General features: G+C 40.9%; 4 protein-coding genes across 4 annotated transcripts; 2 read left to right on the forward strand and 2 right to left on the reverse strand.

Annotated features, from left to right (window-relative positions):
* Positions 1-9,259: 9,259 nt before the first annotated feature.
* On the forward strand, positions 9,260-11,825 carry LOC147869018 (HVA22-like protein e). The gene is made up of 5 exons (XM_087325846.1): positions 9,260-9,502; positions 10,030-10,056; positions 10,146-10,268; positions 10,768-11,008; positions 11,407-11,825. Exons 1-5 carry the CDS (start codon positions 9,456-9,458, stop codon positions 11,437-11,439), a joined length of 471 nt encoding a protein of 156 aa, XP_087181972.1. The 5' UTR covers positions 9,260-9,455; the 3' UTR covers positions 11,440-11,825.
* A 2,990-nt stretch (positions 11,826-14,815) lies between these two features.
* Positions 14,816-20,859, forward strand: LOC147869019 (Metallo-hydrolase/oxidoreductase superfamily protein). The gene is made up of 9 exons (XM_087325856.1): positions 14,816-15,012; positions 15,647-15,782; positions 18,305-18,432; positions 18,536-18,677; positions 18,974-19,079; positions 19,163-19,221; positions 20,163-20,198; positions 20,375-20,488; positions 20,600-20,859. Exons 1-9 carry the CDS (start codon positions 14,828-14,830, stop codon positions 20,651-20,653), a joined length of 960 nt encoding a protein of 319 aa, XP_087181982.1. The 5' UTR covers positions 14,816-14,827; the 3' UTR covers positions 20,654-20,859.
* Positions 20,860-21,769: 910 nt separating this feature from the next.
* LOC147869020 (DEAD/DEAH box helicase) lies at positions 21,770-30,425 on the reverse strand. The gene is made up of 14 exons (XM_087325868.1): positions 29,148-30,425; positions 28,787-29,015; positions 26,833-27,075; positions 26,617-26,751; positions 26,394-26,518; positions 25,943-26,082; positions 25,661-25,731; positions 24,659-24,820; positions 23,954-24,040; positions 23,050-23,223; positions 22,921-22,965; positions 22,665-22,835; positions 22,373-22,558; positions 21,770-22,284 (listed from the first exon to the last, which is right to left on the reverse strand). The coding sequence occupies exons 1-14, from the start codon at positions 30,290-30,292 to the stop codon at positions 22,180-22,182; spliced, it is 3,018 nt and encodes a 1,005-aa protein (XP_087181994.1). The 5' UTR covers positions 30,293-30,425; the 3' UTR covers positions 21,770-22,179.
* A 16,356-nt stretch (positions 30,426-46,781) lies between these two features.
* LOC147869021 (uncharacterized) lies at positions 46,782-51,392 on the reverse strand. Its single transcript, XM_087325880.1, has 3 exons — positions 49,095-51,392; positions 48,351-48,759; positions 46,782-48,081 (listed from the first exon to the last, which is right to left on the reverse strand). The coding sequence occupies exons 1-3, from the start codon at positions 50,103-50,105 to the stop codon at positions 47,627-47,629; spliced, it is 1,875 nt and encodes a 624-aa protein (XP_087182006.1). The 5' UTR covers positions 50,106-51,392; the 3' UTR covers positions 46,782-47,626.
* Between the last annotated feature and the right edge of the window lie 20,697 nt (positions 51,393-72,089).

Genomic DNA, 72,089 nt, shown 5'->3' on the forward strand with positions numbered 1-72,089 from the left:
TACCCCAACGCCCTGTTTCACATCGCAATGCATGTGAGCTAAGTCGCATGGAAGCAATGGTTCGAATGGAAGATAACGGTATGGGCTCTAACATGTATGGATGTGTACGATTTCCCCGTTCCGCGAAGAATATGGTTTTGTAGTTAGGTGCAACATGTGTAGTATAATGTGTGAAGCGTGAGCCTCCACATTTGTCCCATGTCATGATACATTGGCGTTGCAAAAATGCCTCATTTACAGAGGAATCTAATGATGCATCATGAAGCAAGTGTCTCGCATCCCATCTACCAAACCATTTTTCTATATCTTGCATCCAACCGGAACACAAAATTTTGCTTTTATGCGTCTTTTGGATCTTTTTGCTTGCTTCCCACGCAATTCTAGGAAGTCGATGTGAGGGACTTTTTTGAACCTTAAGCATGTATTCAACAACCCTTTCCATGGCCATGATCTCAATGGGAAGCGATCCCGTCTCAAGGAGGAGGAGGGTGTAGGGCGTTTGTTTCTTAACTTGTAGAAACTTGGTAAGAAAATGCTTTTGGACATTTTCAAACTCTTTCCACATAGATTTAGGGATGCTACCACCCCATACTTCCACCCCATAGAGAAGCACCGGTGTCACCAAAGTGTCGAAAAGATATTTCTTGAGGACCCAACACTTAATATCTCCAAGATTGCATGTGTTCTCAAATGCATAGTATGCTCGCTTGCCCGCCTCTAAGCGGCGTGTAGCACATTCATTCCATCTATGATTTGAAGGAACTTCAAGGCCAAGATATTTGAAGCTTTCTACACATTCAAGTGGCTCATTGTTGTACATAATGCATGGTTTATCTCTTTTTTGGCTCTTCACAAGCATAATCTTTGTTTTAGAGCTATTGACACTTAATTTAGTATGCATGCAAAATTTTTCCAATGCCTTCATAAGCTTTTGTGCATCTCCTAAAGTATTTGCAAAAAGCACTACATCATCTGCATATAGCAAAAGCATAATCACAACATTCCCAATGGCAACTTCTTCAACACATTCTTCCTTTGCAAACTTGGTAACCATTTCTTCCAATTCATCAATGCATAGACCAAATAGTGTTGGTGAGAGTGGGCATCCTTGCTTAACACCAATAGTGCTTTTGAAAAAATCTGAAAGTTTACCTCTCATGCGCACACAACATATAACCTTCTCATAAATTCGGGAAATTGCAAGCATATATTCACTTGGCACCTCAAGTTCTTCCATTCGCCTCCAAAGATGCTCACGAGGTACCATATCAAAAGCTTTCTTGAAGTCTACAAAGCAACAATATAAACCTTTACCTCTAAGGCGACTTTCCTCCGTTAATACTCGAAAGGTGATAAGGTGATAAATGGTGCTATGGTGTTTCCGAAAGCCAGCTTGTCCATAAGCTCTCTTACCACTTTTTTCAGCCCATACACTTATCTTTGATTCCATTATACATCCAAATAGTTTTGCCATTAATGAGCCAACCATGATGGTTCGATAGTTGTTTACATTATTTATATCTCCACCTTTATGTAAAGGTTTGATCCAATTTGTAGTCCAATCGTACGGCATACCATGTTGCAATGCATCATTAAACATATCGCTTATCCATATATGTGCTTCCTTTCCCGTCCATTTGAGCATTTCAGCCTTTATACATTGAAGATCGCTTGCCTTTCGAGAGGCCAATTTCTTAAGTCCTATGCATATATCTTCAATTGTAAAGAAGGGAGGCATATGTGAAAGAGAACCATAACACATCATCTTTCCAGCAAGAGATAACTCATATAAATTCTTACAATGCATAGACAAGTCGTGAAGAGTTAAGTCACCATAACTCTCAACACGTTTTCCCTTTAGATTTCCCCAAAATTTAGCACATGCATGTGCTTTCTCTTGCGTTTGGATAAGTTGTTGAGTAACTTCCCATATTCTTCTCTTTCTTTGAATAAGCCTTTTATACTCATGCAAATGCTTTTGGTAATTCTCTTTATCCTTAACTACATCCAAAACCATAAGGCACTTTCGAGCTTCATGACATTCTTTATCAAACCATTTTTTCCTAAGTTTCTTGGTGCATTTCCAAGATGTGCGATTGGTCGAAAAACATTTGTTTGTACATGAGAGAATGACTTTCTTGAAAGCTTCCCATTTGCATTCTAGTGTGGCACCATGTTGTATCTTTGTCATTTGTAACATATCCTCAACCATCTTGGAATACATGGGTGCTCGCTTAAGGTTCATGCTCAAGTGCGGTTGTTTATTATCTTCAATAGCCTTCTCACAATCAAAGGAGGGAGGCCGTTTCACCCGTTTACATCACATTAATTCTCTGTCCTTTCGGACAGAGATACTCCTCGATTTCCCTTATAGAATATTGCTACCTAGGATTTAACCTTTGTGCCTACCTATCTACTATACGACAAGGGACGTGCCCACGTGTAAGGGCCGGTTCGCACACACTATACACGGTGTCGTGCCTTTCGGCTCCGGATCATTTGCGTGAGTCGGGTGGGAACCGCTGGGGTTTTGGACTAGGAAGAGGAGAGTTTTAAGGCTAATCTAGTTATGAATATGAATAGATTATAAGAAAGAGATATAGAAACTTGTGAATCCCACAAGTATAATTGTTTTAGTTTATCTAAATCGTAGTAATAAATTGAAATAATTTAGAATAGATTAGAGTAGATTGAGAAAAGAGATCAAACCTTGTGAATCCCACAAGTATTACATTAATCAATATTTATGTAAGAATATGAATTTAGATTGAAAGAGATAGATTATCTTAAACTTCGTGAATCCCACGAGTATATTTTATTAATTGGTGTTTTAGGAAATATATCCAATTTCCCAAATATTTCACACACCTATTACATTGTGCTCCCCATCCTTATGTAGTGATGGGAGAGACTAAGCATAGCTACATGCTTTTTTCTAATATGTTCATGCACACTAAATGTGCATGTGATGCTTTTCTAATCCTTGCTTTTATTTGCTAAATATAGTGCTCATGCACGCTAGATGTGCATGAGTCACTTTTTAGTTGCTTGCGTTTTTCTATAAAATATTGACGCACTCTAAAAATACATGATTTACCTTTTAATAAAGGTAGGCGCAAATAAAGCACTTATAGTTATTAAATCTATTTATAGAACACTAAAGATAAGGTAGCATAATGGTAAAGTTGAGATTTGGCTACGTGGAGGTACATGGTTCAAATCCTGCCCTAAGCACGTGATAAATATCTTGATATTCTTATTTTATTTATTGGTGATAAATATCTTAATATTCTTATTTTATTTATTTATATGTAATTAAATCGGTTATATTATTTTTACTTTTTCACGTAGTGTACGAAATACACTACGACAACGGTTTGCGCCTAGGGACAGTTTTCTTCACGACAACGCGTAGAAACACGACATCGACTACAATGAGACGTTTGCGCCGATCGCGAAAATGACGACCGTCCGTGTTTTGCTCGCGGTAGCTACGGCAAAGGGGTGGCACTTACATCAGATGGATGTAAAGAATGCGTTCCTGCAAGGTGAGCTTGAGGAATAGGTGTACATGGTACAGCCCCCCGGATTTCACTCCGGAACGAACACGTCGGCAATGTGCCGATTGAAGAAGTCCCTTTACGGACTGAAGCAAGCCCCACATGCCTGGAACGTGAAGATCACGCAGCAACTGCGTCGAATGGGCTTTGCAACGTCAAAATCGGACTCTTCCCTGTTCATCCGGAAAGGTCGACTCGGTCCGGTCAGTATTTTACAATATGTTGGTGACTTGGTCATCACCGACGCCGACCTAGGAGAAATCGACTGCGTGAAGCTCCAGCTTGCGGCATCGTTCGACATGAAGGATCTAGGGGATCTTCATTACTTCCTCGGGATCGAAGTGATCCGTACCCCCGAAGGCATATTGATCAGCCAACGCCATTATGTGTTGAGTATGCTCTTCAAATTCGGGATGGCCGACTGTAAGTCTGTCTCAACTCCTCTAGATAGAACCGTCAAGCTTCGCCCCAATTCCGGAAAGGTATACGACCCGACGAGGTTCTGACAAATTGTCGAAAGCCTTATCTACTTGACAATCACCCGACCCGATCTTAGTTATCCGGTTGGGGTGATCAGTCAGTTCATGGCGCGACCTACCGAGGAGCACCTTCAGTGTGCGCAACGCGTACTGCGGTATGTAAGCGGCACTAAGGACCGGGGATTGCTATATCGAATTGGTACAACCTCGCAGTTGGTTGGCTACACCGATGCTGATTGGGCTGGCAACGCCGCCAATCGCCGATCCACGTCCGGATACACGTTCTCTCTTGGGAGTGCTGCGATAGCGTGGAGCAGTAAGAAGCAGCCGACAATTGCATTGTCGAGCACCGAAGCTGAGTATCGAGGAGCGGCTGTCGCGACATGCGAAGCCATATGGTTGAAGTGGCTACTTAAGGATCTGCAGGTGGAGGTGTCCGATCCAACGACTATCTACTACGACAACCTCAGCACATCCAACTCGCCAAGAAACCTGTTTTCCACGCCCGGACTAAGCACATTGAGGTGCACTACCATTTCGTCCGTGAACGTGTTCTCTCCAGTGAAGTCAAACTTCAGTATGTTCCGACGGATCGGCAGACCGCCGACATCTTCACCAAGCCTCTTGGTCTGGACAAGTTGCGACAATTCTCGGGAGCGCTTGGGTTGCGTCACCTCAACGTGCCAAACTTGAGGGGGGGAGATGTCCACGGAAGGGGGAGAGAAGACCGCGACGCCGAGTCGGATGACGAATTCAACTTCGGATCGACTGAAGAAGCTGAGGGCGGATCTGCGGAAGAGTCCAAAAGCGGACATAAGGGGAGAAGCCGAAAGAAAGAGCCGAAGCCAACCAAGCATGGGGGAGATGACGCCGTCAAGGGCGAGAAGACCGAAGACGAGTTGGAGATAGCCAACTCAGACGAGAGCGAAAACCGATCGGAGGTAGCCGAGTCGGTTCAGATGTTTGATTCGGATACACTGAATCAATCGAGGGCCAAGCGGAAAAGAAGGCAACAGGAGAAGCGCCAACACCGTGACAGCAAGGGAGCTGTGAAGGGCTGTGGGAGCAAACAAGCCGACCGGAAGGGTTGAAGCGCGCGGAGTCGAACAGGCCGAGGAGCGCGAGCGAGGCGTGGAGCCAAGAGGAACCGGAGCGATGATCCAGAAGATCCCGAAGAGCCTCAAGTTGAGCTTGAGGGGGAGTGTTGAGAGACAAGCTCAACATCAGCCGGATCGGCTGAGCAAGCCGAGGACCGGATCGGTTGGGACCGATCGGTTAGGCCGGACCGGTGCGTAAAACGGATACGCAAACTGGTGCATAACGAGAGGCCGTATCGGTGTGTAAACCGAAAGGCCGTTAGAGAGATATTCCTCGTAAGGAATAGTTTTGGGAGTAAGTGTCAAGGCTCATTTATGAGCAGTCAAGTACTGTCAATACTTGTGTCAGCCCATTGTCAGGGCTTGTATAAAAGGTGCTCACTGAGTACGTTGTATACACAGAGAATTAGTTTTTTGAATTGAATTTCTTGTGTATTCTCTCTCTATCTCTCCCGTGTACTGTGTATACTCAAGCTCTCCATTAAACCTGCATATTTTTTGTGTGTTTGGTTTTCTATTGCTTTTGCACATAATCTTTTACAATAACCATCCAAGAGACTCAACGGAACAATGATACATAAGATTAGTAGTCACTTGTAACAATGGTGTTTGACACCTTAAACTCCAATCAATCCACAGTTGTTCTCCTGTTTGTAGAGGTAAGGGACCTTGCATCAATGTAATATTTTGTAGTTGTTGCCAAATAAACCCATAATTAGGCGGGATGCGTAATAATTGACATGCTTCAGTAAACTCCAAAATTCTTTGAGATGGAACCTCAACTATATCTCCCGCCTCTTTGACCCCCAAACGAAACAAACGATTAAATTGAGAACACAATCTCTCCTTTTTTGGCCAACATAATAACCAAGAAGACACGAGTAACTCTTTTTGCAAAGAGTTACAATGCTCTCTACTAGATGATGGTTTCCATACACATAACAAGAGTGCTTCTTGCCATGAGGAAACTAAGTGTTGAACACATGAAGAACCCGGAATCCTAAGTGAAATACATCCATTCAGTAATTGCCACCATGAAGCCTTAATCATTGTCCTCCCATGTGTTAAACCCTTGTTCTCAATGAAATATCGAACAATAGATATCTGTCACAGAATGTGAATATCAAGGTTTGAACTTGTGACCTTCAAACAATGGTCTTACACTTCAACCATTGCACCAACTCATTTTCATTAATAATTACATTTTCATATTATTATTATTCAAGAACTCTAGAGCACTAGACACATTAGATGACCGCCAAATGGCATGCACCTTGTACGCCAAGTGGTGCACAACATATATACCAAATGGCGATCATGCACATTCTGATGTACAGTATATAAGTCGAAGATCTACTTAGTGTTGAACCATTCCGGTTCAACACCAGTCTTCAGCAACCTTGTAATCTCGGTTTCCGGTAATAGAAATTCTTGTATTTTTGTCTTGTAAACGTCTTCTCGTTTGTTATTATCTTCTTTTCTTCGAAATCGACCTTGTCTTCGAAGCTTGGGTCGCGACAGTTTGAACTGGAATGGTTCAACACTAAGCAGATCTTCGACTTATATACTGTACATCAGAATGTGCATGATCGCCATTTGGCATACATGTTGTGCGCCACTTGGTGTACATGGTGCATGCCATTTGGCGGTCATCTAATGTGTCTAGTGCTCTAGAGTTCTTGAATAATAATAATATGAAAATATATTTATTAATGAAAATGAATTGGTGCAATGGTTGAAGTGTAAGACCATTGTTTGAAGGTCACAAGTTCAAACCTTGATATTCACATTTTGTGACAATATCCATGGTTGTGAGTTTGAACATGTGTCTTGTAATAATGAAAATCTACGAGCCATCATATGCATAGATAAGTTCAATATTCCACCCCCCCCCCCCAATCGCTTAGGGGTTGCTAGATGATTTCTTCACTTCTTCTTCCCTTCTCCACTCTTGCGTTTTTTCCTCCCTCCCTCTCTCTCTCTCTCTCTAATCACTTTGAAATCTCAAAGTCTAACCTAATCATTGTATTTGGTCCAACCCTTGCAATTAACTTCATGAACTAATCAAAGCTTAACTAAGTTGGTGATTTCTTGTATTTTCTCTTTTTGAATGAGTATTTGCATCATGTTGAAGTCTCATATAGTTAAGAAACTATTTCTTTGTGTGAGCGTGACTAAGTAGGAGATTAGAAATAGAGTTAAATTGAGTAGTTATTTTAACATTAGACGATCAAGAATCATACACACCCGCTATTGTTTGTTTCACCAGCCAAAGGGTAGATGATGGTACCTTCTTGCACATCGGCCTTAATGTGGTTCTCTAGGAAGAATTCCCAAGCGAGAAGTAGTTACTAGCAAGAACCCAAGCGGAAATATCATGTGATAAAAGGTTTTTCCTAATTCCAATGTCTTCCAAGAGGAGGAAAAGGTTCCTCTTAGCGATGTTCTACCTAGAATGTGCTTGCTCAATCCTTTTATGTAATGTCTCTCTATGCATGCCTTGCACATATTCGATGTGTGACCATACATAGTACTCTTACTTGCTATTATTCAATATTGACATTACCAACCAACACATATTATATTGTTAACTATACAATGTTTACCATTGGTTCATATACCTTTCATTTGTCCTTATCATGTCTTGTCTCCTCCTTTGTCTTTCTTTGCCTGAAACTGCACACCTTATTTCTCTCTTAGGGTCATATTGAATCAATATAAAAGTCTATGAACATAATTTTGTTCTTCTCTTTAGTGGAAAAACTATATGACAATTTCCTAAGACAAAGGTTTTTGGCAAGACATTTTTTACGAATCATAATATTTTGTAAGGAATATGTATATTGCCAAAAATGTTAATACTTTTATTGTCTATGAATACAAGTAAATTGATACAACAACTAATGGCACAATGTTTTACAATGTAAATTAAGTGTAGCATCACACATGTAAATGTAATGCTCACATTCATTATCTACAAAGTGGAGGATGTTGCATTAGCCATGAGAATACTTTTGAAGGACAATGGGTGAACACGTCTACACCTTTTAACGCACAATATGCAACATAAGGCATCCAATTTTTGACTTTGACTCCTCTATCATACATGTGCCAATTATAAAAGGAAGGCTAATGAAAATGAGGTATGAAGTATGCTTGATGTTGAGCAAAAATGATTTATATCTATGCTTGGTCAAAAAGGGATTCCCCAACCTTTTAAAAAAGAGCTTTACTCAAACATTTGATATTTTACGTTCTGATTCCTAAATACAACTCTTACAACGAACAGACGATATTGATGTCCTTCCTATGGTTGAAATAGACACATGTGCAATTATGCCTCTCATGTTAGCTTAAGTAGATTCTCCCCTTTATTACGTACACAAAAGCAATCCCATGGTTTAAGAGGCAGGCAATTTTCCAAAGAGAGAGATGATGTTTTCACATTCATAAGAGATAAGGCAGATAAATAGATCTAAGGTGTGGTTTAATCAATACCGCTAGACAAAAAACTCGATAGAAGACATAGACATTCCAGTTTTCTGGAGAGTTCCACAAGGTTGACTGATATGAGTCCGGATCATTTTAGAAGAAGAAGACAATCTCGGAATCGAGTGAGTGTTCGAATCCTGGCAAACTGCTGACCAAACTCAACATGCCTAGAATCAAAAGCCCAATTTTACAATTTATTGACTCATTTGATTATGGTTTAATCAGTACCGCTAGACAAAAAACTCGATAGAAGACATAGACATGTATGGGACTGCAAAAAGGGATTGAGAATTCCAGTTTTCTGGAGAGTTCCACAAGGCTAATTGATATGAGTCCAGATCATTTTAGAAGAAGAAAACAATCTCAGAATCGAGTGAGTGTCCGAATCTCGGCAAACTACTGACCTAACTCAACATGCCTAGAATCAAAAGCCCAAATTTACAATTTATTGACTCATTTGACTCCAGATCATTTTAGAAGAAGAAGAAGAAGACAATCTCGGAATCCAGTGAGTGTCCGAATCCCGGCAAACTCCCAACCAAAGTGAGCATGGCCGGAATCAGAAGCCCACTTTTATAATTTCAGCATAAAAGTATATCCATTTATGTAATGCATATTATTCTTTCGACATATACCCTCCCATTATTTATTTATTTCGTAGTAGTTCCTGTTCGCCTTTCTCACCAAACCCTAATTCCCCATCATACCAAACCCTAATTTCGTTTCTCAGCTTCCCCGAACCCTAATTCTCTGTAGTAGTGCGAGAGAAAGGGTTGTGAGAGAGAGAGAGAGAGAGAGAGAGAGAGAGAGATAGGAAGGGAAGGGAAATGGGGTGGATGCGTGCCATCTTCACTCATTTCGACATTTTTGGAGGGTAAAAATCATCTGTCCTGTTTCTCTGATTCTGTTTTTGGTTTTCACTGTGCTGCTATAAATTTGAATGCATTCTCAGGGTTTTCTCTGTGTTGCGAGAATTTTAATTTATTATTAGGGTTTCACTGTATTGTTAGGACTTTCAATATGCTATGTGAATTTTCATCGCATTGTTCGGGGTTTCACTGTAATTTTACGGCGTCCACTGTATTTTTAGGTTTTTTTGAAAAATAAACTGTATCCTACATTTATGACTAGGATTTTGTTCAGAAATGAGCAGTGAAGTTTTTGTAACCAGAAGTATTATTCAATTATTATAGGGTTAGTTTCAATAAGAATCTACATCATACATTTTCTGTGTTATGCCATATCTTCACTGCATTGCTAGGGTTTTCACCGTGATATTGATGTTAGGGCATTATCTTGCTATATGTTAATATACAAAAGGTTTTATTCAATGATCTAACACGTTTGGATTCTCTAACATATGCATGTATTTTTTCTTTCTATTTTGGTCTTATTTTGCAGACCCATTGTGATGCTGCTTTATCCATTGTAAGTTTATTAATGCACTAGTGGCTTTACTTGGGGTCTCTTGTCTATTCATATGCATATACAGCTCATTTGTTTTATGTTTCGGTCAGGTATGCATCGATTAAAGCCATTGAGAGCCCTTCAAAGCTCGACGATCAACAATGGTTGACCTATTGGATAATCTATTCATTTGTTACCCTAGTCGAGTTGACATTCTGGCAGTTATTTTCCTGGTAATTTGTAGTTTTATTTTAAACCCAGTGTTCTTCTTATCCCTTGGTGATGCATTCACATGTACATATATGTATGCAGGCATTTACCATATGTGTGCACACAGATGAATGCAAATGTGTATGCTTGCATGTGTATTCCTGTGTTTGTATGCGTGCATATATGCATGTGTGCATGTACCCATATGTATGTATGTCATGAATTGTATGTGCATAGTTTTGTTTGTGCTCAGTTTTTTCATTTGTAACCCACTCTCTTGATTATGAGTTAAATCTGGAGGCTAGAGATTGGCCCCTTTATGTGTTGATGATTTTATTTGTGGGTAATCTAGATTACAATGGCATGAGCATTAGATCTGTAGTTATTGCCTCATAAGCTACTTCGACGGATCGCTTTTTACTATGGAATACCTTTTCTAATAAAAGATTGAAGTTTTATAGCTGAATTATTGTGGCCTCAAGCTACTTTCTCATCTCATGAGGCCTATGTGCAATTTGCTAGGATACCTTTTTGGGGAAAACTAAAGTTTTTTGCTGCGTGTTGGTTGGTTCTTCCCCAATTCAATGGTGCAGCCTTCATGTATGAATGCCTTGTGAAAAAGAAGCTCTTTAAGCAGACCTTGAACAAGGACAACGGTGGCTTACATCGACTTGAGAAAATGATTAGTCCAAGTATACAATCATCTTTGCGCAACTTCATTGATAGCAATGGCGAGGATGCTCTTCAAGATTTGATTGCATCGGTACATCCTCTTTTTTGTCATATGAAAATAGTTATAGGAAAAAAATGCTAGAACACCTAAAATTTTGGAGATTTGCCAGAGTAAACTGCAAGTGTTTTGAATGAAGTATCAGAACCCCCCCCCTTTGGGTAAGTATTTGGGTAATTTTTGACATCCTAGTGGTATTTGGCTAAGTATCCAAGACTTTAGGTGTATTTTGGAAAATACCTAAAACATTAAGTATATTTACCCATATATCTACGAGTTATCATGAAGGATGTTGATATTTCTGATCTTACTATATAGATATAAGAAAATGTTTGTATTGTCTAAATAAGCATCAGCGGCTGCTAAATCCACATCCATCCTTTTATTTTATCTCTCTTGTTAACTGACAATTTTGTGCATATTGTGTCTAGGGAAAGAAAGAAGCTCGCAAACACTGGCGTTGACCAAATAAGGAGGGTTATTATTAACCATGTTTTTGCTTAATGGGTGTTGGCATCAGCTAAAGAGTCACTACATTGCATTGTAAATGAGCATGAGGGAAATCTTGCTATGGTCAATACTCTTTTTCTGTTTTTATAGTATTGTATGTGCCTAAATCTGGAGTTAGAAGTTCTTCATTATGTACTTTCTTATTTGTTTTGTATCTTTGGAGGGGAATTCAAATGCATTGTATTCCCTTTGACTCTCCTTACTCTAGAGAACCCACATATGTGCATATACTAGTTGGTTAGACAAAATCTTAGTGCCAGCCAATTCTCAGTGTTGGAACTTCACACTAGTTTCATACTAACTCGTCGCCCTTTGATGTAAAAACCTCTTGTTAACCTTCTTTCTGTCTTAATAAATTATATGATGGTTTTTGTTGAAACGTATGTTTATGGATGTCTGTGTGTCACCCATCTCAAAACCATGGAAAATTCTATGAGGAAAATTTATTTTGTGGGACAATTTTTCAAAATTATTCTGTAGGGCATGCTTTGTCATACCAGACTTTTGTCCTGAGCTCGGATTAGTGATCTGGTGAAGAATTGTCTCTGATGATGAAGTTTCTCTCATCTCTTCTCTTCCCCATTCTCTAATTCTATCTGATTAGAGATTATACCATGAGTTAATTAGAAACCTCTACTAAGGGACCCCTGAGGGATACCCCCCCTGGCCCCTCCCCATTGGGAAACCAAAAGTGAAAACATTGAAATGGAAAATAGCGGCAAATAATTAGATTCCAGAAACCCTAATTATTTCAGGATTTGCTTTAAGCCTAATCCTTCTGAAAATCAATGTAATGCCTCCAAACCTTTGGAAAACCCTTATTTTGTGATAATGATAAACCCTGTTGATTCCCACATTCATCTTAGACACTGGATGGTGAATGGCCTCAATATGTTCATTTTCAGACCATTAAACCCGTACATTTAGTGGCTCGATGATAGAACAGCTGTTAATGGAGCTCATGATAGAACCGTAAAGATTTGGAACCAACAGAGGCTATGCTGTGAATACCCTGATATTGCTAATTAGTCATTGTAGTTCCTTAACCTTGTTGTGCTCAGATTGGTCTTTAATTTGATTTAGACGCATGTATGGTACTGTAAGTTTTAGGGATGTGAAAGGTGGAGAAGTTGATCAAAAAGATTGTGGCACATGGACTAATTACAACCTTGGTTTACATATCGAGGAGTTGTGGGATGTTTCTTACCAGTGGAAGAGATAATCGGCATAATCTGATCAATGTGTGAATAATAGAAATAATGGCCTATTTTAAAGCCCACAATCATGGGGGTATCGAGCACGTGGGGTGTGCACTATAATTGGAACAATTAGAAATGAATGAATAGACAGGAATCCTAATTAAATATTTAATGTAGATAAAATGATACATACATAGAGAAGCTTTAAATCAACCCGGTTTTTGTTGTGCTACCTATGTAACATTAAAGCATGATCATCAGGTAGTTTGGTAGCATTAAACCATGCTCACCTAGTGATGAGGTGTGCTTGATGACCCAACTTTTAAAGACAGAAAAAGGAAAAGAGAGAAATATTTTCTTGTGTTTTGTATATACAAGATGAAGAGTTTAACATTTTCAAAATGGATCACCATCAACAGGAATGAGGGAAATCAACATGGGCAAAGTAAGAAGTTCGAAGAAATAAATATTGTGGCCCCAAAGTTTTGCCATAGCGTGCTATTTCAAAATGTCATAAAAGAACTCTAGACCTTGTTTACAAGGAAGACAGGAATAGGGGTATTGTGTAGACATTGAAAATGTTGAAAATGAGGTGAAAAGTTTGTTAGATGCGCCATTTACATTTGTTCATGTAATGTTTATGTTTGTCGGAGACAGGAAAATAGCAATAGCTATCAAAATGATCAAAATTTGGGAACAAATAATAGAATGTTGGCTCATAGGAAGGTCATTCGTCTAATTCTTTAAAAGAAAACGAATGTGTTCAAGCTAGGTTGAATAACGAGTACACGATCTCTACATAGTCCACAATACCCAAGTTCTTACGAAAGTGAAAGATTATTCATATTACAAATGGCATAGACCCAAAGGGAATTTCATGAAGAAAAGAAGCCATTTAGAGAAGAAGACTAGCGACAATGAGTACGAGAACAAAATCACATAGAAAATGGGTAGTTGGGAATCTCTTATGTTATGTTTCTAGAATCAGTGGGTGTGGCCACAATTAAACAACATGGGAAGAGACTGAAATGTAGCATTAATAACTAAAAATGATCAAAATTTGGGAGAAGCTCCCTAACGATCACAAATAGATATGAGCAAATAATAGAATGAAGAAAAAATGAGTGCGTTCAAGGTAGTTTGAATGACAAGTACACGATCTCTATACATATAGCCCACATATACCCAAGTTCTTACGAAAGTGAGAGATTATTCATATTACGAAAATGACATAGACCCCAAAGGGGATTTCATGAAGAAAAGAAGCCATTTAGAAAAGAAGACTAGCGACATTGAGTATAAGAACGAGATCTCATAGAAAATGGGTAATTGGGAATCTCTTATGCCATGTTTCTAGAATCAACGGGCATGGCCACAAACAGACAACATGGAAAGAGACAAAGGTGTCGCATTAATAAATTGAGACGATAGTTTGGGCAGACAGACTTCATGCACACCTTGAAATCCATACAAGACGGGAATGAGGCAACTTGTTGACAAGAAAGAAATATTAAGGTATTCTAAGATCAAATTTGGTCCATGAGACAATTGGTATACAATAAAATGGAGTATGCAGATTGATTGACTGATCGATTCAACAAACAGGGTGTGTGGGTTCTTCGCGTCCCCTCGGTCTAGTGAAGGAAGGTGTTGAGCATTTCATGAGTCAAGGAGACCAAGGATATATGTATAGATATGGGCCGAGGAAGACCGGAAAAGAGACCAAACAAGAAGAGGCATATAATGTATGTATGTATATGTATTGGAATTTGGGGCCGAGGAAAAGACCAGAAGAGAAGGACCCCCCCCCAATGATAATAAGCATATTATGTATGTACAAGACCTAGAGATATACACATATGTATAAAGAAGAGATGTAGAGAGAGAGAGAGAGGAGAGAGACAGAGACAGAGAGAGAGAATCTCTCTCTCTCTCTCTCTCTCTCTCTCTCTCTCTACATCTCTGTCTGTATCTCTCCCCCATGTATGTATGTATGTATGTATTTAAACCGTGCGTGCCCATAGCAAATTGAGAGCGAGAGCGAGAGTAAGTAAGTAAGATAGACAGATAGACAGCATTTGGGGTGCTTTCCATTCTTTCCTTTCGTTTTCCTCTTCCTCTTCCTCTTCCTTACAGGAGAGGGATGAATTTTGATCATGATGGTATGGAGATTGATCATGATGATTCTGCTTCAGAGCTCATCATTCTTGGCTCGGGATGCTCTTCCGGCGTCCCCAGCCCCCGATGCCTCATCTCGCCTCATCGAACCCCTTGCGTCGTCTGCCACAAGGCCATCGTCGCACCTCTTGAATCCAACCGTAATTACAGGTATGCCGTGCTCTCTCTCTCTCTCTCTCTCATTCTCTTTCCATGTTCTCGAGTAAAGGTTGTGCGTTGTGAGAGATAAGATGATAAAATGTGTTTTTGTGATAAGTTTTATGATTGTGAATTATCATGTGCAAGCGCGCGCGCGTGCACATGATAAGTTCATCATTAATTAGATCATCACGCATGATCTGTGGTAGTGTGGTATAAGTTTATCATTGAGTGATTGCCATCTACTGCCTGCCAATTACAGGTCAGCAGTATTCAGTTATGACATTCAGCCTGTTAGATGTGCATGAATTAAGTGAAAGTATTGGCAGAACAGAATAAAACAGTATGTATAGAACAAGCATGGATAGATCAAAATTACAAAATAGAATGACAAAACATGTATATAAGCAACTTTTTGTTTTGCTATTTTCCCCTCATTCTGGATTTCTGTGTTGAAATCCTCCAATCATACTCCAAATATTTTTTTGCAATAGAATTTGACATTAGTTTGGTCATGCATTTACTCTTAAGAGCTTTTTTCTTTGACTTGACTACTATTAGAATCATTCAGAAGTTGTTAATTATTGTTTAACATATTCTCTTTTTGCATTAAGACAAGTTTCATTTGAAAAAATTTCCATTTTAGATGTAATACATCTCTTCTTATCAAATTTCGGGATGATGATGGCCAACGAAAATTTATTCAGATTGATGTTGGGAAGAACTTCAAAGAGCAAGTGCTACGCTGGTTTATAGCATATCAGATTCCACGTCTGGATGCTGTAAGATTCCTTACTCTTCATGTGTCAAGAAAGAACTCCTAAATTTCATGTGGTTTGATTTTCCAGGTGAAATCATTGTACTATTACTCATGTTTAGGAAGGTGAAGTGCTCAAAGAACTCATTGCATTATCATCTCCTTCATTTGTGAAAAGCTAATAAACATTTTCATATGATTGCCCAAATCAGAGTATCTGAAATGAAACTATTTCAGCAAAAGCGAAATATTCTGGGCGAAACATGTAGGCACTGCAATTTACTTCGAAAATAGTACACAATTTTTTTCTCTATTTCATGCAAGTTAGGTTGCTCTTATAAATTCTTCTCATGCTATCCCCCAGACTTCTGAACTTAGAACCCTCATTCAACTTGATGCTCCTTCAATTGTACCCTCTGCTTTCTCTCCCAACCAAAATGTATGGATTTGGCCAAGATATATGAGAAAAGCAAGCCAAAAATGGAAGGGGTTGGTTTTCCGATTCAGAAAAGCCCTCATTCAAAAATTCTATACATACAAGATGGAGAAATATTGAATCTACTCGTGTAGCTACTAGAAGCCTTTATAATGCAATAATAGGAGCTATCTGGACTTATGTCAATAACATTATTTCTTTCTTTACAATAGATCAGACAATAGCAATGTGTTGTGTGCGCGTAGGTCACGACCATTTGGACCATTCCCTCATCACCCTTATCATTATCACCCGTTGCCAAAGGGGCTTCCCTTGTTTCATAGATCTCTCCATCTTGGACTGACCCATGTTGGAGATTTTTTGAAGACAAAAATTTCAGTCTACCTAAATCTAGAATCTTTAGTTCTTAGACATATAGATTCTTCAGTATTATATGTTTTATTGTATCTATTTTTGGTCGGTTGTTCTCAAAGACAAGAAATCATTGTAAGATCGAACCTCTTGTTTGGTCTTGTAGGCCATTTTCGCCTCTTAAAAGACATTACTATAGCTTTCTAGCTGCCTCTACATCATTTCAGAATCTTAATCTATCCAGAGTCTTAAACATAGTTACATTTTCTTATCCAAATTTGAACTACACATAGCAAACACTCACAGAGAAGGGAATTGAGAAGATTCAATCCAATACATTGGTCGTGCCCAAGATTGGCATTCACATATGTATATCTTTATTAAATATACTTGAAATCAGCAGCTGCAAAGAGATGAGAATCCCCAGACAAACAACTGATTCTTACTATTACCAAACTATCTGGATACCCGAAGAAACTTTAGCCACTGAAACACAAATGTCTGAAATCTGTGGACAGTTAACCAGAAACAAGTTTCTCTTGCACAAGAGGGACTGTATTTAGGCTCAAGAGAGCTGGATGCTGATTTTGTGCAGCAAAAACGATTTGCAACAAGTGCTTGTAGGCCCAGTCAAACCCCGTTATTTAGTTGCTTATTTTTTTTGCAACTGATTAAATATGTAACTAGCATTACTGATAGGTGGAATTGTGCCTAAGAGTGGTGATGATTGTGCTAGTATGAAGCACATGAATCCAGCATCAATTGTAAAGAATATCTTGATTAGTTGTTAGGAGCACATCTTAGGCTGATAGCCGTGTAATACTATCCGTTAATGCAGTGCATTGTGAAAAGTGGAGAAAAATATGATCGCTATGACAACTAATCACATCACTATCTTCCTTAACCCTTGCTAATCTCGCCTATATGATTGGTCATGAGTGCATCTGATTCATTGCTGTCACTTATTCAATATAGGATCCCATCTGGGAAGGATCTTCATGATCAATACAACTATTGAAAATTAGTCAGTGGCACAAGGTTGGCAGAATGAGACAAGGTCGAGTTATTTATGATGTGAATAATAAACCTACGAGATTAAATGGTGGGTGTCTATTTGGCAAGGTCTATGGAGTAACCAAGACGTGCTTCAGACAGCCTCCACCCAAGTGACAGGATTGTTGCAACTCTCGTTACACATGTATCAAGTCCCCACTGACTTTTGAGAAGCTGACTGCACTTCTAATTAAGGAGATCCTAAAGTTGAGAAAGAATCAGATTCAGTCTTTTTGGTGAAGATCCTTGAGAAGCCTTCTCTTGAAAAGGAAGGAATAACTGTGAATAACAATTTGAGTATGCACAAGATAATTTTATTATGTGAAGATGTTCTAAGATTTGTTAATGTATGCAACTTCTTTAATGTGTGTAATCATGATTCAATGTCTGTGTATTAAATGGAAATTAACAACCTTTCAGAACTATGTGCTTATATACAATAATCATAATGTGTAGCCATAGTAATAAAAATAACCAAAAAAACATTGCCTTACCAATCACAAAAGAGTTATTAAACTCAACATTAGAAGATTTCCAAAATAAAATATACCAAGTTTTGTTCAAGTAATAAGGTAGTCGTTCCAACTATAAGCTCACTAATAGGAATTAATTCCTAGTGGATAACTGGTTTGGAGGTCATTTTTCCTCATTTTCTTGCCCCATTTCAACCTCATGATAAATTCAAAATTTGTCTTTCTTAACTGCAGGTAATTCTTACACATGAACATGCGGATGCTATATTGGGTCTTGATGATATTAGAGGAGTACAACCAGTTAATGCGTATAACCGGATTGAACCAATGCCTGTCTTTCTTACTAAGCACAGCATGACCAGGTTTTATTGAACTATTTCTAAGCATCATTTATAGGATAAGTTTAACTGTATACAACAAATAATTTGATGCTCTTCTGAGGCCAGTAAATGTGTTTTCAATCAGCATCAAAGGGAAATTCTCGTACTTGGTGAATAAAGTCATAAAAGAGGGTCAAGAGATAAGAAGAGTTGCTCAACTTGATTGGAAACTCATTGACCATGAATCTTCATTTCAGGCAGCTGGTCTGACATTCACTCCACTGCCAGTAAGAATTTGTTAATGTTACATTGGACTATTACCTATAGAAGGAAAGTTTCACAAATATTCTTAAAATGTAACTGGTGAGAATTTACTTTTATTGTATGGATTTAAATTGGTAATAATAAGAAAGAAATACTCATAGCTTATATGCTGAGCAATTAGAAGAGTAATTGTCTTTAGTAGTATTGCATTGTGCAATGACTCTGAGAAGATATAATCCATATGTAATGAGCGTAGCTTCTACTTTTCTTTGTTAAAGGTTACAAGCTTACTCCTAACTTTTGTTTTTTCTAATGCTAGGTAAAACATGGTGAAGATTATACATGTCTTGGATTTCTCTTTGGAAGAAAACAAAAAGTGGCTTATATTTCAGATGTATCACGTTTTCTAGAGACTACAGAATATGGTGAGTCCTGTCCTCATCATGCAGTTGTTCTATCTCTTTAAAGATTATGCTTGCATCTTATTATGAGCTTGAGATTCATGTAGCTATCTCAAAGGATGGAGCAGGTCAAGTTGACTTATTGATTCTCGACTCACTTTACAAGGTTTCAATCCATCACTCTAAAATTCTTACATTCAATGGCATTAAATTGCTTTCAATGGTTTAGTTATTAGTTTCACCTTTTGATTGGAAGAATTATGTTGAATCCGTTGACGAGCTCAAGACTGATTTCAACATTATTGCTGTCACAAAAGCATAGAATATGCATAATCCTGGTTATTCTGTAGATGATCCATGTTTCTGATGAACCATCAGAGGTTTGCAATGGTTAACACAAAATTATTTGCACTTAATGAAAGAAAAGGCCCAGTTAGGTGTTAATATCAAAGCAACCAGAAGAAATCTCTCTGAACTTCCAAAACAACTAAAATCATTTTATATGTTCAAAAACTATATTGTGAGAAGAATACACCAAAACCAGGCTGTTTTACCTCTTGGAGTTACAAGGGATACCCCTGATTGGTCCGCGTCCACCATGTGGTGCCAGAGAGAGCTTGGAGGAGATCTTCATGTGAGTAAATTCCCCACCTTATAAGGATGCTCAGATAGTTGTGGATATTTGGAGATCAGCAATTACGTTTTTGAGTAACCCATGGAAAAATTCGAGAAAATTCTTGATTAGGCTAAGAGGAGGACTTTACATGAGAAGTTTCAGGCAGGTGGCCAGGTTACAATGCTTGTTGGCTAGACTGCTAGCAGTAATTTAACACTTCTTCATTACTAGTGATACTTGAGTATGGTCAGACAATTGTAGAGCTTTGGAGATCAGCAATTCAATTTTTGAGAAGCCCATGGAAAAAGTTCAAGAAATCTCTGAAGGGCGGGCTAAGAGGAGGTTTTTACATTTCTAGACTGGCAGTACATTTAACATTTCGTTACTTGTGATACATTCTACATGCATCTCTGCCAGCTCCTATATGAAATTTTAACTGTAATTTATTGTTGATGAACCTCTCATGGATTTATGCTTTATAATGCTTTCAGGTTGGAAAACACAACACACACTTTTGTTTACCTGAGGTAGAGATCAATATATATTTATTTTGACTTATTTGTATAAAATTGAGCTGTTTCAAAAGCATGTGAAAAGATAATGTTTGTAATCATGTTTTATGGTAGACCAAGGTTTCACCATGGATAATGCAGAACCAGGTTGTGATATCTGAAGCATAGTGGTTTGATTTATATTTTGGCAGAGTTTAGCTGCAGTCAAACGATTGCAGCCAAAAAGAGCATTATTTGTTGGGATGACCCATGAATTTGACCATGACCTTGACAATGAGCACCTTAAAGATTGGTCAAAAAGGCGAGTTGATTCAAGATATTAGTTTCTTCATTTATGTGAAGACAATGAACATTTAACTAGTGTAGATTTATCTGAAGGGCTAAACCTTTGATGAATTGATGTGCATTGCAGGGAGGGGCTTGATGTTCAGCTTGCATATGATGGGTTAAGGATTCCTATCAACTTATGAATTCACATTCAATGTAATATTTGTTTATTTAACCGACCATATAAACATTTTTAACATTACCATATTGAATAAACCTTTGAAAGGATAAAATTATTGTGAGCCTCTACCCAAGGTATGCTAATATGTCATCATTTGGCATTTTGGAAGTGGGAAAACCACCATGCACTGTATGATGATTGTCATTATCAAAGTAATTACACACCCAAGATTATGCAAATAACACATTCTCTTTTCTTTATAAATATTATATTATGTATATTACAATTTACACATGAGCTTCTTCACCTCCTATGTTATTAAGAGGTAATATCCAGTTTTTCTACAATGACAGGTTAAGAACTGAAAAAAAACTATGTTGATCTAGCCATGAACCGAAGTATCCAATGGACAACAATAACTCAAACCTCACTGTATATTTTTAGTCAAGAGATATCTTACCAGTATTTTTCAATCATAGAAGAATTCAAGGAGTTAGTGTGAGGATCCAGTTAAATTATAGGGCATGCAGAGGAAATCCTATGTATGAGTACTGTCTTCTGTATGGCATTTCCTCTTTTTAGTTTTCAGATATGAGATTAGACAGGTTTGCAATATACATGAATGGCATTTATGAATGACCCAGAATTTAGCAAGTTTAAATTGACTTCAAATTCCACATCTCCTATATTTTCATGCCTTATCCTACAACAAAATGTCTGGCCTGGCCATGTCTTACCTTGACTTAGTCTGGCTTATCTGATACTCAACCTCTACCAAACATTCTAGATTTATATGTAAATTAGTACTTTCTTTCTTTCCAACTTAAAAAACATTTTCAGATTACGAATAATGCCTTTTGTTGGCATGCATCAATGATTTGAATGCTTCAATACCTTCCTTTGTAATGGACACAGATTACATGATTCTTCATTATCAAATGATCATTTCCACCACAATAGATACGTTTGAATCAATGTTATATAAAGATTTATGGGATATAATATGTTAATTAGAGATTTTTTTTCCCACTTAAAAACTTCTGTACATTTTCAGACTACAAATAATGCCTTTTGCTGGAATGCATCAATGATTTGAATAAGTACTTTCCATTGTTTTGGCCACAGATTACAAGATACTTGATTATCAATTGGTCATTTCCACCACAATAAGATACATATGAATCATTGTTAAATAAAGAATTATAGGAGAATAGGGCGAGCAGGCAAACATGTCACAGTTACAGGAACCCTTTTTATAACCTTACCTTGCTCCTGAAGGCTCTCATTAATTTTCTGAACCAGGTTCCTGTGTATAATACAACTCATTCACATTTATCGAACAGGTTGTTGCAGCTGATGCATTGAATAATTGTGTGTCAAACCTTTTCAGCTTATCATCATATATGTTGTATAAACTGCACACTCAAGCCACTTTGATGTGTATCTAACTCACCAAGCGACCAGTTTTCAGCAAAAGAAAAGCTCACTAAACATTTGGTACACACATAGATAGACTTTATATTTATCTCTATAATTTGCAATGGTGCTTTATCTCTGTTTGGCAAAATGTGATAGACCTTTCCGTAGGTCCACCAAACAAGCGAAAATTCGATCTACTAACCTGTTTAGTGGAAGCTCTACCAAAAGTAGTAGCTACAAAAGAAAAAACATAGAAATTGTAAAAATGTTCATATCATGTGCAATTGAAAATAAGGAATGTGTAAATCCTGCCCACACTAACCTCTATCAAACCCTCATTAAATGTGAGTGATGACTGCAACGAATCAGATGTCATTCCTTCCTTGATTATATTGAAAACAGTCTCGCTCATTTTAGTATCCATAACTACAGTTTTCGATCGCACCCATATGTGATCGATCCCAAGGTCTGCAGCAATCCTCCGTATATAGATTGATTTCAGTATAATCTGATTTATCAACAAGAAGGGTAACGTAGTTCTCAAGTCATTCGTTAGTTTGAAGGAGAGAACATACTGGATAGGGTATGAATAGAGTCACCGTAAAGAAATTTACCTCAAAAGAAGGAGTTTCTCTTCCAAAATCACAGCGCAAATTATTTGTTAAGTACATGAGTTCTTTTAGCCCAGTAAATGCTGCTGATTCCAGGTCAGCAATGATAGATTCATACTTCAATGGATTCTGTATGTAGTCACTCATACTGCCATGGTGCAATTGCAAATCAAGCTGCTAAAGCAAAGGTAATTATTAGTTCATTTTTCTATGAGATATTTTTTTTTATCTTTTATGTAACAGTTAGAATTTACCATACCTTGACTTCTTTATAATCAAGTTGAAAGAAAACATGATGATCCGCCTGAACAGTATCCAAACATTTCAGAACTCTTCATGAGTGTTATTTTTCCCAATTCATACATGGTTCCAACACAGTTTTACCTACCTTTGACAAAGTCTCAAAAAGAATATCAAAGAACAGGTCCATGCCAATATGTGCAGCCTCCCCACTTTGTTTTTCACCAAATACACTGCCAAAACCTCGTATTGCCAAGTCCCTTTCTGCCAAATGAAACCCTCGTCCAAGTTCGCAAAACTCCTCAAGAGCAACTAGTTTCTCCTGAAAAAGTATTGGAAAGTACATAAAAACAAAACAAATTGTGATAAGCCATCTTCTACATATATTCTATGGAAAATATTCGTAAAAAGTCAGTCATTTACTACAGATCATCATTAAAATCAGCTATTTTTCAAGAATTCTACTCTTTGGGAAGGCCAAATATAGTGATACCAATGCCAAAGGACAAAACTTCAAAATATGCTGTGCTGACAAAAAAGCATGATGAAGAATGAGCAGTGGCACTAAAACAAACCCTCAATAATTACAAAAGCACTTGTATTATCTATCTCCAAATACTTTAACTAGCAATGGAGAAAGCAGACTGAAACCCAAACGTTCAGGGAGAATGAGCAGTGGCACTAAAACAAACACTTGATAACTACAACAGCAATTGTATTATCTATCTCCTCCAAATACTTTAACTAGCAATGGAGAAAGCAGACTGAAACCTAAACGTTTAGGGAGCCTGATGTACGATATAATATAAGTTGTGAAAATGCAAACAGAATATTTTGTGACTCTGCATGGCAAGCTATCAACCACTAATTGCATTATATGCAGAACATTCTCAGCAAAAAAACAGTAGTAAATCTGAAAAAATTTCAAATTTCTCAGCCTGATGATGGCCGAGAAACTTTAAGATAAATATGATATGAACCCAATGTTGAAAATATGTCCCTGGATGCACTTTCTTTTGCAATACTAATTTCAGTTCAAGTGTGAACCGTACCAGTGCTTCATCAGATAGAGCACTCTTTTGAGGGTAAAACAGGTATGCATGCGCCTCCTTATCTGCTCTGCCAACTCGACCACGCAACTGTATCAAGGGATAACATAAGACAAATATGCAGAAAAATAAACAATAATCAATTAGTATTGTCTTCCAAGCAACGAAATGAAAAACTGCGATGATGCTTCACCAAAGAGGACATGCAGAATACAGCAAATGCAATGCAAAGCCCTAAGAATTATTAAATTTGTAGGTTATGTATGTGCAAATTTTATTTTTCTCTACTTTTTTTGATAAAACAGGGCAGGGCTAACATTAACTCTGTACCAAAGGGATCTTTTTCTTATAGTTATGTATTCTAGTATCGACTGATCATATAGCCAACTGGAATGTCTTTATGCCAGCCCTTTTGTAGGACTATTTTCCATAGAGTGGCTTACAGGGGATTCTTTGGTTGTAATAGGTAAATCTATGCCAGCTTGCACTTGGGACTTTGATTTATTATATGTTTTCTTTCCTGAAGAAAGAAAGTACACTGAGTGATAGAGAACTTACATACATTTAAAGAAGAGAAAAGAAAAGGAGTAATGGTATAAAACAATAGAATAGTGAATATCTGAAACAAAAATTATGTCTACTCTTATCTTTTACAAAGTTTGTTATTGCTGCATTTGTTATATAATACAAATTTTCTGACTCGCTAACCTGATAAACTTGAGCCAAGCCAAAGAAATGGACATCCTCAACAATGATTGTGTTAACTCTCCTTACATCAAGACCACTTTCGATTATGCTTGTACATAAAAGTAGCTGTGACTCCCCTTGAGCAAAAGAGTCCATAGTTTCTTCCAACAAAGCAGCACTTTGCTACAACCATGCACATCCATTACCCATTAGTAAAAATGTGAGACGTAAATCATGTCTTAATTTTAAGTTATTTCTTGCAACATGTTGAGATTATGGAAGCTTTTGGACACATAAAATACACGGCTGAAATAGTAAGTGAGATACTGAAACACCCAAATGTAGAAAAGAATATATTTAAATAACATTTACAACTTCTGCAATGATATTTGTGTTAAAAAGAATTCAGAAATTTCTTGCTTTACTTTCTAGTTAAATACAACCATGAAACAAACAATCATTTCTCAAGAATCCCTTTGAATCTTAAACCCATTGTCTATAGGGTCCAATATCTACACTGAATATAATATAATTCAGCAAACAGAATGCCTAAAATAATTCAGCACAATAAACCATGTTCAATTCATAAAATGCAACTATTAATGGTCATAATATTGGATTAAACTATGATTTTAGGCTTTGACGTTGCCTGAGGTTTTCACAATATCTACTACAGCCTATCACCCCTTTCTGTTTTCCCATGATTTCTACCCTTCTTCTCTGTCTCTTCTTAATTTCTTATCAAACAGAAATCTATAGCTAGACACGGTAAGGTTCAGTTAGACACGGTAAGGTTTTAAGTCATTACTAGTCAAGGATGAATCATCAGTTCCTCATCTTTAAGGTCCAAAGCTGCAGTTCACAACTATTATTACTTCTGCTCATAAAGATTATTAAATGAGAGAAGAACAGACATGTACTCAGGTGGAGCATAACTTCTGGTTAGACAGCAACAAGAAACCAACAATTTTCAGTGGACACAAAAGTAGTTCAAGTGTAACAGATAAGAGTTTGAATTCATACTTTTCCATGTGCAACACTAATTACAATGTTGGGAAACAACTTTTGTAGAGAAGCCTTCTTGGTTTGGATGCCTGCATAAAAAGATAATGATAATGTAAACCTTGTAGAGGAAGAAGATTCACTGAAGCTGCTGTAGTAGACAGAAGACTTTATTCATTAGGGTAATGAGGCATCATCCAGGAAATACCCTTTGAAAAATTCCCCAGCACCCAAACAGTGTGCTTTGTAAATGTAGTCTAGAATGCAGAATTCAAATAAAAAAGCTTCAACGATGCAATATACCTTGAGTTCGAGGCACAACATAATATATTTGTCCATTTCGATCCAGTTCAAATTTTATTGCATCCTTCACGCTTTCTTCATTGTATTCCATGATATGTGTCTTAATTGGAACCCTTTCTGGAGGAGCTGTTGTAATCAAACTATTTTTCACAAGGAAAATTAATAGTATCAAGTAAGGAAGTGTCTCATCTCAAAATCTTAAAGAAATATATGCATATCTCGTGATATAAAAGAAATTAAATTATTTCATGCACCCAGGACAAATCCATAACTCGGAAACAGAGAATTCCCACATCAAAGTTATTACAAAGAAACAGCAGAGCTTTGACAGTGACAATTTTGTGTGAGACATTAATGAATAGGCTTTGGGTACAAAATATTGGCTCATAAACAGAGATTTTCAGAAATTCTTTTAAGAAGATATAAAGAGGAACTACTTAATGACAAAAACCTTGCATCTCGAAAGCCTACGAGCGCCAGGTACAAAGTTCTAGGAATAGGTGTTGCTGAGAGAGTAAGAACATCCACAGAAGTCTTCATCGATGCAATGCGTTCTTTTTGCTTTACACCAAATCTCTGAATTGAAAATTTCCTTTTTAGGCTGATAATGATACCAAGTAACAAACTTAAAGAAGGAAAATAGAATCTGCATAACTAGAAGAAATGTGTAGAACCTGCTCTTCATCAACAATCAACAGACCCAAATTATTGTAATGTATATTGTTTCCAAAAAGAGCATGTGTTCCAACGATTATGTCTAAGGTTCCAGCTTTTATTTCCAAAGCAAGGTTTCTTTTCTCTGCTGCTGTCTGTAGGAGAAGAAAAGGAAAGTAAATAGGAGATCCTAGTTTCTAATGTGCCATAAAAGTTAATTGAAAAATGCAATGTACCTGAAATCTACTTAAGAGAGCAATGCGTGCTTTATAGTCAGTGAACCGATCCCGTATTACATTGTAATGCTGCCTGGCTAAAACTGTTGTGGGAGCCAAAACCATTACTTGTTTACCAGCACAGAAACCCCGGAAGATTGCTCTGAGAGCCACTTCAGTCTTTCCAAAACCAACATCACCACAAATCAATCTATCCATTGGGGTTTCATTTTCAACCATGTCTTTTTCAACATCAGCAAAGGCCTGTCACATAGTTTATGATACATTAGCAATTGACATATTTAAGCATTTTACATGATGAAAAGTGTTCTGCAAGCATATGCTTTTAGTCTTTATCAACAGAATTGTCACTATTGTTGCAAACTTTATCACATTCAGTTAAAGTGTTAAAATTACTCAGTCACTAAACCTCAACAACCTTCTATCAATACTTCTTCTAGCAATCCTTTTTTTCCTGAACATATAGAATGTGAAACTTCACATATAAATTCTTTTTTAACCCAGATGCTTTCTCTTCTTGCTGACCCATTTATCCAGTTAGACACGAAAGAGATGAAAAATACTGAAATTAGAAAGAAGACCAGTTCCTGAAGGTGGAAAACACTTCTCGGCATGTGCACCTAATCCAAGCCTTGGACATCTACAATGGTGCTATTTGCATAATGAAACCCTGGTTTCATTCATCCTGCATGAACCCTAGGATCATTCATCACCATGGAACTATTGTTCACTGCTTCATTGATGTATTCTTCTGACAACTGCAGTGTATGTTAATACTTTTTCCCAGTCATAAAACGCAATGTACTGACAAGTTGATGGCGAAGTCAAGCTAAGGTTCGAGAAATTGAAAGTTTATGGAGAGCACAGAAGCTGTCACAACTGGGTGCAAGGGTGCAGTACCAAGTTCTTGGATGATACAACTGAGATTATTTTGATTGATTTTGGAAAACAGCTCGGTAATTGTGGTCTAGTATTTGACTTGATGAAGTTCGGCCATGATGGAATGTTATAATATATAGCAATGTACTCCGTCCTCACTGTTTTTCACAATCAGTTCACAGCCTAATAAACATTTTGCTGAAATATTGTACTCAGCCTTTTGAAATTTGGTAAATAGTAACCTAATATCAAACATTTACATGCAGGAAATGTCTTTTGCCTTTTAACATTTGAAACGGTATTGTACAAATCACAATGGGGAGACATGAGAAATTTTATTGGAAGATGAGAAGCAATGTCACGTTTTACCTTACAATTTCCATTTTCTCAATGAAAGAAAGGCATTTTGAGACTTTAGTATCATACCAACCATAATAGATGGATACAGAAAATTCACACTTTGGATGGCACATAGGACTTTGAGAGCTATTGGAAGATTAGAAACGACATGGTTTACCTATCCTTCAAACCAATGCTCAGCTTTATAGCATCTAGTTGCAGTATCATGACCATCTTTAATTTTTTTTGTTAGATAATCATTCAAGGTTTCCTACATTATGCATATTATTGATTACAGAAAACATCAAGTGTGTTGCTAACAATCGGCAACGGTTCGGTTTGAACCGAACCAAACCACAAAACTACAACTTAATGGTTTAAACGGTTTGGTTCAGTTCGGTTTAGGTTCGGGTTTTTTTTAACGGTTCGGTTTGGTGTCAACAGTTAGAAACCGCAGTTTTAACGGTTTAACGGTTTTTTTTTAATTAAAAAAATTGTTTTTAAACAATCTTATCATTTTCATGCCTTTTTCTCACAAACCAAACCATGAAACCGTGGTTTTACCGGTTTAACGGCTTAACGGTTTGAAAAAATTTAATGGGTCGGTTTAACGGTTTCGTGGTTCGGTTCAAGTTTCAAAAAAATTTAACGGTTCGGTTTGGACCCTCTCGAACCGAACCGTTGCCGATTGTTATGTGTTGCCACAGCCCCCAAGGTAAAAGACACCATAAGAAACCTGTTCTTGGTCTGGTGTAGGCTTATAAGGAAACCTCATAATAAATTCATTCATCAGTTCAGCATTTCTTGGATATGGAGGCCTCTTTTGCTTCAGACGGCTTATGTATAACTGCAATAAGTCAACCACCATACGCTGAGCTGCAAGTTTTCCTTTGCTTTTCCTCTTCTCCCATTGCCGAGGATCACTTAGCTTGCTTAGTACAGGAGCCTTCCCTTTCTCACCAGTTCTAAACACAAAATAAAGAGAAGATATTCGAACATAAAATAAGGCTACGGTATTCTAAATGAAAAGTAAGGAATGATATTCCAAATGCAAAATAAGGACATGATATTTTTGTTTAATATGTGAATTAACCTACTGGTAATATCGGTACAACAGCCGTGAAGCTTGTTGTGCCTTTAGTTTGGCCATTCCATCAGCATATTGAAGAATAACATACTCTGGTCCAAATTCACCTTCACTTTGCAATCGAACAAAACGTCCTACGCCCTTTGTCTTATGCACAACATATTCTCCTGGTACTAATGACTCTGGTTCTATAGTACATGTGAAATCTTGCATCGTGCTAGGTCCCTTTTGATCATTGGTTCTTCTTTTAGCAATCATCATTTCCATGCCTTTCCTTCTTGTCTCTTTGATCTTTTCCAAAACCAAACTTATCTCATCCTTCTTGAAAGCCGTTTTGCCGAATGATATACCCATCTCCTTTTCCCTGTCCAAGAGAAGATGAAGCTCTTTGAAAGGATCATCTCTAGTTTGTGACATAGAAGATTCTGTAGGTACCACAAATGGATAACCAGATGATTCTTGTGTATGAGATGATAAAATGGTGTCACTTGCTAATGGCGGTTGATGAAATGATGTGGCTGATGATGTAGAATCATATGCATTCTCTTGTGATGGAGAAAACCTAGTTAGGGTTTCCAAAGGCACAAATATTTTCTCTGCTGCCCTAGCATAGGTTTTTTTTGCATCTCTAGCATGTCTTACCTTTACGTCTCTATCGTATGTAGTTTTTCCAGCTCTGGTATATGATGCATCAATAGCATATCTATCTCGTGATGCATCGATAGCATATGCTGTCTTTGCATCTATGCTATATCTTCTCTTTACATCCATAGTGTGCATTGCTTTTACATCTCTACCAAATGTTGACTTCCCAACTCTACTATATGTTGTTTTAACATCTTTTGCATATGTCGCCTTCACATCTCTAGTAAATGTTGCCTTTCCATCTCTAGCACATGTCTCTGTCTGTATTTTCCGCATAGAATGCATAGTCTTTTGCAGTGTTAACACAGGGAATCCCGTGGAGAACGGAAGGTCCTTCTTCGAAAAGATACCACATTTCTTCTTCTTGCAAGGATTAAACCAAGTATTCAATCCAGCAGAAGTAAGAACAGACGATGAAGCATTGCTTGTATGAAGCTCCATGGATGATGATGCTGTTGTTGATGATGATGATGATGATGGTAATGATGCATAGGAAACCCTAATTTCCATGGAACCCTAATCAAGCACGTGTACAATATCAATATGGCAACAAAAATCGCTTTTTCTCTGCAATTGCTAGGGAGACGGATGGTGGGCGCGGATAAGGCATGGTGTTTGTTTAGAATGTGTAGGAGATTTTCGTAAACATATATATTATATCGATGATGATGATGATGATAGCCTGCAGAGTTCTTCTAGCCCTGTCTTCCGTGATGAGAGAGAGAGAGAGAGAGAGAGAGAGAGAGAGAGTTTTCCTCTGTTATCTTGCCTTCCCCGTATCTATCTGTGGCTCTGTCTGTTATCTTCTTCTTCTTCTTCTTCTTCTTACATTTATTTATTTATTTATGTAGTAACGTGTGATATTTGTTAAACCATGTATTTTTGGAGAAATTTCAAAAAGGATACCCCTACAAAACCCCCTTCTTCTACTACCTATAATACCCAAAATGCCCCTCGACCTATTATATTATATATACATATACACATACACATATATATATATATGTATGCATGTGTATGTATAGTATGTGTGTGTTAGAACCAGAGGGTGTTCTGGGAACGTAACGCTCCCTCCCTCACTTTGTGTTTGTGGGTACAACTCTACGGGATAATGAACTGTCACAAGGGATGGGTGATGGTGGGATGTCTAGAGTGACACCAAGCAAGTTCTTGTGTCGACATGGAGTGTGCCTATCAGTTACTGCTTCCCTTCCTCTCAATTGTCTACCGCATATTGCTCCTTGCCATGCCAAGGCGTAAATTGGCCTTAGTGAAAGTGAGAGACGACCTCGAGTCCCACATCGGTGTCTCTTACCACCAAGTACAAACTCGGGTCGTACATTGGGTTTGAGGAAGGAGGCACACGTGTATGAGGGTAGAGTTTTGTTATACTATCAAAGTCTCCATTCAATATAATAAAGAGGGACCCCCCCCCACCCACCCAAGAAGGTAGCGAGTTTTCTTATATATGCTTAAACCTTTTAGCACTTTTTTGCTTCACACTTGGTTGCCTTTTTTATAAGTGGTCAAGTGATGAAACACTCTAAAGTTATCTCCCACGGCCAAATTGAGATAATTCAATCTTCACCCCTTGTTTTTTATGAATTAGCCGATACATGACCCTAAAGTTAGAGAATTATGGTTACAATTATGCTCTAACATATTCCCCATCTTTATAAGATAGTATTGTTGCGGTAAAAAGTCAGGGAAGTAATTATAAACTCTCGAATATGCTTTGGAGTGTCTTTGTAACGCCAAAATGACCAACTAAGGGGTCATCCAGACACTTTTGGAGAACTTGAGTTCGACATTGGCCCTCCGGAACATATAAGAGCTGGACTCGGTAAAGCAATCCCCCCTCGAATATGAAGTGGTCAAGGTCTTCCTTGGTCTTGGATTTAGACGAATCAATATGTTGAGAATCAAGCTCAACATAGTGCAACGTGTCAACACACCTTTTGAGAATCTATGATTACTCAAAGGTCAAGATTCACACCACTACTCTCTACACATTAACTATGTGTCATAGAATCATATTCTATGACACATAACTAATGAGTTACATATTCCCCATGACTATGAGTCTTCACATTCCCCAAGAGAGAGTGGTTGTTGTAGTTAGTTAATGAAGAAAGGGGGTGACTATATATAAAGCACCCTCCTCATACTTCATATCAAGTTGGTCATGACTCCTTGTAATGCTACATTTTTGTATTTGCTATTCTACTTGTGAATATACATCTTCTTCTTCTTGAGTACTTCATTGTGTTCCCATTCTAGCTAATCTATCTTGTGTTTCTCTTCTCTTCTCTCTTTCCTCTCACACATAACACACATCTCTTCCGCTTCACAAGAATCATACCTGATTCTTTACATGGTATCAGAGCAGTTTGGTAGCTCAATCTAGCCCATCCGCATTTGTTGTGTTCTACGCCGACGTTCAAGAAGAACCGGCTCATCGCTTGCGACTACATAGCTCGTGTTCGAGAGAGAAGGAAAAGAAGAAAGAAAGCTTCATCGACAATGAATACTCAAATGGGGAGCACTCTCCCTAGCGAAAAGCTAGATTGAAACAACTTTGCATCTTGGGAGTACAAGATGCACCAATACCTTGTCGGCCAAGGCTATTGGGGTTACATCAAAGGAGCACAAGAAAACCGACCCGACCCGAAAGACGCCGACTATGCAACATGGGAGCAAGCAGCAAACCGAGTGATGTATTGCTTGGCAACATGTGTTCACGACCACATGCTCGACTACATTCGAGAAGCCAAGACACCAAAGGATGCGCGGGAGAATCTACGAAAGATTTTCGCTGCCAAAACAACCACGAGAAAGATTCAACTCTGCCAAGAATTGAACAACATCCAACAAAAAGGGATATGTCCGTCACAAGCTACACCTTGAAGATCAAAGAGCTTTGCGACTCGCTCGGCTCGATAAGCATCAATGTGGACGATGGTGAGATGGTGCAAATATGCCTTGACGGCCTTGCACGGTTTGGCACGATGACGACCATCGTATTAGCATGGGAGAATCCGCCCTCCTTCTTTGATCTTCAATCCATGTTGTTGGTCGAAGAAAACCATGTTCGAACAAGGAGCAACGCCTCGGAGGCCACATGCTCTACACGCATTAGAACGAAGGAAGAGGACACGGTCAAGCAAGAAGCTGATTCGGCCAAGGATGAGGCGGATGAGGTTGGACTTACGAAAACAACTCACAATTTCGGCATCAAGACGAAAGCCATCGAGGAACCTTCGGAAGAAGTGGGAGCTTCCATTTCGGTCCAAGCTGACAAAACTAGGTCAAATGCGGATATTCCGAAAAAATCGGTCACCATGAAGAAGAGTGTTGTAAGAAGATACGCGAATCGGCTTCCACAAGCCGACAACTCACCAATTACACCACCAACTCCGACTATGACGACCATGGTGGAATGTTCGTGATGAGACATAGAGCAAATTCTATGTCGACTTCTACTTCGAATAGCACATCTAGTCCGGAAGACATATGGTTCGTTGACTCCAGTGCCTCGAACCATATGACGTCTCTTCAAGAATGGTTCTGAGAACTTCGAGAGCTGGACCGACCCGACTATGTCGAAACCGGAGACGACACTACACATCCGATTCGACACATCGACAATGTCCCATTCGGAAAAGAAGGTAACCAAACTTTTATTAAAAATGTCTTGCATTTACCAACCATTACGAAGAATTTGGTCTCCGTCAGACAAATTGTTGAGTAAGGGATGCAAGTACGATTTAATCAAGGAAGTTCCTTCATCGAAAAAGAGGGCTGACTCATCGCTCGCGGATGAAGAGAGGGCCGAATGTTCATTCTCGACTTGCACGAGATGAAATCGGCCATGTTCGCAAAGGGCACGAAAGCCAATTCCGATATAGAGTTATGGCACAAGCGGATTGACCATATCAACCTCCAAAAGCTCAAGGCAATGCAATCGAAAGGAGTCGTCATCGGGCTCCCGACATTCAAGGAGAAAGAGATTGAAGGTGTGTGTGCCGCTTGCCAATTCGGCAAGCAACATTGGCACCCATTTATGAAGGAGCAGAATGTGAGTAAAGGCGTACTCGACGTAATTCATTCCGATGTATGGGGTCCGGCTCAGACGGCTACATTCGGCGCATGCCGATACTATGTGGCCTTCATCAACGACTTCTCCACGCACACATGGATCTACCCCATGCGGCAAAAGAGTGAAGTGTTCAGACACTTCCAAAAATTTAAGAATGAAGTTGAGAAAGCCACAGGCCAACATGTACGATGTCTTTGGTCGGATGGAGGAAAATAGTACTTTTCGATAAATTTACGGCGTATCTTCGAAAGGAGGAATCCGACGAGAATTCTCGTGCCGACACACACCTCAACAAAACGGTGTAGCTAAATGAAAGAATCAGCACATCCTCGAAGTAGCACGGACCATGATGAACGAAAAGCATCTACCGAAATCGTATTGGGCATAAGTGGCTAACACTGGATAGTGCACGATAAGGATCCCAAATCCTTCGAAGAGGCCATTGAATTAGTTCTTCGCTATCAATGCACTACGAAGAAGGACCATAACAAACCCAACGAAGTGCCCGAGACTAAGCAATCACAATTTCTTGGGAAACGCAAGACACCCAATGAATTCATGGATCGTGATTGTAAGCAACAACATCCTTTTTTTGTATTCTGCAAAAAGAAGGGTCATACAAAAGAGCAATGTCGAAAGCTCCAACAGAAAGAGCACGACAACATAACCAAATTTGCAAACCATAAAGGTCAGATTCCTAATGTCCTTGAGGTCTATACACATCATTTAAGTAATTGTAAATGTTCTTTCCCTCACCATGTATTGGAACCCAATGATTTACTTCGTGCAAACGGTATATCAATGGATCTCCCGTACAATTTTTATTTGATTCAGGAACCTCACATAACTTTGTGAATGATTGTTTGGTTTGGATATGGGGAATCCAACTCATCATAAGTGATCACACCTATAAGGTACACTTGGCTGATGGAAGAGTACAATACATCAACGAGGTGATTCATTCAATAAGAATTTCTATTGATACTTATATAGAGGAAGTAGACTTCCATGTAATGAATCTTTGTACATTAATAATGGGTTAATAATACCTGATTTTTTAATAAAAACTCTTCTTTATCTATTGATTGGATTCATCATTCCATTACCTTTGTACTGAATGATTGTACTCATTTTATTCAATGTGTAAATAAACAATCTCATTTGATTGTTTCCTCTCCATCAATATCCGAGTTGTCTTGTCCTTCTTTATTTTATTGTGTACTTGATCAGAACATTCACGTTTATAATATCGATAGTGACTCGGTTCATTTACCATATTTTGCACAACAACTCCTCGATGAAATCTTAAATGATTTTCGTGATGTTTTCTCGAGTGAACTACCACATGGGTTACCTCCTAAACTTAATATAGACCATCGTATAGATATTGTACCCGGCGTTGCACCAATAAGTAATCCTCCGTATCGCTTAAGTCGATCTGAAGAGGATGAGGTATCTAAGCAACTCAAGGACTATTTACGAATGGGTTATATACGTTATAGTAAATCTCTAGGGGGTGCATCTGTTCTCTTGGTAGAAAAGAACGAGGGCACATAGCGTATGTGTATTAATTACCGACGCTTGAATAAAGTGACGATCAAGAATTCATATCCATTGCCCCGGGTCGACGATCTAATTGACCATATCTAGGGAGCTCGATATTTTACGAAACTTGATCTTCGTGCGGGCTGCCATCAAATTCGTATAAGTGAGGAAGATGTTCCTAAAACTGCATTTCGTACGCGTTATGGCCATTATGAGTTTTTGGTCATGCCTTTTAGTTTGACCAATGCTCTAGCCACATTTCAACAAGAAATGAATGACATTTTTCGAGAACAACTTGGAAAATTTGTCATTATTTTCTTGGATGATATTCTAGTTTATAGCCATACGTTAGAAGAACATGCTAAACATGTCCGCTTTGTTTTACAAACATAATGTGACAAGCAATTCTACGCGAAGATCTCAAAATGTGAGTTCTTCAAGAAATCAATTACTTATCTCGGATATCTCATAACCGAACAAGTAGTTGAAATTGATCCTTCTCGCATTGAGAAAATCAAACTTTGGCCCACTCTTCGGAATATTCGAGAAGTTCGATCATTCCTTGGGTTTGTCGGGTTTTTGCGAAAATCTCTTTGCAATTATTCCCAATTGAAGATGTCGTTTACTGATCTTCTCAAAGGTCAAACACGTAAGTTTACAAAACCTATTGTGTGGAATGCTACACTAGACCTCGCCTTTAAGGAACTCAAGGACCTGGTGTGCAATGCTCCATTGCTTCTTTTACCAAATCCTTCAAAACCTTTTCAGGTTGAAACCGATGCAAGTGATTATGCTATGGGTGTCGTCCTATATCAAGAGGGTTACAAACCAATAGCATTTGAGAGTACAAAACTTGATTCTTCTCAATGTCTGTATACCGTGCAAGAAAAGGAATTATTTGCAATTATTTATGCACTCAAGTCATGGTGCCATTATCTTTATGGAAAATTTCGTTTTGTGACAACTACGGACCACGAGTCCTTAAAATAATTTTGTGACCAACAAACCTCCAAGGTCGTAAGGCACGATGGGAAGATCTCATCCAAGACTTGATTTTTCCATACGATATCGTAAAGGTTCCATGAACACTGTCATTGATGCACTAAGTCGCATCCGTGAAGTTAACATGCTTAGCTTCACTGAAATAACATCAGATCTTTATGATCACCTCCGAGGAAAGTATCCTGATGACAATTATTTTGCGAAATACTGGGAAAGAGTTGAGTCTGGAAGAGACACCACCACATCCTCAAAGGAATCCTTTCACATTGCTAACGGTCTAATCTACCGTAATGGGAAGCTTTGCGTTCCAAATTTTCCTGAGGTCAAACAGAGAATTCTTTTTGAATGCCATTATGCACCCTCAACAGGGCACCTTGGAATACATCGCACACTCGTTCTCATCTCCGCTCAATTCAATTGGCCTAAGATGTGTAATGACATACATAGCTATGTGATTAAATGTCACCAGTGTTAGGTTAACAAAGCCAACCGCTAGACTTTTACATCCCTTCAACATTCCCAATAATAAGTGGGAAAGTATATCCATGGATTTTATTGTTAGCCTTCCTTGCACCCAAAAAGGCCATGATGCCATCTGGGTTGTGGTTGATCGACTAACGAAAATGGCCAGATTTATTGCTACTAAAACCATGGTAACAACTCCTAAATTTGTTTACCAATTCGTTGACGAGTTATTTCGTTTTTATGGGTTACCGATGGATATCATGAGTGATCGAGATCCTACGTTTACTAGCTACTTTTGGACGCAAGTCTTTAAGAAGTTAGAAACTACATTGAGCATGAGCTCCATAGATCATCCTCAATCCGATGGACAGATAGAACGAGTAAATCAAATTATTGAGGACATGCTCCGTGCATATGTTGGTACAAAACCAACAAAATGGGAACGTTATCTCCCAAATTTGTAGTTTGCTTATAATAGCTCCAAGCATACATCGACGGGATATAGTCCTTTTATGTTGATGTATGGTTTTCAGCCATGAGCCCCGATTGATGTTAATATACATCATGATGGGTTGCGAAGTACGCAAAACTTTATTCAGGATATGCAAGATATGTTGCATATTGCACGAGATAATATAAAAACATCTCAAGATAGAGCGTTTTTATGCCGATCATAATAGGCAACCTGTAAAAAGTAGCGTGCGGAAGCAAGTATAAAGACAAAACAGAAGGAAGAACACTCAGGTTTAATGGAGAGCTTGAGCTTACACAGTATACGCGGGAGAGACCGAGAGAGTGAGAGAGAAGACTGTGTGTATATTATATTTCTTAAAGGAAAAAAAACAACAACATATATGTGTTCAATGAACACTTTGTACAAGTCCTAGGAAGACTGACCGAAGTACTGACAGTACTTCAATGCTCATTAAGAGCTCTTACACTCACTCCCAAATATATTCCTCACGGAATATCTTTCCTAACGGCCTAACCGATCGGTCCCAACCGATCCGGTCCTCTGCTTCTTCAGCCGATCCGACCGATGTTGAGCTTGTCTCTCAACACTCCCCCTCAAGCTCAACTTGAGGCTCTTCGGGATCTTCACAGCTCCGGTTCCTCCTGGCTTCACGCCTCGCTCGCGCTCCTTGACCTGTTCGACTCCGCGCGCTTCGACCCTTCCGGTCGGCTTGTCTGCTCATGTAGCCCTTATAAGCTCTTTTGTTGTTGCGGTGTCGACACTTCTTCTGTTGCCTTTTCTTCCGCTTGGGCCTCGGTTGATTCAACGTGTCTGAATCAAACATCCGAACCGACTCGTCTACCTCCGATTGGTTTTCGCTCTCGTCCGAGTTGGTTGTCTCCAACTTGTCTTCAGTCTTCTCGCCCTCGATGACGTCATCTCCCCCATGCGTGGTTGGCTTCAACTCTCTCCTTCGGCTGCTCCCCTTCTGTCCGCTTCCAGACTTTTCCGCGGGTCCGCCCTCGGCATCTTTAGCCGATCCGAAGTTGAACTCGTCAACCGACTCGGTGTTGCGGACAACCGACTCGGTGTCGCGGTCTCCGCTCCTTTCCTGCTGCCTTGCTTGGTCGTTCGGGACTATTCTCCCCCTCAAGTTCGGCACATCGAGGTGACGCAACCCGAGCGCACCTGAGAATTGCCTCAACTTGTCCAGACCAAGAGGCTTTGTGAAGATGTCGGCAGTCTGCCGATCCGTCGGCACGTACTGAAGTTCGACTTCACCGGAAAGGACACGCTCACGGACGAAATGGTAGTGCACCTCAATGTGCTTGGTTCGTGCATGGAAAACGGGGTTCTTCGCGAGCTGGATGCTGCTGAGGTTGTCGTAGTAGATCGTCGTCAGATCTGACACCTCCGCTTGCAGGTCCTTAAGTAGCCGCTTCAACCATATGGCTTCGCATGTCGCGACAGCCGCTCCTCGGTACTCAGCTTCGGTGCTCGACAGTGCAACTGTTGGCTGCTTCTTACTGCTCCACGCGATCGCGACACTCCCGAGGGAGAACGCGAATCTGGACGTGGATCGGCGATCGGCGGCGTTGCCAGCCCAATCAGCATTGGTGTAGCCGACTAACTGCGCGGCTGCACCGGTCTGATATAGCAGTGCTCGGTCCTTAGTGCCACTTACGTACCGCAGTACGCGTTGCGCACACTGAAGGTGCTCCTCGGTAGGTCGCGCCATGAACTGACTGATCACCCCGACCGGATAACTGAGGTCGGGTCGGGTGATGGTCAAGTATATGAGGCTTCCGACAATTTGTCGAAACCTCGTCGGGTTGCATACCTCTCCCATATCGGGACGAAGCTTGATGGTTCTGTCCAGAGGAGTTGAGACGGACTTACAGTCGGCCATCCCAAGTTTGAAGAGCATACCCAACACATAATGACGTTGGCTGATCAATATGCCTTCGGGGGTACGGATCACTTCGATCCCGAGGAAGTAATGAAGGTTCCCCAGATCCTTCATGTCGAACGATGCCGCAAGCTGGAGCTTCACGCGGTCGATTTCGCCTAGGTCGGCGCCGGTGATGACCAAGTCATCGACATATAGTAGAATACTAACCGGTCCGAGTCGACCTTTTCGGATGAATAGGGAAGAGTTCGATTTTGACGTGACGAAGCCCATCCGATGCAGTTGTTGCGTGATCTTCGCGTTCCAGGCACGCGGGGCTTGCTTCAGTCCGTAAAGGGACTTCTTCAGTCGGCATACTGCCGAGGAGTTTGTTCTGGAGGGAAATCCGGGGGGTTGTACCATGTACACTTGTTCCTCAAGGTCACCTTGCAGGAACGCATTCTTTACATCCATTTGATGTAGGTGCCACCCCTTGGCCGCAGCTACTGCGAGCAAAACACGGACGGTCGTCATTTTCGTGACCGGCGCAAATGTCTCATCGTCGTCGATGCCGTGCTTCTGTGCGTAGCCCTTTGCCACTAGTCGAGCCTTGTACCGGTTGACCGAGCCATCGGTGTTGTACTTGACTTTGTACACCCACCTACACCCGATCGGTTTTACCCCTCTTGGTGCGTCAACCAGGTCCTAGGTCTCATTCTCCGCCAATGCGTGCATCTCTTCCTCCATCGCGGCACGCCAATTCACGTCTTTAGCCGCTTCTGTGTAGCTCTCCGGCTCACGCACTTCCGCTACACGGGTCATGTACGCATAATGATGTGCCATGTACTCGTTGTATCCGAACCGCAAAACAGGATTCTTCTGGCGGGTAGATCGGCGTAATCTCGCATTAGCCAATGTCGAGGCCTTCTCGATCAACGCGGACTTCACTTTTAAAGACTCGTCACCGGTTCCCTCAGAGTCGGACTTGCGTCGGTCTGACTCGTTCCTATCCGTGCCGGAATCCGACACCTTCTTCTTCCCTTTCTCTTTGCGTGTAAGCCGTCTCCTCGGCTTCCTGCGCGGGGAATGCACGGCCGAGTCTCCACTACTCGCCGACTCTTTATCGGACTGGTCGTACCAACTCAGCCATCCAATCGGTCCACTTAAACGGAGTGAAATCGGACTCTCTTCGCGGGTCTCGATTTCGGGCTCATCCGGAGGCATCTCGGCCTCGCTGACCTCATCGTCAGAGCTCGGATTGGAGTCGGGGTTCGTAGTCGTGGGCAGGTACCAGGATGCGGACTCATCAAACACAACGTCGCAGCTGACACGCGCTTGTTTGGTGCGAGGGTTATAGCACTTATAACTCTTCTGCTCGTCCGAGTAACCGACCAAGATGCATTTCTCGGCCTTTGCGTCCAGCTTCATCCTTTTCTCCTTCGGTATATGCACATACGCAATGCTACCGAACACCCTCAAGTGTCGTAAGTTCAGCTTCGTTCCGAAGTATAGCTCGTGCGCCAACACCTTGTCTCCGATCCGGTTCTGGATGTATACCGCGGTCCTTACCGCCTTGGCCCAGTAGAACTTGGGCAAGCTCTTCTCCTCCAGCATTGCCCGTGCCGCTTCCACAACTGACCGATTCTTTCTCTCGGCCACGCCGTTCTGCTCCGGCGTGTATCTACAACTGAATTTGCGGCGAATTCCCATTTGTTGTAGGTAACCGTTGAATTGACCGGAAAAGCACTCTTTCCCGCCATCCGACCGCAGACACTTGATCTTTCGTCCCGTTTCCATTTCCACGAACCCTTTGAGGTCCCGGAAACAGTCGAAGACTTCGCTCTTCCTCTCAATGAGGTAGATCCACGTGTGCCGCGTGTGGTCGTCGATGAAGGAGACGAAATATCGGTTCCCGCCAAGACTAACGTTTTGTGCTGGCCCCCATACATCGGAGTGTATAAGGTCGCGCTTGTTCCGGCTCCGGTTTCGTTCGTTTGGGAAAGGAAGTCGGTGTTGCTTCCCGAGCTGGCAGGCTTCACAAATTTGTGCCTTTTAGCCACTAAATTTGGGCAATTCGAACACTACCTGTTTCGATTGTAGATCTTGAAGCCGTTGGTGGTTGACGTGGCCTATCCGCTTGTGCCACAAGTCGATGTCCGACTCGGTTTTTTGTCCATTCGCGAACATTGCGGTGCCGCCGTCAGTGGAGTCGAGGATGAACATCCTCCCGTCTCTGCGCCCTTGCGCAATCACACAACCTTCTTCCTCAATGAAGCACCTGAGGTGTGTAAACCGAACCTCCATCCCTTGGTCGACGATCTATCCGACCGAGACCAAGTTTTTCGTGATTGTCGGGACGTGCAACACGTTCATGAGTTTCCCTTTCTGCCCGACATGGCTAAGGGGAACTTCTCTGACATTCGCGATCGGATGCGGAGTGTCGTCTCCTGTTGCGACTACTCCAGGTTGTATCGGTTTTTCAAGGTACGAGAACCACTCCTTATGGCTCGTCATGTGGTTTGACGCGCCGGAGTCTACGTACCACACCTCGTCCGATCTCGGGGTGCTCTGTTTCATTGAGTTTGCTTCGTGTCTCGTCACGAAGGCAGACCCTTCTCCGGCTCTCCCGGAGTCTTCGGCGTAGTGCGATTGCTGCCGATTTCCCTTGTCGGTATGTCTGGAGCCGTTTCCGGAATCGGTTCTCACCGAATCGGCGCGCTTCTTCCAACACTCACTTTCCCTGTGGCCTTTCTTGCCACAATACCAGCACTTCGCGATGGCCTTCCCTTGCCGGTTCTCATCGCTTCGACTCCCCCTGTTTCCGGAGGGTCCGGAGTTGCTGTCGGCATCAGTTTGGTGCCTTCTTCCTTGATCTCGTCGGCCGCCTCCATTGCGCGCCGACTCGGCTCGTCCTCCATGTCCACGAGGCCTATCTCCCTCCGTGTACAACATTCTGCTGTCGGTGTGTGTGCTTGTAAACGCACCCGTGTGGTTCTCTACCAGGAGCATTGACTGTAAGTCAAAAAAGGACGACGTATTCTCCCGGGTACACACAGCCGTTCGAAACGCTCCGAACTTCGACGCCAAACCTCCGAGACAGATCTGGACCATCTCGCTTTCCTCGATGTTCACCTCTATGGAGGCGAGGCAGTCGCAGATATCCTTGATCTTCGAGGTATAGTCCGCCATTGACAAGTCGCGTTGTCGTAGGTTGCTCAACTCCTGTCGGAGCTGAAGCTTCCTGGCTATGGTGCTCGCGGCGAAAATCTTCTTCAGATTTTCCCACGCACCCTTCGACGTCTTTGCATCCCGAACATAGCTGAATAGTTGTTCGCCCACACACGACGCGAAGCAGTATAATACCCTGCTCGCCGATTGCTCCCATGACGGGAAGTCTCTGTGTGTCGATTCGGGTGGCGCGTCGTTAGCTCCTTCGACATAACTCCAGTAGCCGTGCCCGAGTAGGTACTGGTGCATCTTGTAGGACCAAGACGCGTAGTTGGTTCTGTCAAGCTTCTCTGTTGGAACGAGCTCGCCATGCCTCTATCCATCGTTCTTCTTCGTCAAGCTGTATCGGCTGCAGAGAGGTTCTCAACCCTCGCACTCTGATACCATGTAAAAAGTAGCGTGCGGAAGCAAGTATAAAGACAGAACAGAAGGAAGAACACTCAGGTTTAATGGAGAGCTTGAGCTTACACAGTATACGCGGGAGAGACCGAGAGAGTGAGAGAGAAGACTGTGTGTATATTATATTTCTTAAAAGAAAAAAAACAACAACAACATATATGTGTTCAATGAACACTTTGTACAAGTCCTAGGAGGACTGACCGAAGTATTGACAGTACTTCAATGCTCATTAAGAGCTCTTACACTCACTCCCAAATATATTCCTCACGGAATATCTTTCCTAACGGCCTAACCGATCGGTCCCAACCGATCCGGTCCTCGGTTTCTTCAGCCGATCCGGCCGATGTTGAGCTTGTCTCTCAACACAACCTCGTGTATTCAACCCTGGACAGGAGGTATTTTTACGTGTACCTCACAATTCTAAGACATTGTCTACAGGTAAGTGGCTAAGTTAGCCCCAAGGTTTTGTGGACCTTTTATAGTCAAACGCATTGGTTCATCAGCCTATCGTCACGCTCTTCCTGATGGCGTTAAAATCCATTCAGCTTTTCATGTAAGTCATCGAAAAGAACTTCTAGATTCTGGCGACAATACAGTTACAACTGAAACTTTGGTTACTTCTGAAGAATTATCTTCTAAACCACATGTACCAGAAAGAATTATCAATGTTAAAACAAAGAATTTGCGTTCTAAAATAATCCGAGAATTTAAAATTAAATGGATGGATAAATCTATCAAAGATGCCACATGGGAATGCAAAAATGCTCTTAGAACTAACTTCCCTAACTTTCCATTGCAAGAGTGCAATGTTTTAAAGAGGGGGAGTATGTTACGGGCATGTCCATATAATATCTCGTGGTGAGAATGTACCGTAGTATTCTATGTGGATAAAATGTGAGGGTTAAACGAGAGGGTAAAGAAGGGGAGGATTACTTTTAATCCTTGGGATTGAGACAACCCATGAGGCCAAGTGTGAACTTGCATGGGGGCCTTGGGTCTAGCTATAAATATGAGGCCTAGCTACCCTCATTTGATGATCTCTTGACTACGTTGAGACTCCGTTCTTGTGGTGGGTCAACTCTTGTAGCGAGCGCACCAGCACCAGGTACGACTCGACACCATGGTGATGGTATGGGACGCCAATCGAGGCTCGAGTCCGTCTTGATCCCTTCGCTCGGGGGTGGTCAGGTGGATCGACACCCTTCTTTCTCTCTCGCCCTTCTTATTTTATATCTATTATATCCTTATCTCATGCTTACATTAGAACATAACTCTAACATTAAACCCTTTTATGTCTCCCCTTCCCAAGTGGGAAGCATGGGCCATGCGTACACAGACCGTACCGACTTCCTATTTTAGGACACAAACTCACCAAATTAATGGTACAATATACTAAAATATAATATACAATAAATTAAACCAATATCGTTATAAATAATAGAGGATACATACATTTTTCTTTGGGGAATTGCATATTTAAACACATTTGTTTACAATAATGAGCCCATGTGACCTTGTCCATCAACGGTGGCCTCGTGACACCATTTCTTGATTTTGCAATCCTCTTGTTATACAAGTGAAAACTTACGTTAGATTGGTTCTAATCCAATTTTTCTATATTATGTACAATACAAACTCAATTTCATGGGCATGAACACCATCTCTAACTCCTTATCATATACCACCCCCGACCTCGAGGTTGCAACACATGAACTTACCTAGGATGGTTGCATCAATTTCAAATGCTTGAGAAATGCAAGATTCCTTAGAGGAGAGGATAATATGTTTGTATTCTTTATGTCAAGGAACAATCACCCGGTCACAAATCCAAGTTTGTTAGCACAAGTTTCAAAATGGATTGGACTTGAATCCACCACAACCACCACATCAACACAAATGGTCAGCCCATTGTAAACATATTTTTAAAATTATAGTTTCATACTTTATAATTAAGCAAGTCTAGGTTAATCGACACAATGTAGCCTATAGGTGCATGTATGTCAAATATCTCACAAGGAAGATAATGAGGATGAGGATAGTATCGACGATACCTCTCACAATAATTTCACAATAATTTTATAAGAAGCTCACGATCAAGACAAGTGCTCTAAGAATTGGAACCAAACGTGTTGTAATGATCCATGCTTGCTAGAGGCACAACAGAGACATTGGAAGACCATCTACTTCCTATGGTCCTTTGATCGTTGTTATGTACAAAAGATCCAAGGAAGTATAGAGGATAGATCAGGGCATCATTGCCTAGTGATGGGAGGTTTTTAGTTTTTGGGGTAGGTGTTATATGCTAGCCCCATCTTAAATTTCTTGAGATGTTGATCAATGCTTGTTCATTGTACAGAATCTACATGTCCCTCCCCATTCAGAAGTCACCCTAATGTCCTTTTGTGGGCCATCTATATGTGGACTACATGGCATTGATTGGTTTAATACACTAGAAACATGTCAACATCTGGTTTTTGTGCAAATGTTGCATCATTAACAGAAAGCGGAAAGGAACATTGATTAAATGCCAGTACGAATGACATTATTTGGATTTTGGCCGATTGACCAACATTTAAACGTATAGATAGTAGATAGGCAAAATTCAAGTCTGAGCCAAGAAACTAAAAACTAGGTGTAGGACTAGACAATGTTAGTCCATTTTCAATGCAATCATAGAAAATGGTCAACATGGCTAGTGATCGTAATCAAGTACAATATACCACCATACATATGAATAAAGAAAGAACACTTGAGGTTATCCTTATTAAATCCAAGAAAGAAATAAGTTAAGGATCTAAATGTATAGCTAACACCTCTTATTGATGACCTACAGGAATTGTGGAGAGGTTTAGATGTCATTGATGCAATCAAATTGAGAGGGCATCGAGTTTTTTAACTCTGTGGCATTCTATTATGGGCTATTTATGATTGCTACATACAGGTTTTGTTTAGGTCTCGGAACAAAAGGTTGTAAGGCATATGCCCCCTGTGTGGTTATTGGTTGATATCAACCTATTGTAAGTCTTGAAACAAGAATGTGTACCTCAAACAACAATTTTTAGAAGAAGATCACCCTCCACTTAGTAAAGCCCAAGCACGTCATTTGATGGGAAAATTGAATGAGGAAGACCATCAACTTGTCAAACCCAACAAGATTGGTATAGGACGTGAACTATAAGACCTCCCATTGATGTAGATGCGTAGAGTCTACTTAGCACGGACAATCAATGTGGGCGAGCAACAAACAATAGAGGGATTGAACCTAATACGTCCAAATGGTTCACACTAGATTATTGGAAGGACTTAAATAATGCACGAGCTATTGAATAACTCATTGGAAGGACTTAAAGTATGCATGAGCTAGTTAACTATTGAGCTTGGTTGTGTTAGACGACATGTGTCATGGTTGGAGATTGAATGCATGTAACCCTCCCATTATGAATGTGCAACACCAAGCTATGTCTTATTTGAGGAAGCTTCCAAGACTACAAGAACCTATGAAACCAATCCGGTGTGAACATAGACAGTAGAACCTTAAAAATGTAAACCTCACTTGAGAAGATGAAAAAGTTGTCAATGGTCATGTAGAAAAGCTCCATTGAACTGTCCAACTGAATTTGTATACGTTTAAGTCTATACTCAGCAAAGCATCGATCAAGCAGATGGTTTGGAGTTTCTAATTCAAAATTGTAACATATCTCAACCCAAGCCAAGAAACTACTTATAAGAAAATCCAAAAAACTATACCACGATGCATTAGAAACATCCCATGAACAATTGTATATCTAAGTAGGTCCATGTTTAGTATACGCAATTGTCCTCCACATTCCTAACCACAAAAAACAGCTTGATTGTTCAAACTAAGAGAATTGCATATAGATATTATAATAGAGGCATATCTGTACTTCAGCTATTGATATCCAAATGTGAATCAATCCATAACTTGAGTCACAAATATTGTATATACATATATATGATCAAGGAACGAATTTGTGCCAAGAGTTAGTGTTAAATAAATAGCAGACACAAAATGTAAACAAAGGTGTAATATTAACTTCCATGCATATTATTCATTTCATTGCAACGAAGTCAAAAGAAACGACGGAATGATCCCCCCCTCAAAAGAATCCGGAAGAGTACTTGGAATTGATACTACAGTAACAACCTACTCTTGTATTGTCAACGCCTTGCTCCCGCCTTGACCTAGGAACAGTTCACGCACCCTTCAAAATTTTGAAGAAAAAATTAACTTGCTTTGAGAACATTCTCTCTAAAACACATGGCCCCTTCTTTCTGCCTGCCTCAAAACCCAAGAGAACTATTCAATATTCGCGACACTAAGTTGAAAAAAGCAAATGTCAAGCTTCACTGCTTTGTTGAAGAGAAAACCCTTGAGTGATAGAGACAATTGGTCTCCCAGAAAAATCTAATGATTTTTTTTCTTTTGTTTTTTACAATTCTCAACCCATGTCGTGTAGAAAAGAATAAGGATTTTTTTCAATCTTATTGAGGAAAAGAAAATTTGAGCAGCAGACACTCTTCAAGAAAACATCCGGAAATCACTTCCACTTTTCGTTTCTCCTCAACTCATGTCACGTGTGTAGCAGTGTGTTCTCTCATATATCAAAAACCCATCCGTCCGAGTCTTCCATCCACATTATACAACCAAAATTTGTATGCCTTGAGATTTAAATCTTCTAGAGCAAAAAGACCTTGTTTTTGTTTATAGTTTCTGAACCCTTTCGATTTTAACCACTGTATCTCTTATGATCGCACATGCCTTTCACTAACAGAAGATGTTGACACGAATGACAAAAATTGGAGACAACATTTTCTCCCTAACGCAATAAGTACTTCCCTCTCCTGCTTTAGTGTTAACTTTGGTATTTTCCTTTCATAAGACTTGTTTGATGAAGCATTCCAAACCACCTTTGCCTCGCAAAGAAATGGTAAATTTCCATTTTCTCTGTATCTGGCAGCGCAGAGTGGTTGTATGGTATCTCCACCTCGACCTCGATCTTGATCTTGAACTTTCATTTTCAGCTTTTCCTCATTGTCAAGCAATTCTATTTTCACTCTTCCATCCAAGCTCACCTTTGTTTCATTTTTCCATCTTGTTGCTGAATCATTTCGAGCTATTATTGCTTTGCATTCAGAAGGTATGTATCCTGAAGCCAATCCATTGTTATTTGAAATCTTTTGCCTCTTGTATGCCCACCCTGTGAACTCATAGTTATAAGGAAACACAAGAAAAAAATGTTAGTTCCCTAGTTAAACCCTAAACACTATAGGCAAGGCCAGAAAAAACATATTAAACCCTGTTGAGTTAGCTAAACATGAACCACTTAACTCAAAGCCTAACCTTAAACTCTAGAACTTAGACCTAGACCCTAAACCTTAAATCTTAAACATACTATGAACTCTAATTCTAGGTCCTGTAGAGTGAAACCCAAGACCCAATTAGAGTTAATTAAGTGGGAAGACAGACCTGATTCTTTATTCAAGTCGAGAAGAGTATGATCTCGATTTGGCTTTTCCGGAACCCATAAACTCAGCCCACTTTGCATATCAATTTCATATGATTCCGTCACTGCTGCCACACCTTCAGTTCTCTCATCTTGCACAGTCTCTTCTTGCACCTCTTGCTTGACTGAAAACCTCTCTGAAATAGTACTACATGAACCTATACTTGGAACATTACTACCTCCATCAATAGTATGGAGCAAGAAGTTGGGTAGGCATATTCCACTCTCAGATGAAACCTCCCCATAATTTTGACATGGCAATAGCTCTGGAGAAATTTCGGGTTGATGGTTATACCTCTGTTCTTTTTGTAAGAAGCTTACAACTTCATTCTTCGACCTGAATCGGCGTCCTGTCACTGGATCCTTAAAATACTGTTCATGAACAACTTTCTGATTCAAAAAATGAGGAATATATATATACATATGCAGAAAATCCACAACATTATGCCTTGAAGATTCAAGGTTCAGAACAACTTGGGAGCCCTCTAAATGTTTCTTAAATATTTGAAATGGTCTAGCCCTTTTAGAATTTCCTAAAATATTAATCTCTTTCACTTTTCCTACAAGCTTCTAAATGTCAAGCGGGCAAAGTTTCATCTAAAAAGAGATGAATATGTAATGCCCATATTTTAGAAACTTCTAGAAAACTCCAAGATATCCCAACCAAAATCTTTTCATATCTGTGACACATTAGCAATGAACTTCACCTTATCAGTTGTACCCGCTGTAGTGCCTGCTTTCCGAGTCTTGAGCTCAGTTACCCATCCCAGAGGTAACCATTCAGGGGATTCGATGACTCTCACAATACGTTCTGAGATAGCATTATTAGACAGAATCGGATCGGACACGTTCACATTATCAAACAGTCCACCTCTTTGAAAGCATTTTGCTTCCTCATTCGAAATGTTGTTACTACTTACAGAACTATTAAGATCTTGTGCAAACATACCTTTGTAATAATTCTTCCTTTCTAAAGAATGGGTAGCAATCCTGTTGAAATCGATGTTAGAAGAATCTTGGTTGCAATGCTCACCAGGGCCCTTGTCCAAAGATGTAACAGGATGAGAATTAAGGTCTAGATATAAAGGAGCCTTGCTTTCATCACATCCACTGGGAATTCCTAGTTCATTATCAATCAAACCAATCCCATCATATCCAAAAGCTGGATAAGCAAAATGAGGAGCACTCCCACCACACTTCATTAAGGCTAGTAAACAAGGATCAATTGTTGAAGTTGAACGAGCTTCGAAAGGAGAATGAGACATGTAAAGCAACCCATCTCTTGATGCAGACTGCAAAAGGAAGTGTGAAACTTCATCAGCAAATGGCAGAAAGGGTCCATTTCCTCTCTTTTTCTGCTTTTCCTCCTTGCCTACTAGAGAAGAAAAGCTTTTCTTGCTACTCTTTTCCTTGTCTTGATATGTGTAAACATGATTACCATCCACGTGGATAATGTTACCATCACTTGGGTTTTTTCTTCGGAAGTCATTAGATGCAACAGTGTGAACACTCGTGGTGTTCTCATCTTGTGTGAACATATGCTGGAAAAGCTCAAGCCATCCTCCTTTCTTTGGGGAAAATGTTGTGTTTACCACATCATGAGGTGACGACGACAACGACGATGACAAAAAACTATCATGAGAACTCACATGGTCACCCAAAGGAAACTCATTCAGATCAAAATCCTGCTTGTTAAGGTCAATCATATGTCTTTCCATGATAATGATATAGTTGGCATGAAAATAGTGTTTCTTTCAATGGTATTCGATGAGAGATTCAAGCCTATCCAAGCCATGAACCGTATACAACAAGAATCCAGCGGATATATTGTTTCTCTGATCTTGAGACCTTAAATCATTTCCTTTCTTTCCTTCCCTCTGTTCTTAAGGTTTCACAAACCCTTCTTCTGTATGTTCTTCGGATCCACAAACTTAAATCTAGAGGATATCTTATTCTTCAGACTTCAGACTTTGCTTTCTTCTGATCCTCAGTTTCACAAACCCTAGATCATTGTCAGCCTTCCTTTCCTCTGTTCTTCAGGGTTCAACGAACCTTTTCTTTGCTCTTTTATTGAGGTTTCACAAACAGTAAATTTGGCTTTTATATCTTTCGCCACTGATATTGGAATCACTTTTCACTTTTCTCTGCTCTTTTAGAAACCTTAATTCAGTTAGCCAACCCAAATCACTGCTCTGGCTTTTTTTCTTCAGGTTTCCCCAACTCTAAATCAATACTTCTCTTTGATTTTCACATTCCATAAACCCGAATCACTTCTTTTTAGCTTCAAAACCCTAAATCTCTTCACTATTCTCTTTTTCAGGTTTCATAAACCATAAATTGCTTCTTCTCTCAGATCTTTATGTCAACAAGCCCTGAAAAGCTATCACCACTTTTCCTGGTTTAAACGTTTCAGCCTTATGGTCTCAAAATTAATACTCTAGACTCTTTACTCTTTCTTTCTTCTGGACTTTAGGGTGTCTCTGAATATGAAGCAAAATATGTCAAGTAAGTATAATGCAAGCTTATACTTCCTAAACAGATGTTAGATGTTCTATGGCACTCTTGTTCCTCCTCTGACGATCACAATTTCGATTCCATTATAGACGAAGAAATAGACAGAATCAATTCTATACTTTTACCTGGAAAAAGCCTGCGCAAAGCCGAACTCTGATGAAGAAGGAGAAAAAAGGGTTAGTGTTAAGAGTGTCAGGATTTTAGGATTGGAGTTCTAGGTTTTGGGTTATTAGGGTGTTCAACTCTTTTAGGGTTAGGGTTCAAAAACATTAAGGAGTAGGGTTTGGTTTCCGGATCAAAGCTAGGGGTAGGGGTAGGGGTAGGGGTAGGGGTAGGGGTAGGTGCATGTGCAATGGAAAACGAAGAAACAGAATTTAGGGGGATCTATCTGATGCAAATAGAGACTTTAATCTGTCTGTCTGTCTCTCTCTCTCTTATGTGGCTTCTCTGTCTCCGTCTCTGTCTCTGTCTCTGTCTTCTCTGGTGAGGAAGGGGGGGGGGGGGCACGTCAGAAAAGAGAGAACTGAGAGTGACAGACATGTGGTTTGATCACAGGATACACGTGGCTAGTGATGGTTGGATGTCGGGACATCGATCCCCCCGGTCATCACAGAATACACGTGGCAAGTGATGATTGGATATCAGGCATCGATCTCCAATTCCCCGGCTGACGTGGCATGATCTCATAGGCTATGGGGAAACAAATGCACATACATATTGGAACAATCAATCGGCCCACTGGGGAATGCCCCCCGCCCCCCACCTCCCCTGCCCGATCGCATGTGACTATCAATCAATTTGCCTGCAGGAAAATGGCGATGGCACCATCGAAAAGATGAAGCGAAATGCCCACTCCTTATCCCATGGATATTAGAGGATGGCGTCTTTTGACAAAGCTTTTTAGTAACCAACGGGAAGTGATCCCCCCCCCCCCCCCCCCCCCCCCCCTTTTGCCTACCTGATACTCTTAACCAATCAACTTTCACCTTGCTCTCTTGCCCGTTGCAAACCATGATTCGCTTCGGCAAAACATCGACACCATTTGCACAGGGGTCTCGGCAGAATTTAATTCAGCCTCTTCTTTTTGAGATGATGAAGGTGGATCGATCCTTTGCTGCACCCAAAGCTTTTGTGTGAAGTTTAGAGAACAATTCATATTGAATAAAGTTCGCACAACCTAATGGAGCTTCTCGTCAAAAAGTGCATATTGTAGCTTTCTCTTTCTGTCATCGAGATAGTTGCTTGCTCTACTATGCAAGTAGTAGGTAATGTTTTCATTTAATTGTTTCCATAGGTTTGGAACCCACTTATTTCCCTAGATGTGAACCTAAGGTACATGGTGGACATGAACTTTTCCACAAAACAACATTTTACCAACCCCACCAATTGACCTACACCCACTTTATCCTCTTTCGCACATATTAAATAATCCACTTGTGCTCTCCATCGCTTGTGTCACTATCTCTTTCTACATCTCATAATCAATATGTCATGGACAAATATTAGATTTATTTTGGCGATCAACTTACCCAAGTGCTAAGCTATCAAGCTAGCGCCAAATGGTTATGGGCTCAAATCTTAACTTCCATACACATAATTTGTACAACATACATCACATTTCCTTCCTTACATGCCAAATTGATGTATCATATTCACAATCTCCAAACTATTGGTATTGTCATTTCAACTCTAGTTTGAACCACTTCAAATCGTGGAAAGCTTTAAATGTATTGCCCTTGACGTTCTTCCAAACCATAGATGGAAGGCAATGTTTGAACTACTTGTTGTCCCCGTGATGGCAAGTATAGACCCAAAATATCAACATTCATTGCAAGCTTCCATAATATCACCAACAAAGGATGAGTAATTATAGCAAGCGAGGATTGGATAAGTGGGCATCCTTGACTAATAAATCTCATGAGGGAAATATCTTATGTAAGTCCATCATTAAGAGTTTCTTAGGACACAACATCTTGACCTAATGAAATTATAAAATTAGACATATCTGGACCAAAGCCCACTATATGTATTAATCCTTAGACTAAGCATCAATTTCCATGATCATAAGCTTTCTGCTAATCTAATAGCACCATTATCAATTTGGCATAATCCATGGACATCTAAATTATTATAGATCTAGGTACTAAAGTAAGCTTAAGATAAGGATAAAGTAATGATAGATAGAAAGGAGAAAGAGAAAGAAGGGTGTCGTAAAGTAATCCTCCCCTTCTTTACACTCTCGTTTAACCCTCACACTTATCCACGTGTATAGAATACTACGGTAAATTCTCACCACGGGATATTATATGGTCATGCCCGTAACATAAATACTAAACAAATCATGGATTATAGTCCTACATGCAACAAACCGTATGGGGCTAGTGTGTCAACTTAAGCAAATCATTTTGTAATATATTTGCCAAGACCTTTGTAAATAACTTATACAACCCCCTCATCGAAGAAATGGCTCACCATTGATGAACTGACTCAAGTGAAACCAACTTTAGGATGAGACCAACCTTCCAAGTTCGAGGCATGTGTTAATAATTAGGTAATTAACTAAGGGTTAATTAATATCTAATTATGAGAGTAGTTAATCACGTATGTGATTAAGCAATGGAAGACTATGTGATATGTGTGTGTGTGTGTGAGAGAGAGAGAGAGAGAGAGAGAGAGAGGAAGTTACACTTATGAACGACACAATGGGGGATGATTAACACAAGTCTAGCTTAAAGACTTTCTCTATATTAATAAGCATCAAGTTACAAAAATGCTCACAATGAGGTATATATATACATCTCATGTGTGAGGAGAATATAGGTACAAGGATGTGGTCCTATATTAAATGAACTTGGTAGTGGAGGATCTAGCATGTATCCCCACTTAAGTACGAGTACAAAATCCTATTTAAGCGTTCTAAGTCAACACACTAACTAGATTCTATGTATGTAACTACTAAAACAATGGGTCATTTGAAACAAGTAATATGTCACATTTTAAGAATTGTTCATAAAAAAAAGGCACAAAATAGGTCGTTTCAAAAATATAGGTGCTATCACAGACACGACAACAATCATGTCAAGATTTGAACTCTTCACCTCTTGTATTATATTCAAGTGTTATGTTTTAACTAATACATCCAAATACATATTCATGTTATATATTTTTTATTAGATTATTTATTTCAAGTTCTAGAACTTTCTAAAAACTCCTAGAACTTGGAATAGATAATCTACTAATACTCTACTAAGATTTTTATAACATGACTATGTATTTGGATGTGTTGGTTAGAACATAACACTCAAGACTATTATACAAACAGTCAATGTGTCAATGACTGGCCTTGAATCCCTTGAAAGGGATCAAGGAGGTTACAAGTATTTATACAAGTTATGAGATTGAACATCTCTAGAATATACTCGAGAAATATCTCTAGAATATACCATAGAATACATCTAGAATATATGCTAAACTAGTACAATATTAAACGATATTTAAGTTCAAAAGAGTTTACATATGGTCTAACACAACACTATGTACTAGGTGTGTTACAGGTCAGAGGTTCAAGTCTGGAATGTGACATTATCTCCTCTCTTACGCCGCCTTCCCAAACTAGTCACCGGTTTGTCGAGATATCGGTGATGAAAATCCTAGACTACCTCCAGGACATTTTGTAAATTCTTCACTAGTTCCCACGTGGCGTCAAACAGGGGGTAACCCTTCCACCAGACGAGGTATTGAAGGTGTGGAAATAGGAACACGAACACCAATGGGCATGAGCGATCATGTGCGGTCCTCATCGGGAACTGGAACACGAATGGGTGTGAGCGACCATGTGTGGTTCCCACCAGGAACGAAACAACGAACGAAGGAGTGCAAGTGAAGCGGTCGACTCGACTACTTCTATCATGAGAGGGTAAATAGTTGAGGTTGACCAAAAACACGACACAAATGGTAGCGCTAGCGAGAAATCGACGCGATCCTCACCAGGAAAGTGAGCGGTTATGACCCCCACCAGAACTAGAAGGTGAGCGATCAAAATCTATCCTCATCAAAAGAAAGTGGAGCGAAATGTAAACCAAAATGAAAATGGAGCGCAAACGAATGGAGTGCAAGTGAGCAATGATTGGATCCCCAACAGGAGGAAAGTGAGTAGTTGTGACCCCTACCGGAATTGGGAAGGTGTGCGATTGAAATTGATCCTCGCCAAAGGAAACTGAAGTGAAACTTGAACTGAAATGAAAATGGAGTGCAATTGAGCAATGATTCGATCCCACCAAGAAAGTGAGCGGTTGTAAACCCCACCGAAACTGTGAAGGTGAGCAATGGAAATCAATCCATGCAAAGTAGTGTTGATGACATTGAAGGTTGAGCAAAGTAGCTTTGATGAAGACAAAAAGAGGTGCTGAAAATGATGATGTTGAAGACAAGGCAACGAAGACGATGATGATGAGGAAGTGTCTCTAAAACCAAGGATGTTGATGACGGTAACTCTAGAAGCAAGGACTATGACGATGGTAACTCTAGAAGCAAGGGTGATTGTAGTCTCTTCCTTCGGAGATACACCTTCGATTATTGTCCTGAGTAATCGGGTCAAGGAATCGTCATTGCGTAGGAAGGTAGAGTAGGACCGAATATGGCGATCAACCCCGAAATGCCCGGCCACAACCGGACTTATGGTTAAAACTAGAATAGAAACAAGCACAAGATTATTTAATTGACACCAAAAGATTGACACAACAAAGTATGCATTATAGTTTTACTGCATCAAATGATTACATGGCTCACGATCGACAAACCAACTATATATATATAGGTTCTCTCTCTCTCTCTCTCTCTCTCTTATAAAGCGTATACAGATATCTCTCTCTTATTCCGCGCTCCCTTCCTTATGTTGTTCCCTGCTTTATATAACTTATGTATCTTCTTGGCGCGCTTCAACCACCTCTCTGATTTTCCGGTCTTTATTCCCAACTGTAATTCATTCAACTACTTCCTTCACGCTAGGTCGATTATCCTTTTCACCTATTTTTACCTACTCGTTTCTTTTAGATTTGTTCCACATTTCATAACCTTTGTCCCATAGATAACACCTAGCACGGCCGTGGGACAATACCTTGCACGTCGAACCCCAAAGGAAAACTTCCAAAATAGAAATTAAAATAAATAAATAAATCGAAATGCTATTTAGCCGAAAAAACTTCTTTATGGTACCCTCATTCTTCTTCAAAAATTGCGAGGATGTCCTCTGATTGTTGCGATGAACCGATTTGGAGATTGGTCGTCTCTTCAGCCGTTGGCTTGGTACTTGCAAGGGCGGTAGGTGGTTGTGTCAATGCTTGAGGTGGCTCTTCATTTGTGGGCTTGTCGACGTGTAACTCGGCCAATAAATCGAGCTGTTGGTCTTGAGTCTCCTTTGTGGATTCTGGAACCGTCACCTCCGGATGTGGTTTTGTGATCGGTGCATCCACTTGCTTTGTTTCTACTCTCAGCTGCGTTTCCTCTTCTTCTTTTTTGCTCCTGAACTGCTTCCTCGGTCATGGGGCTTGTTGATGTCTGTGTTGCGGCTGCTGCTTCCTTTTCAGCTTGGATGCGCTCGCGTTCATAGGTTTCTAATTCCAGTCTTAGTAGTATTTGATCATCGTTGAATTCCTCAAGGAGGTGTCCGATTGTCGTGGTGTGTGTTTGTGCCAGGGCGTGGAATTCCTCGGTGAGGTTTTCGCGGAGGATCTGGATGTTGTTCTCATCCATCTTGTAGAAACCACGACCCTCTTTTCTCCGATTTTCAGCGTTTGTTTGGAAGACCTGTAACTCCATTGCTTGAGCCGACCATTCATTCCAGCCTCGAGCGAGTGTCTCCTCGACTTTTTGATTTAACTATAGTCGGTGCTTGGCCAGTAGGGCTTTGATTTATGCTTCACCCATTTCATATTTAGCTCGAAGGGTGTTCAGTTCGTCTTGAGCTTTTGTCGCGTCCCATTCGAACTTGGCTTTGAGGATCACACACGATACTGTAACATTGATGAGTTGTGCCTCCAGCTTCTTCATATGCATGTCGTAGCGTCGGAGGAGTCGATCCGAATTATCGGCTAACTCTTGCATATAATGGTGATGTTGCCATTCGAGTTCTAGGGTCGTGGAGATTTGTAGCTGGTGAAGGGACTCTGACAATTCCGCTCGCTGCTTCTCAGTTTTGTCCAACTTGTGAAGGTGCCGACTTGAGCAGACTTGGAATTCTAAGAGTTCGTTTTGCCGAGTTACGATTTCTTCAGTTTTTTGGTGAGATGCATGTTGATGCTCTTCCTCTACTTCCACCAATTTTGTTGCAGCGAGGTCGTTAGCAGCCTTGAGGGAGGCGACGACATTCTTTTCGGTCTCTTGGAGTTAGGCCGTCCGTGCGTCAAGCAGCTGTTGGACTACTACTTCGCGTTTCGTTGCTTGTGCCCGGAGTTGGTCAACTTCTGCTTTGGCCGCTTCGTAGCACTCCTTGGCTTTCTCAGCAATTGTCGTTTGCACAACGAGCTCTTCGTCGTAATCGCGGGTTGCACCGTTACCGTGGCCAGTATCGAGTCGGTTGGCTCATCCGTTTTTGGTCATGCGTTTTCGGCCGATCTTTTGTAACTGCGACTCCTCGTCTGATTTGAGCTCGTTGGCTAATGCCCGTTGGACAATCTGTTGTTCAACATAGTCTTGAGCCATGTGTGCCGCAACAACAATCTGGAGGCGAGCAAGGAAGTCGATTAACTCATATGTTGTGTCGTGTTGTAAGATCATGCCGAGCTCGTAGGACTCGGCGGGCAAGTCCTTGAAGATCATTACGTCCTCCTCATTATAGGCCCAACACCGACCATATCTGATTGTTGGTGATGGTGTTGGGATGCACTTGCTATGCGATCTCCTACGCCTTGGGGTGGGGAAGTGCATCCACTACACGAAGGTATCCACCCAGGTCGTGCCTGTTCAGCTAGGTGCGAAGCTCTTTGGACACTTCGAGCAGCATGATCGTTTCGGAAGAGGACAAGGAAGAGTGAGTATGGGGGTAAAGATACAAGGATTGGGAAGAAGTTTCTATGCCTAGGGTCTGAGGGCGAGATAACGTTTGTGCAGGAGGCGAGAGAGCTTGAGGGCTTTGTGTGTCTGTGCGTGAGTGAGTGTTATGATTGTGGTGCCCTCCTATTTGTAGGTAGCTCAGTGTTGTGAAAATCTGTCACTATGTGTGGATCGTGAGGCGGAACCGTCGGGCCGGGGTTATGGACGGGAAGGAAATAGGGCTCACACCCACAACACAAGGAAGGCTTACACAAACAAGGCACCAATATTCGAACGTGTTTGTGAAAAGGAGAGGTGCATGGGCAAGCCCGAATCAACCCCTAGTCACAAGGCGAACGAATGCACGTGAGGAAGGCTTACACATGGACACACAAGGAAAAGGCTTACTTACACACCCGAGAGACAAAGTTTCGAATGCCTTTGTGAAAAGAGAGGTGCATGGGCAAGCCCGAACGCTCCCTTGTTACAAGACATGGGAACACACAAGGAAAAGGCTTACTTACACACCCGAGAGACAAAGTTTCGAATGCCTTTGTGAAAAGAGAGGTGCATGGGCAAGCCCAAACGCTCCCTTGTTACAAGACACGCAAACACAAAGCAAGGTTTACACATGAGAGACACAATTTCGAACGCCTTTGTGAAAGGAGAGGTGCATGGGCAAGCCCGAACGCTCCCTTGCCACAAGTCCCACGAACACACAAGCAAGGTTTACACACATGAGACACAATTTCGAGCGCCTTTGTGAAAGGAGAGGTGCATGGGCAAGCCCGAACGCTCCCTTGCCACAAGTCCCACGAACACACAAGAAATATTTACACTAACACACAAGACACGATTTCGAACACCTTTGTGAAAGGAGAGGTGCATGGGCAAGCTCGAACGCTCCCTTGCCACAAGTCCCACGAACACACAAGAAATATTTACACTAACACACAAGACACGATTTCGAACGCCTTTGTGAAAGGAGAGGTGCATGGGCAAGCTCGAACGCTCCCTTGCCACAAGTCACACGAACACACAAGCAAGATTTACACTAACACGCAAGACACGTAAGTTTGAATGCCTTTGTGAAAGGAGAGGTGCATGGGCAATGTCAGAACCAAGGATAAAAGATAGAGTGATGGAAGAAGGATAGAGAAGAATGGATGTATAAGATAGAGAAAGAAAGAGAATGGATACAAGATATGTAATGAGAGCTAAAGACTGGTGTTGATTCGAATTGATTTGAGAATACATGTATGCGCTTATTTATAGGTTCCTATAGAATAGCTTAGAGATTTCTAGAATGTTCTAGAATGTTCTAGACCTAGAATGCTCTAGGACATTCTAGAATATTCTAGAATAATCTAGAGTTTTTACAATAATCAATGTAATACAAGAAGTAGCTTTTATTGTTTCATATAACAATAAGCTATCTTAATGGTTGAGGTTTTCAAGTATGAATTACAAGGTTCGAGGTTCAAGTCCGGGTGACGCCATAATGGTCATGTGTTCATGACACTATCCCTCCTTCGAGAACGCCGAGTGGAAGTCGGCGTTAACATTGTTGGGCCGGGCTTGTTTGGATAGTGACGATGGAAGTCGTTGACCAGAGCTTCAGCATTACAAACATTATCGATGGGTTCCCAAGTGCGATCACTCGGAGGATAACCAAGCCAATCAACTAGATAATAAAGCTTATTGCGCACAATCTTAGAATCGAGAATAGCAGCTACCTCGTATTTGGGGCCGTCCACAAGTTGTACAGAAGGCGGTGGTGGCACGACACGATTAGGAATTAAAGAGGTGTGGCAAGGTTCCAAAAGAGAGCTATGAAAGACAGGGTGAAGCCGCATATGTGCAGGAAGGTTAAGACGAAATGTTGCATCATTAATCTGCGCCGTGATGACGAAAGGACCTAAGCGTTGATAATCAAGCTTAGCACACGGTCGGGTAGTCTTGATGTGACGACGAAGCAACCATACACGGTCACCAACCTTAAACGGAGACTTAAGATTATGTCGATCGGCATTGGTCTTATGGTGTGCTTGCGCTTTCTGAAGATGTGACGATAACTCAAACTGGATTTGTTGTAGTTGGTGGAGGTGATGCTCCGCACTAGGGTTTCGTGACACCTCGGGAAGATCCAGTATACACCATCGAGGGTGGTTGCCGGTGTAGGCAAAGAAAGGTGTAACTTTGGTAGAAGAGTGGACCGTGTTGTTGTATGCAAACTCAGCAAGATGTAAAATTTTACTCCAATCATCTTGTTGATAACTAATGAAACATTGAAGATATTGCTCGAGCGTTTGATTTGTGCGCTCTGTTTGTCCGTCAGTTTGTGGATGATAAGCCGAAGAGAGTTTGCAAGAGATTTTGAGGCCTGCCCATAGGTGCTTCCAAAAGTGTGATAAATTGAGGACCTTGATCGCTAATAATATCATTCGGGAGACCATGATGGCGAAACACTTCACGCATAATGAGATCTGCAGTTTCTTCACTATTGATGGTCTTTACACATGGTACAAAATGTGCTATCTTGGTGAACTGGTCCACTACTGTTAAAATAGTATCAAAGCCTTTGGAAGGTGGCAGATCCGTAATGAAATCCATAGAAATAGACTGCCATGGCTTGTTGGGAGGGGGTAATGGTTGTAGTAAGCCATAAGGGTGATGCCAGGGTATTTTGGCGCGACAACAGGTGTCACAAGTGCGAACATAATCTTCGACAAATTTTTGCAAGTGAGGCCACCAAAACGAACGTTTCACCAGCTCAATGGTCTTGGAAATACCAAAATGTCCAACCATGGGGGCATCATGACAATGTTCCAACACTTGAAGTCGGGGTGATCCGTCGGGGACGTAAAGGAGATTCTTGTAGAAGAGTAAACCATCTTGCCACTTGAAGTCCTTATAATGTTGAGATGACCCTGGCAATGTGGAGCAAGATGGACGACTTGAACCACAGTGGGCTAAGACATCCTTAGCAAAATCATCCGAATGAAGTTGTTGCCGAATAGTGTCAAGAAGGGTAGAATCAAGTGGTGTGGCATAAATTGTTGTTACCTGTAGCTTGGATGGCCCGAGGAGAGTTTGCTTTTGATTGTCAAAGGCCGGATCTCCAGGTCGAAGTGCTAGATACGAACGCCGAGACAGAGCATCTGCTTTCCCTTGTTGTTTTCCGGGGCGAAAAATGATCTTGAAATCGAAACGCGTTAGAAATTGGGCCCACCGAGCTTGTCGTCTATTTAATACTCGAGCTGTTTGAAAATATGTGAGATTTTTGTGATCACTATAAATGATAATCTGATGAGGTGATCCTTCTAGAAAATGACGCCATTGCTCGAATGAGTCGACCACAGCTAGTAACTCCTTGTCATGCACCTCATAGTTTATCTCCGAAACAGTAAACTTTCTCGAGTGAAACACGACTGGATGTATCTGCCCGTCCTCGCCTGGTTGCGATAGGATACTCCCCAATGCAAAGTCTGATGCATCCGCCTCAATAGTAAATGGCTTTTCAGGATCAATATGTGCTAGGATGGGTGCTGATGTGAATGCCTCTTTTAGCTGCGTAAAAGCCTTGTCCGCTTCGATACTCCAAAAAAATGCTTGATTTTTCTTGGTGAGTTGAGTAAGGGGCAACACAATGCTTGAATAATTATGTATGAATTTGCGATAGAAGTTCGCAAATCCGAGGAAACACTGGACATCCCGAACTGAGCATGGGGGTTTCCATTCCAATATTGTTTGGACTTTTGCCGGGTCCATGAAAACACCCTGGGATGAAATAGTGTATCCCAAAAATTCGACTTGTTTGCAATCAAAACTGCATTTCTCAAGTTTGGCATAAAGACCATACTTCCTTAGGCGTTCAAGTACTTGCCGCACATGTATATCATGCTCCCCCTGTGTTTTAGAGTAAATCAATAGATCATCTAGGTAGATGATTAGAAAAATATCCAAGAAATCCCGGAAGATGTCATTTGCCATATGTTGGAATACGGCAGGTGCATTTGTGAGCACGAAAGGCATGACTGTATACTCGAAATGACCATACCGAGTACGAAATGCTGTTTTCCACTCATCTCTCGGCCGAATTCGAACAAGATTATATGCACCCCTTAGATCAATTTTGGTAAAATGCTTTGCCCCACCAATGCGTTCTAAGAGATTGGAGATTAAAGGTAAAGCATACCTATTCCTTATGGTGACTTTATTTAAGCCTCGATAGTCCACGACCAAACGAAGGGAGCCGTCCTTTTTCTTCACAAATAAGATAGGAGCACCAACTGGAGACTTTGAATGTCGAATAAACCCATGTGCAAGATTTTCCTCAATGTATTCTTGAAGAACCTCAAGCTCAGTGGGTGATAAATTGTAAATTGGACTCCACGGAGGCTCTTTTCCTGGTTGGAGATCAATAGGACAGTCGTACGGGCGATGCTTTGGAAGAACACTAGCTTTGACTTTGTCGAAAACATCAGCATAGTCTTGATATTTTTTGGGAATTTGGATGTCTGAATTCCCTTGAGTGACACTAGAAGGTGTCACTGATACCGCAAATAAGAAAAGGTCCTCCTTGCCTCCCACTTGGTGCAATTGTTGCAATGTGATGGCTGAAATTTGATGAGAAGGATATGGTGCATCGGTAGAACTATATACTTTGGGAGGATAATCCCGAGTTCGATCCTTGACAATGATATTTTCTGCTAAAGGGCACCTAATTTCTCGCTTCCTCCAATCGATTCTAGGGTTATGTAGCTCGAACCATGGCAAACCGAGGACAATTGGATGCTCAGGACTACAGATTATGTTAAAGGAAACTACACATCCTAAATCACCCAAGAGTATGTGTATTGCCTCACTCTCTCTCTCTCTCTCTCTTATCCTCCTTTGTAACCATCCTGAAACCATGGCTGCCATTAACTCAGAAGAATATCTCACCCTTGTTGCAGAAATGGAGAACCTTAAATCCAAGTTCGCATCTCTTGAAGTAGAGAATCAACGTCTACTTGGGGATCTACAAAAGGTTACTATAGAGAAGCAACAACAACAAGAGGAGTTCACGCGACGAGTGCAACAGTTAGAGTCGACAATCGTCGTGTTACAACAACAAAGGGTTGAAGGTCAGGGACTTATCAAGGAGCCCAAAATTAGCCTCCCAGCTAAATTTGATGGGTCGAGGGCGCATTTCCGAGGTTTTTTGAATCAAGTACGGTTGGTGATTCAAATGCATCCCGCACGTTATCCAACAGATGCATCACGAGTCGGGCTAGTGGGCACTTTATTAACTGGCATAGCGTTGTCGTGGTTTGCTCCATTGCTAGAGACCAATTCTCCTCTACTAAATAATTTCGAAGAATTTATCAAGGAATTTAAGGCTTGTTTCGGAGATACTGATGGGGCGAGAATAGCTATCAACAAGATTCGTACACTTCGTCAAGGTGATCAACCAGCTTCAACATATGCTGCCAATTTCCGTCTCATCGCAAGCGATATTCCTTGGGATGAACAAGCCCTAATGGAGCAATTCCGTTCAGGCCTTTGTAGTGATGTCAAAGACTTACTTCTTACTTTCCCCGAGGATCCAAGGTCACTTACAGAAGCTATTAGTCGAGCAATACGGTGTGATAATCGCCTTTTTGAGCATCGATGTGAGCGACAACAACAAATAACAAGATCTAGATTCACACCAACTTATGCATCAGTAACGGCGCAATCATCCCCAAGGCAAATGTATAGCCCTGCTCCAACTCCAAGGCAAACACGTAGTCTAGTCCCAATGGATAGTCCTACACCCATGGAGATCGATATGACTCAACGACGAGGACTGTTGTCAGACAAAGAGAAGCAACGTCGTCGAGCAAACCATCTGTGCTTAAATTCTGGAGGTCCAGGACATATAGCCATTCATTGCTCCCGTAGGCCGAGACGTCAGGTAAATCAAATTCACTATGACAATAAAAATGAGTCCAACATTTTAGAAGTAGTTAGTGAATCTAATATTATGAATAATCCACCCTTGTCCAATAAATTTGAAGTCCTAAGCCAATTAGAAGAGGAGTCAAACGAATAAGTCCGGCCAAAATAGGAGCCATTTGGTTGGACAACCCTAGATATGTACAACCTAGTGTGGGTTCCATTTCTTCCAAGCATGTTAGTAGAGTCTTCTCAGCCCCAGTACAAGTTAGGACACCCAGTTGTCAACTTCAAGTCCAAGCCCTCTTAGATACTGGAGCCAATTCTTGTTTCATGGATAGAGATTTTGCCCAAAAACACCAAATATCCTTGCATACACTTCATCCATTCGTCTCTATCCTTCTTCCATCACTCTATCTTTTATCCTTGGTTCTGACAGTTTGATTCGAATTGATTTGAGAATACATGTATGCGCTTATTTATAGGTTCCTATAGAATAGCTTAGAGATTTCTAGAATGTTCTAGAATGTTCTAGACCTAGAATGCTCTAGGACATTCTAGAACATTCTAGAATAATCTAGAGTTTTTACAATAATCAATGTAATACAAGAAGTAGCTTTTATTGTTTCATATAACAATAAGCTATCTTAATGGTTGAGGTTTTCAAGTATGAATTACAAGGTTCGAGGTTCAAGTCCGGGTGACGCCATAATGGTCATGTGTTCATGACAGGCAAGCCCGAAACGCTCGCTTGCCACAAGTCGCACAAACACACAAGCAAGATTTACACTAACACGCAAGACACGTAAGTTTGAATGCCTTTGTGAAAGGAGAGGTGCATGGGCAAGCCCGAAATGCTCCCTTGCCACAAGACACACAAAAAAATAAGCACAAACGACGATAACATATAAGACACGTAAGTTTGAATGCCTTTGTGAAAGGAGAGGTGCATGGGCAAGCCTGAAACGCTCCCTTGCCACAAGACACACAAAAAAATAAGCACAAACGACGATAACATATAAGACACGTAAGTTTGAATGCCTTTGTGAAAGGAGAGGTGCATGGGCAAGCCCGAAACGCTCCCTTGTCACAAGACACACAAACAAATAAGCACAAATGACGATAGCAAATAGGCACAATCAAGATTTACACATAAGATAAGTAGATGAAAGAAAACATTAGTTTATAACAATATAATAGATTCTTTTATATTATAAGAATCATGTTACAATGGGTTGGATGCGAATATGAAGGATTATTTATTAAGGAATGGGGGAAGAGAGGTGGAGGAAAGAAGAGTGTGGAGTATAGAAGGAGTTTCTTTGTTGATGATGCCTCTCGATGTTGTTGATCCTTCTTCTTCCGCTCTTCAATTGAGTAGAGCTTCCGCTTTCCTTCTAGTTCCCCCCCTTCTTCACTAGAATAGGCTCTTATTTCTAGGTTTAGGATTGCTTGCCTTTTGTCCATAAAAAAAAGCTTGTCTATATGAGTCAACTTTTCTTTTCCTCACTATTTTTGTTTTCTAGCCTCAAATTTCACATGCAAGATATTCTTGGAAAGCTCTTTAGGTTAGCTTTCTTATGAATATTTTCTTTTCTAATTTGGACATTTGATCGAGGAAATTATGAGCTTTTTACTCGACCTTGCTCCCCATATCCACTACTAGCTTTTCTTTTCCCATCTTTTTCTCTATTTTTGTCTACTTTCGAAAACCTCTTCTAAATTTTTATCCTTTCATTTATTACTATAGTTGACTTAAGAAAATTAGTTTATTTGGACCACTATTTTATTTTCTTTTGAGGGTGGTTTCACACTATGTGTCGAAAACATCACGACATCGGTTCTCGAGACGTGGCCTTGTGCCTTAGATTTAGAATCTTTCCTGCCATAATAAGTTGTGTGCATGATCTTTAAATACTCCAGTTAGTGGGTCTTTAAATGCTTCTCTCTTTTTTCTTTTTTTCACACATAGTATACAATTTCGGGTAGTAGGTAGAGTAATTACCAGAATTGGGGTAATGGACCTCCGAAATCCTCCATTTCACCTACCGCGGGATGGTTGTGGCCGTGCTGTTGACAAGCGAAGATATTGGGTGGGGTCTTGCCGAGATACGGTTTTAATTGAAAGCCATTCACCCAACTCCGGAAGATGTCGCTGGCTAAAGTGCCGAACTGGAATTGTTAAATTCATCAATAATCCAGAAGGGTCCTGTCCACCGGAAACGAGCTTCCCCGACATCGAGCCGAACCGAGTTTGAAACACAAGGACCGGTGTCGCGAAAATATGACAAGGATACGTGAACTTGAGGTAGGACCCCAGGGCCTCCGACTAGAGGATATCAGATTCGTATGTTTATGTACTAAGAATTAACCGAAAAATAAGAAAGATTGACAAATTTCATTAACAAAGGAAAAGAAAGATTACAATCAATCCCAAGATTGGGATTACAAAAGTTTTAGCTGATGGAGATTACTAGAATAATAGATTAGCAAAAACTAACATACGGATTCAATAGGAAAATTATATGGCTTCCGTAAGGAAAATTAGGGTTTATGAGAGATATGGCTTCCGTAGGGAAAATTAGGGTTTTTGAGTGTTATGGCTTTGATAAGATAAGAGAGCTCAGAAGGAAAAGAAAAATAAGATAAAAAATAAGATAAGAGAGCCCCCCCATTGATCATATGCCTCCCACTTTTAGTTGCATGGCCTCTACTTTTAGTTGCATAGCTTTTTCTTTTAGTTGCATAGCTTTTTCTTTTAGTTGTATGCGACCGTCCACACGACCTTTACTTTAGTTTTCTTCACTTCACTTTAATTAGCCACATGATCCTATCATCTGTCCGTCACGATCGTCGCCGGTTGTCGGAGCCGCCCAATTTTCGACACAATCCGATTGTCGATTTCGCCGGTTTCGATTTGCTTACCGACCGGTTCCGATTTGCTTACCCACCGGTTCCAGATTGCTTACCGACCAGTTCCGAATTGCTTACCGGCCGGTTCCGAATTGTTTCCGACTGGTTCCGAATTGCTTCCGGCCGGTTCCGATTTTCTTACCGACCAGTTTGTTTACCGACCGATTCCCAATTGCTTACCGACTGATTCCCGGTTTTGCTTACCGATCGGTTCCCGATTTTTGGGAACTTGGCCACCATCACCCATCAAGACAAAGTGGCCAAAATGTTCTTAGCACAAATGAAAATGAGAGATCTCAATGTGCTTATATAGCTAGGGCCTTAAGTTTCCTATCTATGTGGGATACTTCAAAATTGTATTTTCCCTATCTTCTCAAGCTTTATCTCTACCTAACTTGATATGTAGTTGTCTATTTTGTATGTAGTAAAATGCGTTTTGAAGCTCTTGAGTACATCCATATTTCTATAACAAGCTACTAATCTAATCTAAAATAATTGTTTCATTATTTTTTTTACATAGTGTGTGAAGATTCACACGACACCGGTTTTCTGATTTCGAATGATTTCTCTAATCCCTTCTGATGACGATTGACAAATGCTTTCCTTTGCTGTTGCCCGTGTTCTAAATGGGCTAGGCTGGCGATCTGTTGTTCCGCGAGTTCGAGTAATTGTTCGAGTCATTTCTGTTCAGACTCCTACTCGAGCAATCGTTTGGTAATTTGGACTCGTAAACTCGGCACTTGGAACTTGATCGACATGACAACTTCCAACCCGAAAGCCAGACGAAATGGAGTGGATCTGATACTTGTCTTGAACGTCGTTCGGTTCACCTAGAGTGTATTATGGAGCTTGTCGTCCCAATCGGTTTGATTTTCGTTCATGATCTTCTTGAGGATGGCTTGTAGTGTCTTATTCGTTGACTCGGCTAGGCCGTTTGCCTGTGGATAGTACGATGTGCTTTTCTTATGCACTACCGCGTAGTGTGTGGTGAGTTCTTGAATAATTCGATTGAGAAAATGACCTCCTTGGTTGTTGATGAGCTTGATTGGACAGCCAAATCGATACCATAGATATTCAGAAACGAATTTGGCAATAGACATGACTGTGTTATCGCAAAGTGCCTTCGCTTCTACCCATTTAGTGCAATAATCGGTTGCCACGATGATATATCTATTCTCGGTTCGAGTCGTGGCCGGTTTGAATGGGCCGACAAAATCCAACCCCCACTTTTGAAATTCTACTCAGAAAGTCTGCCACCGCATGCTGCACAACAGGCCGATGGTGTATGTCGAATTCGAATTCCTGGAGAAGTAACATCCATCGTGCCAATTGGCCCGTTAGGGCCTGCTTGTTGACTAGATATAGTAACGCCAAGTGATCGACATGGAACGTAAATTTTCGGCCAAGGAGATAATGCCGAAATTTTGTGATATTGTATATCATGCCGAGTGCCTCACGTTCCGTTGTGGAATAATTCTTTTCGTCTGTCGAGAGTTGTCGGCTAGGTATATTGGTTGATACCAGTTTGGAGGTGTCCTTTGCATGAGGCCACTCCCGATGGCCACGTTGACGAAAACGTGGAAGGGTTGTGACCCATCGGGAGATTGCCGCACTGGTGTGTATGATATCATCACCATAAGGGATCGGTAAGCGTCTTCTTTCATTGCTAACCATCGAAACAGAACCCTTTATACCACTGCGTGCAAGGGTGTCGCGAATTCGTCCAGGTAACAAAAAATTCGACGGTGCCACCTAATTTGGCCCAGAAACCGGTTGAGGGCTTTTGATGTGGTCGGAGCTAGGGCATTTAAGATGGCTTGTCCTTTGTCGGGGTCCATAGCAATCCCTTCGCGGCTGACAATGTGGCCGAGCAGAGTGTCGCTCAACATGTAAAATGCACATTTGGCAGGGTTTAAGCTCAACCGAGCTTGGTGGCACCGATCAAGACAGAGGCGTAAGTAATCGAGATGCTCAATTTGATGGCCACACATGGCAAAATCGTCGAGCAAGACTTGCATAAAGGTTGGAATGTAATTTCAAAAATTTTGACGATGATTCTTTGGAAGGTGGCTGACGTCGTCTTTAATCCGAACATCATGACGAACTACCACAAAAACACCCCATTCGGTTAAAAATGCTGTCTTTTCTTGGTCGTCGGGGTGCATGCGGATCTGATTATACCCCCTAAACCCATCTAAAAAACTATAGCATTCATGGCCTGCCTCCGCATCGAGCACCCCATCCGTAAATGGAAGAGGGAATGCATACGTGACAATTGCTACGTTCATCTTGCGGTAGTCGAGACAAACCCCTATTTGTTCATTTTTCTTCGAAACGATGACGATAGGGCCTAACCAGGTTGACCCTTTGATTGGCCGAATGAACCCCACACGGAGGAGTTTGTCGATTTCTTCTTTTACTTTGGTGGCGTAATTGGGGTTCATTCTGTTGCGGCGTTGCTGTGTAGGTTGTGCGTCATGCTAAAGATGAATATGGTGTTGATAGTATTGAGGATCTAACCCCTTCATGTTGTAAAACCAGGCGAACACATCCTACTATTCCGTGAGCAGCCCAACCAATGTTGCACGTTCATTAGAAGCCAATTCCTTTGAGATTTTTAGGGTGCATGGATCAGTGGGGGAGCCGAGGTTGATCTCTTCGAGTGTGGACGCCTTCACATGTTGAGAAATAGCCAGTTCACACTTAAGCACATCGCAAGCATGCCATAATTCCTCGATGGACTTTGGATCAAGTTGGTGGTGGATATGTTTCTCTTCGATGGTCGGCTTGAAGATGTAAGGTCCGACAACCGTGATGACAATGATTTCAAACAGGGGCACGATCGTCGGGTGTTCCTATAACTTCCTCATCGCGAGGCCGTTGAGCATGGGGACACCTTCTGCATATAATGAAGTGGTGTCTTGTGGTGTAGAGATCCTTTTTGAAGAGAATATGCGGAATAATCTTCAGCCACAACTGAGACTTACATCACTTAATGATAATCAAACACAGAAAAAAGAGAAATGGAAGTAAGTACACAAACAGAAAAGAATGCACAGGATGTTATCGTGGAAAACCCTGAGAGGGAAAAACCACGGGAGCCCACAGACTCCAAACTATCACTATGTAGAAAGAATACAACAGGGGGCACAGAGGCAACGACCTCATGCTCACACTCTTTGCCTGGCGGCGGTTACAACAAAGAATCACTCTGTATCTCTCTCTCTCTCTGTTAGACTCTGTACAACAGTTACACGAATAACTCTATACAATGCTAATGACAACACACTAATACCATCAAATTCACTCTGTTTTCCCTAGGTCATATTTATACTAATATGACTTTCGGGCTATTTACAAATATAGCCCCAATGGGCTCTCAAAAACATATTTACCTATATGTCCCTTCATCCGGTGAGAGGTTCCGAACGGGTCTTCCTTAGCGGGTACTCATCATCCGGTTCTCATCGGGTCTTCCGTTGCTGGGTACTCATATCCCATCCAGAGGGACCGAAATCCTAACAAAATCCCCCTTCACTCCGGCATGGGATGCCTCATCAGTCCGAGCCGCTTCCGGCATGCATCCAGTTTGTCGGGTGTCTGCACTTTGGTCAACATGTCCGACCTGTTCTCCTCCGTGTGGATCTTCGTCAGCATGAACTCTTGATCTACCACTCGCTCCCGGATCCAGTGGTACCTCCGTTGGATGTGCTTCGTCCTGGAATGATACGCCACCTTCTTTGCAAGGTGGATAGCACTTTGATTGTCGCAATAGAGCCGATATTCCTCTTGCCGGAACCCTAGCTCTCCAATGAAGTCCTTCATCCACAGTATTTCCTTGCCGGCTTCCACAACTGCCATGTACTCCGTTTCCGTGGTTGACAACACAATCGTCTTCTATAGCCTCGACTGCCATGAAACAACTCCCCTTGCATATGTCATAACATATCCCGATGTTGATCGGTTGGTATCCGCATTAGCCGAAATATCTGAATTGGTGAAACCGTCAAGTTGGGGTTTACCAGAGCCGAATCGGAGACACATACTTGAGGTGCCTTTCAAGTATCGGAGTATCCATTTTACCACATTCCAGTGCTCCTTGCCGGGATTGCTCATAAACCAGCTCACCACTCCGACTACGTATCTGATATCCGGTTGGGTACGCACCATTGCATACATTAAGCTCTCGATGACAGAGGCATATGGTATCTTCATCATATCCGCCTTCTCTGCCTTTGTCTTCGGGATTTGCTTACCGGACAACCTGCAGTTTGCCGGGAGTGTCGATCCGACCCGTTTCGCATCTGACATGTTGAACCACTAAAGCACCTTTGTCACGTATTTCTCTTGTGACAGCCACATTTGCTTCTTTGACCAGTCCCGGATGATATGCATCCCCAATATCTATCTTGCCGGACACAAGTCTTTCATTGAGAAGGTCTGGTTCAGAGCCTTCTTCAGCATCTGTATCTTGACTTGGTCTCTTCTGACAATCAACATGTCGTCCACGTAGAGGAGGAGTATCAGGAAGTCTCCACCTTCGAACTTCTTCTTGTGGTACCCTGATCGGTCATGAAGGAGTCGAACTTCCGGTACCATTGCCGGGGAGCCTGCTTCAAACCGTAGAGGCTCTTCTTCAACCAACAAACCAATGCGTCTTGTGGTACCCTTGATCGGTCATGAAGGAGTCGAACTTCTGGTACCATTGCCGGGGAGCCTGCTTCAAACCATAGAGGCTCTTCTTCAACCGGCAAACTAGGTGCTCCTTCCCTTTCTTCACAAATCCCTTCGGTTGCTGCATGTAGATCTCCTCTTCGAGGTCGCCGTGGAGGAACGCCGTCTTCATGTCTAACTGCTCTACCTCGAGGTCCATGCTTGCCGCTATGCTCAACACCATCCAGATGGAAGTCATCTTTACTACCGGGGCAAATATCTCGTCGAAGTCCACGCCCTTCTTTTGTTGGAACCCCTTCACCATGATCCTGGCTTTGTACCTTGGGGGGTTGCCGGCATCTCCCGGTTTCAACTTGTACACCCACTTATTCCGGAGTGCCCGCTTTCCTTTCAACAACTCCATTAGTTCATACGTGTGGTTCTCATGCAGGGAATCCATCTCGTCCTGCATGGCACTCAACCACTTGCGGTTGTGGGTGTCCTCTTTTGCTTCTTCGAAGCTTTCCGGCTCCCCCTCATTGGTTACCAACATGCGCTCTACATCCGGAAATCTCCGAGGGGCCCTTCTCTCTCTGAGAGGATATCTCTATCCTTGGCTTTCGGCAATTGGCTCCGCTGTTTGTTGTTCATCCGAATCCGATTCGGGGTCT

The sequence above is a fragment of the Azolla caroliniana genome, unplaced genomic scaffold (genome assembly GCF_043228905.1).
Source record: "Azolla caroliniana isolate FFs.n. ecotype wild unplaced genomic scaffold, voAzoCaro1.0.p SCAF_1, whole genome shotgun sequence".
Lineage (NCBI taxonomy): Eukaryota > Viridiplantae > Streptophyta > Polypodiopsida > Salviniales > Salviniaceae > Azolla > Azolla caroliniana.

Excerpts from the sequence above, each read along its gene's own strand:
- LOC147869021 (XM_087325880.1), bottom strand. The coding sequence starts at position 50,105 with ATGGAAAGACATATGATTGACCTTAACAAGCAGGATTTTGATCTGAAT. Across the intron at positions 48,760-49,094 it reads CAGCGGGTACAACTGATAAG|TATTTTAAGGATCCAGTGAC; the intron begins GTGAAGTTCATT and ends GTTCATGAACAG. Across the intron at positions 48,082-48,350 it reads CGACTTGAATAAAGAATCAG|GGTGGGCATACAAGAGGCAA; the intron begins GTCTGTCTTCCC and ends ATGAGTTCACAG.
- LOC147869020 (XM_087325868.1), bottom strand. The coding sequence starts at position 30,292 with ATGGAAATTAGGGTTTCCTATGCATCATTACCATCATCATCATCATCA. Across the intron at positions 29,016-29,147 it reads CTGTTGTACCGATATTACCA|AACTGGTGAGAAAGGGAAGG; the intron begins GTAGGTTAATTC and ends TTTTGTGTTTAG. Across the intron at positions 22,836-22,920 it reads TTGATTATAAAGAAGTCAAG|CTTGATTTGCAATTGCACCA; the intron begins GTATGGTAAATT and ends TTGCTTTAGCAG.
- LOC147869018 (XM_087325846.1), top strand. The coding sequence starts at position 9,456 with ATGGGGTGGATGCGTGCCATCTTCACTCATTTCGACATTTTTGGAGG. Across the intron at positions 9,503-10,029 it reads CATTTCGACATTTTTGGAGG|ACCCATTGTGATGCTGCTTT; the intron begins GTAAAAATCATC and ends CTTATTTTGCAG. Across the intron at positions 10,269-10,767 it reads TTCTGGCAGTTATTTTCCTG|GATACCTTTTTGGGGAAAAC; the intron begins GTAATTTGTAGT and ends GCAATTTGCTAG.
- LOC147869019 (XM_087325856.1), top strand. The coding sequence starts at position 14,828 with ATGAATTTTGATCATGATGGTATGGAGATTGATCATGATGATTCTGCT. Across the intron at positions 18,433-18,535 it reads ACTAAGCACAGCATGACCAG|CATCAAAGGGAAATTCTCGT; the intron begins GTTTTATTGAAC and ends GTTTTCAATCAG. Across the intron at positions 20,489-20,599 it reads AAGATTGGTCAAAAAGGCGA|GGGCTTGATGTTCAGCTTGC; the intron begins GTTGATTCAAGA and ends CATTGCAGGGAG.